At 43.2% G+C, this 72,089-nt stretch overlaps 1 protein-coding gene across 1 annotated transcript; it reads right to left on the bottom strand.

Moving 5' to 3' along the window:
• Nucleotides 1–13,397: 13,397 nt before the first annotated feature.
• On the bottom strand, nucleotides 13,398–58,128 carry LOC137358872 (deleted in malignant brain tumors 1 protein-like). Its single transcript, XM_068025090.1, has 16 exons — nucleotides 58,103–58,128; nucleotides 56,838–57,152; nucleotides 47,699–47,731; nucleotides 46,630–46,944; nucleotides 34,252–34,566; nucleotides 31,416–31,730; nucleotides 28,266–28,580; nucleotides 26,833–27,150; nucleotides 26,669–26,749; nucleotides 26,269–26,586; nucleotides 26,078–26,119; nucleotides 22,495–22,602; nucleotides 18,068–18,178; nucleotides 16,178–16,309; nucleotides 14,605–14,761; nucleotides 13,398–13,951 (listed from the first exon to the last, which is right to left on the bottom strand). The coding sequence occupies exons 2-16, from the start codon at nucleotides 57,148–57,150 to the stop codon at nucleotides 13,948–13,950; spliced, it is 2,877 nt and encodes a 958-aa protein (XP_067881191.1). The 5' UTR covers nucleotides 57,151–57,152; nucleotides 58,103–58,128; the 3' UTR covers nucleotides 13,398–13,947.
• Between the last annotated feature and the right edge of the window lie 13,961 nt (nucleotides 58,129–72,089).

The raw sequence follows: 72,089 nt of genomic DNA, 5'->3' as shown, positions 1-72,089 counted from the left end.
GGGAGATAGTGAATTGGCACCCCGATTGATGGAGAAGAAAATTGGGCAGAGTATAACCGCCCCTCTGGCCGCTCTCATCCTCTGCAACTTGCTTTCTCCCCTCCTGCATTCAGGTCGCTTCCATCGCCCCCTTAGCCGTTCGCTCCTGACATCGCTGATCCTCTTCACTCCGCTTGGCATATTGATCCCCACTCCTCGCCACCCCGCTTCCTGTGATCCACCTTCCTGCCGCTAGCTGTCGGCCACAGCCTTCTTCTCGGCCACTAGGCCTCTCGTTTGCTGGTTCACAAAACGTCGCCCGAAGAAGAAAATCGAGCCGCGAGCTGTGACGGGGCAATTTAGGAGCGAATGGCCGAGAGGAGGGAAGCAGCGTGGCCAGGAGCGAATGCCTGAATCAGCAATGGGTGGGGGTGGGGGGTAGAGTGAACGGGGAGCAGGCAGCCTGAAAGCGGGGTGGCGTGAAGTCAGGAGTGGGAACAATCGGCCAGGGGAGTGGTGGGGGGGGGGGGGGGGCGACGGTGGGGCGCAGCAAGGTCTGGAGCGAGTGGCTGTGAGGAGGAAGCATTGAGGCCAGAAGCGGGTTGCCAGGGAGAGGGGAGAGTGGCGAATGGGGATGGAACGAGGGACGGGGATCGAGGTCCATCCTCAAAGTCTCCCATTCAGCCGCACACTCCAGCCGAACTGGGGGCTGGATACCCAATGACGCTTTACTGCTCATGCGCGGAGGCCAGGCGCCTGCTTGAGGATAACCCTTGTGCCGATATCAGACAAAAAATTAAATAAGAGCAAAATACTGCAGGTACTTGAAATCTGATATAAAGCAATACGTGCTCGATTTACTCAGTTGCTCTGGCAGCATCTGTAGAGGGAGAGACAGAGTTAACGTATCAAATCAGCGACCCTTCATCAGAGGATCCGAAATGACATTGACGATGACGTCATCATACGCATGCATCACTTGGTCCTGGTCCTGGCAAGACGGTTGCTGCGCATTTGCGCAGCTTGGAAAATCTGATTACAGATACTCGCATTGTCAGGAGTTAGATTGGGAGGGATATCACCAGTTGTGCCAGCGCAAGATCCTGCAAATTCAGTGGCAGGACAGCCGCTCCAATATCAGTGCCCTCTCTCAGGCCAACATCCCCAGTATCGAGACACTGTTCATATTCCCTCAGTTATGTTGGGCGGGCCATAAATTTCACAGGCCTGACACGGGACTCCCAAAACAAGGTTTCTACTCTGTGCTTCGGCACGGCAAGAGGCTATCAGGAGAGCAGAGGAAATGCAACAATGTCTTTAAAGCCTCCTTGACAAAATATTACATCTGCACTGATACGTGGAAATATCTTGCCCATTCTGCCCAAAATGGAGAAGAAGCATCCGTGAAGGTCCCGGCCAGTTCAAACAACATTGACGTACTCCGACAGTGACCAAGTGCAAACAGTGGAAGGAACGTTTGGAAATTCGAGCATCCCATTCATTCACCTCACCAAACACAATTTGCCCCAGCTAAAATGGAAGGAAGTCATTCTCATTCCCAAGGGACTGCCTAAGAAAAAGACTTTGTTAAACACTTTCTTGAAATCCATAGCGACAACCTCCATTGCATTCTCATCATCAACATTCCCTGTTACCTCATCTAACATCTAGAGATTTACTAGGATGTTGCCTGGTATGGAGGGAAGGTCTTACGAGGAAAGGCTGAGGGACTTGAGGTTGTTTTCGTTGGAGAGAAGGAGGAGGAGAGGTGACTTAATAGAGACATATAAGATAATCAGAAGGTTAGATAGGGTGGATAGTGAGCGTCTTTTTCCTCGGATGGTGATGGCAAACACGAGGGGACATAGCTTCAAGTTGAGGGGTGATAGATATAGGACAGATGTGAGAGGTAGTTTCTTTACGCAGAGAGTAGTAGGGGCGTGGAACGCCCTGCCTGCAGCAGTAGTAGATTCGCCAACTTTAAGGGCATTTAAGTGGTCATTGGATAGACATATGGATGAAAATGGAATAGTGCAGGTCAGATGGTTTCACAGGTCGGCGCAACATCGAGGGCCGAAGGGCCTGTACTGCGCTGTAATGTTCTAATTCTAATTCTAACAATTCAATTAAATACTTAATTGAGGTGGGCATCTGTGAATGAGTTTAAAGTTGGGTATTTAAAGCCCAATTATTATTTCGCGCGATTTGGGCATCTCTGGCAAGGCCAGCATTTGTTGCCCAAGCATAATTTCCTTTGACAACCTGGAGGCTTGCTCCGCCATTCCACAGGGAATTTAAGAGTCAACCACGTTTCTGTGGGTCTGGAGTGACTGTATGCCTGACCTTGTAAATACGGCAGATTTCCTTCCATAAAGGACATCATTACTACAATTAATGATAGATTAATGGCACCATTACTGATACCAGCTTTCAATTCCAGCTCTAACTTTTAGTTTGGATTATTTTTGATTAATTGAATGTAAATGCCACCAGCTGCCGTGGTGGAACTTGAATTGTGTCCCCAAGGCATTATCCTGGAAATCTGGATTGCTAGCTCAGTGCCATTACCACTCCGCCACCATTTCCCCAAGCAATCAGAAAAAGTAGCGACACAAGAACTAGTCAAAAACGATGGCAGGGACTCACTCAAGTATTGAGTGCAAAACGTATTGAATACTTGGATCCTGTTCCGACCCTTTGGAAGATGAACTCAATTAATATCCATGCTCCGCTGTTTCCTGTATTCCTGAATTTTATTTCCCTTACAGTATCTATGCAATTCTCTTTTGAATGTTAATATTCAATCTGAAACTAAAAGCCTTTATTAAGTGCAATCAACCCACAACAACACGCCGATAAAAATTGTTTCCCCATGTAGCTCCTCAATGCACATTTTGGATTCGGAAAGGAACATATGTGATTTTAAAAGAGAGAACTTCTGAGAAGGACGCGTAGCTTCAACCTTTCAGGCAGCGTACACTGCCCGTCATCAGGAGAAAGGACAAGATCAGATAGAAGAAATAGCTTTATGTCTGGTGGAGCATGGAAATGTGTGCAGGAAATTACTGCTGATCGGAAATGACGTGTTCTCATTCTTGTTGCTATTGGTAGGAGAATTGTGTTTCGTGGTATGTCGGTTTTTCTCTTCCTTCCACAATCAATTTTCATCTTTTGCTTTCCTCATTCCATTTCATTGGTACTTGCCTGCAACATTGCCTTATATAATATTCATTTTCAATACATACTCCGTTAAATTTACTCTGCTTGCCTGCTGTTCCTGGGGGTGATGGAGCACACCTCCCATTCACGCCAATACACATTTTTGCTGTGAGTTCAGTTGAGAAATTTAGATCTTCCCGACGTAGTCTTAACATCTATCCTGTCAATCGTCCTTGAAATCTTATATGTTTCAATAAGGTCACCTCTTATTCTTCTAAACTCCAATAAATAAAGCCCTAACCTGTTTAGCCATTCTTGATAAGACAACCCGTTCATCCCAGGGATCAGCCTAGTGAATCTTTTCTGAACAGACTCCAATGCCAGTATATCCTTCATTAAATATGGGGACCAAAACTGTACACAGTACTCCAGATGTGGCCACACCAATACCCTGTAACAAGACCTGCCGACTTTTAAATTCTAAGCCCCTAGCAATAAAGGCCAACATTCCTTATGCCTTCCTAATTACTTGCCGCACCTGCATGCAAACATTTTGAGTTTAATGTACAGGGAAACCCAGATCCCTCTGTACTGCAGAACTTTGTAGGCTTTCTCCATTTAAATAATAAACTGTCTTTTTATTCTTCCTACCAAAGTGGTTGAACTCACACTTTCCACATTGAACTCCATCTGCCAAGTTGTCTTTCCCCCTCCACTCACTTAACCTATCTATATCCCTTTGCAGATTCTGTGTGTCCTCATCACAACATGCCTTCCCACCTATTTTTGTATCATCTTCAAATTTACATACACAGCGCTCTGTCCATTCCTCCAAGTCATTGATGTAGATAGTAAATAGTTGATATCCTAGGAGCGATCCTTGTGGCACACCACTAGTTATGGCTTTCCAATCCGAAAAGACCCATTGATCACGACACTCTGCCTTCTGTGTTGTGTGATACACAAGCAAAGCTAGGCCTCCGTTCGAAAGGACAGCGAATGGATTGGTCAGCAAATGTTCTGGAGGAACTTTCTGCCACAGGGGATGCTAAGCTCTCGAAATGAATTGCGTTTAGCTGATGATTGGCACTTCTGTATAATATTTTGATGTGTATGGGAGACGGACTACAAAGTTGCCAACGAGGATTGAAATGTGCTGTTTTGGCAAGTTGGGTCAGCGCAACAAGATCCAAAGTGTTCCTCCTTTATCATAAACATTCATTTAAAACGTGGCCTTGAAACAATTGGAAGGCAAATGAACAGAACCCTGGAGGTGAAGAAATAGAGATTGCAGGTGGTTGGCCATTGGCTAAAGATGTATTAATTGCCCGGACGCTGCATTTGGAAATGGCAGACTTAAAAGCACGCTTGTAGGAAAGTATGGAGTGATTTCCTGTGTGAGAACATCACAAGAAATGTGTGCTTGGAACTGTGGCCTTGACACATCTAAGGTGTTGTGGGTAAAATGACTATTGTGAATGTGAAAATAATAAAAAACAGAAACATAAGACCATGCGAAATAGGAGCAGGAGTCGGCCATTCAACCCCTCAAGCCTGCCCCGCCATTCAACAAGATCATGGCTGATCTGTCCCAGGCCTCAACTCCTCTTTCGGGCCAGCTTCGCATAACCCTCGACTCCCCGAGATGTCATAATCTATCTTCCACGTCCTTAAATGCATTTAGTGACCTAGCCTCCAGAACTGTCTGACGTCGAGGATTCCAGAGAATCACCAGCGTCTGAAAGAAGAAATTCGTTTGCAACACAGTTTTAAATATGTGGCCCCGTTTTCTGTAACTATGTCCACTAGTTCGAGATACCCCACCAGTGGAAACACATTCTCAACCTCTATTCTGTCAAGCCCGCTTAGAATCATATATGTTTCAATAAAATCACCTCTCATTCTTCTAATTCCAATGAAGAAAGGGCGAATCTGTTTAGCTGTTCTTGATGAAGACAACCCTTCGTCCCAGGAAAGAGCCTAGTAATTATTTTATGAAGGGCCTCCAATGCTAGCATATCATTCCTTAAGTACGGGGACCAACACTGTATGCAGTACTCCAGGTGTGGCCTTACCAACATGCTGTGCAGTTGTAACAAGACTTCCATACTTTTAAACTCCAACCCCCAGCAATAAAGGCCAAAATTCCACTTACCGTCCTAATTGCTCGCTGCAGCTGCATGATAACATTTTGTATTTAATGTACAAGAACACCCAGATCCCTCTGTACTGCAGTATTTTGTAGTCCTTCTCCATCTAAATAATAATCTGCTTTTTTCCCTTCCTACCAAATTGGATGACATCACACTTTCCCACAATGAACACTATCTTCCAAGTTTTTTATCCACTCACTTAACATATCTACATCCCTTTGCAGCTTATTTCTGTCATCATCACAGCATGCCTTCTCACCTAAATTTGTATCGTCAGCAAATTTGGCTACACTACACACTGTCCCTTCCTCAAAGTTATCAACATAGATGGTAAATATTTGAGGCCCCAGGACCGATGCTTGTGGCACCCCTTTTGTTATGGCTTTCCAACCAGAAGAAGATCCATTAATCCTGACTCGCTGCTTTCTATGTGCGAGACAATCCTCGATCCATGCCAACACATTACCCCGAATACTCTCAGCTCTTATTTTGTGCAATAACCTTTTATGTGGCACCTAATTGAAAGCCTTCTGAAAATCGAAATACACAACATATACCAGTTCCCCTTTATCCCCTCTGCTCGTTATATCCTCAATGAATTTTAAGAAAATAGTCGAACATGATTTCCTTTTCATAAACCTATTTTGACTGTGTTTGATTGCATTCTGCTTTTCGAAATGACTTGCTATTTCTTCCTTAATAATGGACTTTAACATCATCCCATGTTGAGCTATATCTATATATTTAAGGTCTATATATTTGTGCTTTCTGTCTCCCTCCTTTCTTGAATCGAGGCGTCACATTAACGGTTTTCGAATCCGCTGGTACCCTGCGGAATCCAGTGAGTTTTGGTATATTACGACCAATGCCTTTACTATCTCTGCAGCCACTTATTTTAAAACCTTTAGATACAGGCCAGCAGGTGCTGCCGACGTGTCTGCCTTTATTCCCATAAGTTTGGCAAGCACCTTTTCCCTCGTGATAGAGATTGTTACAAGTTCCTCCCTCCCATTTACACATTGCTCATCTATTATTGTTGGGATGTTTGTAGTGTCCTCCACCGTAAAGACCAATACAAAATATTGGTTTAAATTAGCTGCCATTTCCCTGTTCCCTGTTATTAATTCCCCAGTCTCATCCACTAAGGATCCCACCCTTACTTCAGCTACTCTCTTCCTTTTTATATAACCGTAGAAGCTCTTTGTGTATGTTTTTATATTTCTTGCCAATTTACTCTGAATCAATTTTCTCCCTCTTTATTAGGCTTTTTGTCATCTGCTGCTGATATATATAAAAAAAACTATCCTCTGGCCTACCACTAACTTTCGCCACTTTGTACGCCTTTGTTTTTGATTTGATACTCTCCTTAACGTCCTTTTTGTTATCGACGGACCGTCCATAATTCTCATTGGGTCCTTCCTTCTGACCGGAATAAATGTTTGCTGAGTGTTATGAAATATCTGCTTAAAAGTCTGCCACTGTTCATCTGCTGTCTTTCCTTTTGGTCTATTTTACCAGCCCACATTAGAAAACTATTTCTTCATCCCTCTGTAATTGTCCTTGTTTAAGTTGAAGACACTGGTTTGAGACCTGAGTTGCTCACCCTCCAACTGCATTGGAAATTGTACCATGTTATGAACACATCCCCCTAGACGATCCTTAGCGACGAGATATCGTCTTGATCCTACCTCATTGCACATTACCAAATCTAAAATAGCCTGTTCCCGGGTAGATTCTGCAATGTGTAGTTCTATGAAACAATCCCTGATGCATTCTGCAAATTTGTCTTCCTTGCCAATTTGATTTGTCCAGTCGAAATGCAGATTAAAATCACCCATGATAATTGGAGTGCTGTTCTCACACGCCTCCATCATTTCCTGATTAATACTTTGTCCTACAGAGAGGCAACTCCTCGGGGACCTATCGACCACCCGTTATTTCCTTCGCTTGCTATTCCTTATTTCTACCCAAACTGTTTCTACATCACGATCTATTGCATCTATATCCTAACTCAAAACTACACTAATCACTTCCTTTAATAGCAAAGCTACCCCACCTCCTTTTACTTTCTGTCTATTCTTCCAGAACGCCGAATTTCCTTGAACATTGAGTTTCCGGTTTTGGTCATCCTGCCACCACATCTCTGTGACAGCTATCAAATTATATTCATTTATTTCTATTTGTGCCGTCAGCTCATCCATCTTGTTACAAATGTTATGTGCATTCAGATAAACAGCCTTAAGCTTTGACTTTTTTAAAATCATTTTTACCTACTCTGGTTCTAATTTCTGCTGTACTCTTATGCTTGTATTCTCTGTCCCTTCCTGTCACACGCCGATTCATGTATGCCCCTCCACTAGCCTGCAACTCTGCTGTCTCTTACTTTTCGACTTTTTTAACTTCCCTTCTATTGGACCCTCCACCCACTATTTACTTTAAAGCCTGATCTAGAACCCTACTTATACGATTCTCCAGGACCCTGGTCCCAGCATGGTTCAAGTGAAGCCCATCCTAATAGAGCAGCTCTCTCTTTCCCCAGTAATGGTGCCAGTGTCCCATAAATCGGGACCCATTTCTCCCACAGTCATCTTTGAGCAATGCATTTACCTTTCTAATTTTATTTCCCCTATGCCAAATTGCACGTGGCTCAAGTAGTTAACTGGAGACTATTACCTTTGTGGTTCTTCTTTCTAATTTAGCCCTGAGTTGCTCATAGTACCTCAGGAGAACCTCTTGCCTAGTTCTAACTATGTCTTTGATAGCTATGTGGACCACGACACCTGGATCCTTCCCTTACACTCCAAGTTCCTCTCTCGCCCAGAAGAGATGTCCTTAACCTTGGCACCAGGCAGACAACACAACCTTTGGAGTTTTCTATCTTTGCTGCAGAGAGTTGCATCTATTCCCCTAACTATGCGATCCTCTATTACAACTACATTTCTCTGTTCTCCTCCCACTTGAATTGCGCTCTGAACGTGGGTGCTGTGGTCAGTTTGCTTATCCTCCTTGCAGTCTGTGCCATCGTCCACACTGGGAGCAAGGACCTCATACCAATTGGATAAGGGCAGTGGCGGTGGCGTAGTGGTATTATCACTGGACTAGTAACCCAGAGACCCAGGGTATTCCTCTGGGGACGTGGGTTCGAATCCCACCGCAGAAGATGATGGAATTTGAATTTAATTAATAAATCTGGAAGTAAAAGCTATTCTAATGATGGCCATGAAACCATTGTCGATTGTTGTAAAAACCCATCTGGCTCACTAATGTCCTTTAGGGAAGGAAATCTGCTGTCCTTACCTAGTCTGAACTACATGTGACTCCAGACCCACAGCAATGTGGTTAACTCTTACATGCCATCTGAAATGGCCGAGTAAACCAATCAGTTGTACCTAACCGCTATGAAGTGAATCAAAAGCAATGAAATCGTACGGAGCACCCGGCATCGACCTAGGCACTGGAAAAACAACTGCCAACCCAGCCCTATCGACCCTGTAAAGTCCTCCTTAATAACATCTGGGGGCTTGTGCCAAAGTTGGGTGAGCTGTCCCACAGACTAGTCAAGCAACAGCCTGACATAATAATACTCACGGAATCATAACTTCCAGACAATGTCCCAGACACTGCCTTCGCCATGCCCGGGTATGTCCTGTCCCACTGGCAGGACAGACCCTCCAGTGGTGGCGGGACAGTAGAATGCAGTAGGGAGAGAGTTGCTCTCGGAGACCTCAACATCGACTCTTGAACGCATGAATTCTCGTGGCATCAGGTCAACCATGGGCAAGGTAACCTCCTACTGATTACCACCTAATGCCCTCCCTCAGCTGATGACTTTGTACTCCACCATGTTGAACACCAGTTGGAGGAAGCAGTGAAGGTAGCAAGGACAGAAAATGTACTCTGGGTGGGGGATTGCAATGACCATCACCAAGAGTGGCTCGGCAGCACCACTACTGACCGAGCTGGCCGAGCTCTAAAGGGCATAACTGCTAGACTTGGTCTGTGGCAGGTGGTGGAGGAACCAACACGAGGGGAAAACATATTTGACCTCGTCCTCACCAATCTGCCTGCTGCAGATACTTCTGTCCATGACAGTATTGGTCGGAGTGACCACCGCACAGTCCTTATGGAGACGAAGTCCCGCCTACACATTGAGGGTACCGTCCGTCGTGTTCTGCGGCACTATCACACTGCTAAATGGCTTCAAGTTCGAACAAATCTAACAATGCAAAAGTGGGCATCAATGTGGCGCTGTGAGCCATCAGCAGCAGCAGAATTGTACTCAACCACACTTTGTAACCTAATGGCCCGGCATATCCCCAACTCTACCATTACCATCAAGCGAGGAGACCAACCCTGGTTGAATGAAGAGAGCAGGAGAGCATGCCAGGAGCGGCAACAAGCATACCTCAAAATGAGGTGTCAACCAATGAAGTTACAACCCAGGACTACTTGCATGCCACTAAGCAGCATGTGATAGACAGAGCTGAGCTATTCCATAGCCAACAGATCAGATCTAAGCTCTGCAGTCCTGCCACATCCAGCCGTGAATGCTAGTGGACAATTAAACAACTAAATGGAGGTGTGGCTCCACAAATGTCCACATCCTCAATGATGGGGGAGCCCAGCACATCAGTGCGAAAGATAAAGCTGAAGCATTTGCAACAATCTTCAGCCAGAAGTGCCGAGTTGATGATCCATCTCGGCCTCCTCCTAAACTCCCCAACATCACAGATTCCATACTTCAGCCAATTCGATTCGCTCCGCGTGATATCAAGAAACGACTGAAGGCACTGGATACTGCAGAAGCTATGGGCCCTGACAATATTCCGGCAATACGATTGAAGACCTGTGCTCCAGAAGGTGCCGTGCCCCTAGCCAAGGTGTTCCAGTATAGCTGCAAGACAGGCATCTACCCTGCAATGTGGAAAATTGTCCAGGTATGTCCTGTGCACAAAAAGTATGACAAGTCCAAGCCGGCCGATTACTGCCCCATCGGTCTACTCTCAATCATCAGTAAAGTGATGGAAGGTGTCATCAACAATGTCATCAAGCGGCACTTGATTAGCAATAACCTGCTCAGTGACGCTCAGTTTGGGTTCCGCCAAGGCCACTAAGTTGCTAACCTCATTACAGCCTTTTTTCAAACATGGAAAAAAGAGCTGAACTCAAGAGGTGAGGTAGGAGTGACTGCCCTTGACATCAAGGCAGCACCTGACCGAGTATGGCATCAAGGAGTCCTAGCAAAACTGAGGAATCATGGGGAAAACCCTCCGCTGGTGGAGTCATACCTAGCGCAAAGGAAGATGGCTGTGGTTGTTGGAGGTCAATCATCTCAGCTCCAGGACATCACTGCAGAGTTCCTCAGGGTAGTGTCCTGGGCCCAATCATCTTCAGCTTCTTCATCAATCACCTTCCTTCAATCACAAGGTCAGAAGTGGGGATGTTCGCTAATGATTGCACAATGTTCAGCACCATTCGTGACTCCTCAGATACTGAAGCAGTCCGTGTAGAAATGCAGCAAGACGTGGACAATATCCAGGCTTGGACTGATAAGTAGCAAGCAACAATCGCGCCACACAAGTGCCAGGCAATGACCATCTCCAACAAGAGAGAACCTATCCATCTCCCCTTGACATTCAATGGCATTACCATCGCTGAATCCCCCACTATAAACATCCTAGGGGCTACCACTGACCAGAAACTGAACTGGTGCAGCCATATAAATACCATGGCTATAAGAGCAGGTCAGAGCCTTGGAATCATCAGGCGAGTAACTCACATCCTGACTCCCCAAAGCCTGACCACCATCTACAAGGCACAAGTCAGGAGTGTGACTTGCCTGGACTGGTGCAGCTCCAACAACAGTCAAGAAGCTCGACACCATCCAAGCCAATGCAACCCGCTTGATTGGCACCCCATCCACAAACATTCGCTCCCTCCACCATGGACGCACAGTGGCAGCCGTGTGCACCATCTACAAAATGCACTGCAGCAATGCACCAAGGCTCCTTAGACAGCACATTTCAAACACGCGACCTCTACCAACTAGAAGGACAAGGTCAGCAAATGCATGGGAACACCACCACCTGCAAGTTCCCCTCCAAGTCACACACCATCCTGACTTGGAACTATATCGCCGTTCCTTCACTGTCGCTGGGTCAAAATCCTGGAACTCCCTTCCTAACAGCAGTATGGGTATACCTACCCCAAATGGACTGCAGCGGTTCAAGAAGGCAGCTCACAACCACCAAGGTGCACGTGGCTCAGGAAGTAATCCGGAGATTATTACCTTTGTGGTTCTGCTATTTAATTTAGCCCCAAGCTGCACATAGTCCCTCAGCAGAACCTCTTTCCTAGTCCTACCTATGTCGTCGGTACCTGCCTGGATTACAACAACTGGATCCTTAACCTCGCACTCCAAATTCCTCTCTCGCCCAGAAGAGATGTCCTTAACATTGGAACAAGATAGGCAACACAGCCTTCGGGACTCATTGTTTGTGCTGCAGAGAACCGTATCTATTCCCCTAACAATGCTATCCCCTATTACTGCTATATGTCTTTTCTCACCCCTCACTTGAATGGCACTCTGCACCACTGTGATGTGCTCAGCTCATGAATTCTCCCTGCGGTCTGTGCCCTCGTCCACACCGGGAGCAAGAACCTCATACCTATTGACTCAGGGGACTGGCTGAGTCTCCTCCAAAGCTAAATTCGGGATCACCATCCCTTCATCAATCGCAGTCACACCCTCGTGTCCCTGACCATGGTCCAAATTTGATTTAATTAATCTAAGGGTGTGACAGTCTCCTGAAATACTGTGTCCAGGTAACTCTGCCCCTCCCTGATGTGTCGCACTGTCCGCAGCTCGGACTCCAGCTCATCAAATCTGAGTCGGAAGTACCTCGAGCAGCTAACACTTGCTGCAGATGTTGTCATCGTGGATCGCACCAGCTTCCACTAGTTCCCACATAGTACAGCTGCAACAGCAGCACATTGCCTGCCCAGCCATTTGTATTCTATTTAATTAATTAATTTGGATGTTCAATATTTTAAAAGTGAATTTCTTAAATGTACTCTTCATCTGTAATAACGTCTCTTGATTTAAACCACTTGGCTAATCAACAGAGACACGGACGAGATACCCAGCAATCACCTAACTGTTTTCCTGAGATGCCACAGCTCGGCTCTGACAGGTGGAGAGAGGTAGAAGGGGCTCCCTGCTACCGCTTTTTATCTCCCACCGCCGCTGCCCTTCTCACGTAGGTCCGGTCTCCATGTACAATGATAGTATGGGAATGGATGACTTGATGTTCGCTGGTGTGGTTATGGTCCAGGAGGAACTCCGAAGATATGTCAGAGATTGAGAGTTTAGGCTCCCCAAGGTTCTTTTCAGCAAACAACAACAACGACTCCATTGTCAGCAGGTTTAATGACAATGTCAGATTTGAGAGAATGAAGTGTTGCAGATCAAAGGGACATAGATCAGAGACAGTAAAGGTGGCGGGATTCGTTTAATCACACCTGCTTCCATCTCAACACAAACTTTAACGATTTTGCTCTTTGAATGCCCCTTTCCCTGGCTCGCCATTTACTAAAAGTAGTTAATCTCTACCATTATATAATTCTGAAGAAATGGCATTAAGGTGCAAAGCTACTTCTGTTTCTGTCTCCACAGTTGATTCCTGACCTGCTCAGTTTGTCGGGTATTATCTGTTTTCAATTCTAATAATGGTCGCCCTCTGCTGGTCTATACTGGTGTTTCAGTAGGTGCAGCAATGGAAAAAAAGTCACAATGTGTGGGAGAATAATGCACGGTGTCGTCGTTCTCCCGACTGAGTAACAATTGCGCTCTGCTGATGAATAATTGAAATATTTAGAATTAAAGTGCAAAAACACATTAATTTATGATCAGATTCTCCTGTTCTTCCGACATACTCTGGAATCCTCAGGGATAGTGTAGCGCAGTAAAACAATATATTGTATCCAGGAATTGGTGTGCATTTAATGCTTGAACATTAATATCGGCATTAACATTGATAAAGTCACAAATTCCAACTAAAAGGTTGAATGCATGCTTTTTTATTATTATTTCAATTTATTTCCATTGTACACCAGCACTTACATGATAAACTGCAGTAATTTGTCCACATTGAGTAGATGGCGGTGGAGGAAGCAGTTACAAGAAATGCAGATTAAAGAGACAGACAGTTTATTGATTGCCTGACGTCTTCCAAACCTTCTTTAATAGGATGTGGAAAAGTTAAGCGGTTACAAAACGAACTTTGTACAAACTTTTTATTATTAAGCAATGGTTTTAATCTCTGTGACAGTGTTGGTAATTACATGTAGAGTAATATATCTCAGTATTTGTAAAGACAGAGAAATGATCCGTAATCAATTTTTTTTGGTATTTTAATTAAACAGAAAACACGCACATTCAGGCAAAATATAGAGAAAAGCCAAATCTAGTTATTTCATCACAAAGTAAAGTGATGGTTCATTAAAATAAAGTGATGTTTATATGGTAAAGCAAAGCACATTCATCATGTTCACACTGTTGGGAAAGTTCATGCTATTCTCTCAAATTTAACACAGAATATTTTCCACCAGTCTGTGCCCACCTCCAGAAATCATATACAGGATTTAAGGCTGGTGTTTACCTGAAAGGATAAGATAAACGACTTGAGAGGGTTACAGCAATGTTAGCCATCAAACAAATACATCAATACAGTATAAGATCTCCTCAGAATATTTCTACTTCAATAAGCCTCCTATTTCTTTAGTAAGTACAAAAAATGTTCTCGCTGATACTTTGGAATCACTGACCATTGAAAACACCATTAATTATCATATTAATAGCGGAAACAGCCGGGACTGCACAGTGTCAGCACTGTGCTGACACAGTGTCAGTGTCAGTGTCAGTGTTAGGGTGGCACTGTGGCGCAGTGGTTAGCACCGCAGCCTCACAGCTCCAGCGACTTGGGTTTAATTCTGGGTACTGCCTGTGTGGCGTTTGTAAGTTCTCCCTGTGTCTGCGTGGGTTTCCTCCGGCTGCTCCAGTTTGCTCCCACATGCCAAAGACTTGCAGGTTGACAGGTTGATTGGCCATTACATATTGCCCCTAGTATAGGCAGGTGGTAGGGAAATGTAGGAACAGGTAGGGATGTGGTAGCAATATGGAATTAGTGCAGGATTAGTGTAAATGTGTGGTTGATGGTCAGCACAGACTCGGTGGGCAGACGGGCCTGTTTCAGCGCTGTATCTCTAAATAAAACAAGAAAATATGGAACAAATAATAAAGCATTGCTCTTACCGGGTTGATGGAGATGTAAGTTGTTGAATTACACAGTCACTGCCCATCGTTGGTGGAATGTCTGCTGTTGCAAACGCTTCACAGTGAGCATCATCATTGTTTTCAGGAATAGAGGGAAGCAGCAAAGCCGGATCAGTGCGGGTCTGAGAGCTGTATACTGTAGAGAGAAAGATTATGTGTTAATTATTGGACAGAAAGCGGGTTCAGTGTGGGTCTGAGAGCTCTATACTGTGGAGAGAAAGATTATGGGTTAATGATTGGACTGAAAGCAGGTTCAGTGTGGGTCTGAGAGCTGAAAACTGTGGAGAGAAAGATAATGGATTAATGATTGGACTGAAAGCGGGTTCAGTGCGGGTCTGAGAGCTATATACTGTGGAGAGAAAGATTATGGATTAATGATTGGACTGAAAGCGGGTTCAGTGTGGGTCTGTGAGCTGTATACTGTGGAGAGAAAGATTATGCACTAATGATTGGACTGAAAGCGGGTTCAGTGCGGGTCTGAGAGCTGTATACTGTGGAGAGAAAGATTATGCACTAATGATTGGACTGAAAGCGGGTTCAGTGTGGGTCTGAGAGCTGTATACTGTGGAGAGAAAGATTATGGATTAATGATTGGACTGAAAGCGGGTTCAGTGTGGGCCTGAGAGCTGTATACTGTGGAGAGAAAGATTATGCACTAATGATTGGACAGAAAGCGGGTTCAGTGTGGGTCTGAGAGCTATATACTGTGGAGAGAAAGATTATGGGTTAATGATTGGACTGAAAGCGGGTTCAGTGTGGGTCTGAGAGCTATATACTGTGGAGAGAAAGATTATGGGTTAATGATTGGACTGAAAGCGGGTTCAGTGCGGGTCTGAGAGCTATTTACTGTGGAGAGAAAGATTATGGATTAATGATTGGACAGAAAGTGGGTTCAGTGCGGGTCTGAGAGCTATTTACTGTGGAGAGAAAGATTATGGATTAATGATTGGACAGAAAGTGGGTTCAGTGCGGGTCTGAGAGCTGTATACTGTGGAGAGAAAGATTATGGATTAATGATTGGACTGAAAGCGGGTTCAGTGTGGCTCTGAGAGCTATATACTGTGGAGAGAAAGATTATGGATTAATGATTGGACAGAAAGTGGGTTCAGTGTGGGTCTGAGAGCTGTATACTGTGGAGAGAAAGATTATGGATTAATGATTGGACTGAAAGCGGGTTCAGTGCGGGTCATCTATCTATGTGTCAATATTATAAAGGGGACTGGAATTTGTTGACCTCTGAATGTTTTCCACCTCCATTCACCCTGTTGTTTCAGCAACGCCCACTGGGTGACAGCTGATCAAATGGATCTGCTGAGACTGAATCAGAATGTTCAGATTGAGCACTTGAAGGATTACCAGTGGAAGTATTAATAAGAGAGCTATCACACACCGAATATAATCAGGATCTTTTTTCTAAAATAATTCAGGCATTGATGAATCTAATTTCCTTTAATCTCAACATGAATTTCAATCAAGCAGTCTGTGGTAACACAAATTGGAAAGAAATTCAATGTAGTGACAGACAGCTGTTGACTGTGAGAGTTCAACTCACCGAGAGTGGAGAGATCACCGCCGGCACTTGTCAGTGTGAAGAGATCATCAGGACCACTGTCCAGCAACAAGTGACTATCCTGAGTTTCAATGGCTCCAGTCAGAACATCATCATAATCACCCGGAACCAGACCTGACAGGAAATAATGATACTCACAGATATCAAATGGTAAGACGAAATACTTAGAATGATATTATTAGACGTCAATCTACCCGGGCTGGCAGGGTAGATTGTGATCTTCAGCTGTAGTGAGATTAGAGGTTAGCGAATGGTAGGACCATGTCATGTCGCAGTAGTTGAGTCTCCTTTGGCCCATGCTATATTTAAAAGGCAGCCCGCAATCGATGAAAGGCAGAAGCACTCTAGGACATCTGGTGGGCGGACTGACAACTGGAGTGTTTGGCAGATGGCAGCAGCCAGAGCGAGGGTGGCTCCAAGGTTTCCTCATGCCCCCCTTCAAGTGCTCCACCAGGCAACAAGTGCAAGGATCGAAGCACTTTTCCTTTGGGAGGGGTGGAGGAAGCCTGCTAGGCAGGCACGGAGGGCATGGCAGGCGATTGAGGAGGATGTGAGCAGCCGTGAGGTGCTCCCATGCAAGAGGCTTCAGTGCAGGAATAGGATCAATGCCCTAATGTAGTGTGGCAAGGTGAGTGCCGTGCCTCACATCAAGCTGACAACCTTAAGTGACACAAATATGAAAATGAAATTGGAGACGGGGTGCCCCTACTCATTGATTCAGATCCTCTTCAATCATAGTGCAGAGATCAGTAACTGCCTCCCTGGAAAGGCACGATCTTCAGTGACACTGCTGCTCCGAAATTTGCAGGAAGCAGAGCCAATGATGGTAAGCCCACTCTGGTGGGTAGCGTATTCTGCACTCAGAAGCTGCTTGCGTGCTACTGTGCACCCTGTTCATCCACACTCTCTTCCAGCCTCACGATTCTTGTCCCTGTCTGGGTGCTGCAGACCAACTCCCGGGGACTGCAGCTCTCTCCATCTCTGATTCTCCTCCACAATGAGAGGCCTCAAAACCGGAGTGGCTGACACCTATTGTAAATTGCTGCACTCACTTCTCAAGGCCTCCATTCTTTTTACTTTGTGTATCTAAGTTCCAAGTCAGAGAGGACGCTCATCCTGAATACTTATGTTTTGATCGCCAAGATGGGCCATCCTCCAGATTGGCAATACCGCGACACAGTATATCTCGCCCTCCCTCCAGTGCCACAATGCTTTCACACCCAAAACTGACCTTCCTCTGACCTTCCCCCTGCTGGTAGAAGGCGAGTCTCTGAAAACTGTTGTTCTCGCCCATCCTTTTCTAAATTGTGAATAGCTTGGAAAATTGCCATAAATTTCCTGTTTTATAGGCTCAGTTACCAGTCCAACGCCTTAAAGTGCAGCCTCCACCCACCAGCTCTGCCGACTCTGGGAATATCACCTAACAGTGTGAAGATGTCGAGCTTCCTTTGCACCGCTATCCAGTGGTATTTCCCCCACCCCTACCTCCCTCCCCCAACCCCGCCCCCCCGGCTGTCTGTGGTCACTGTGTGACAAAATTCTGCCCTCCGTTTTAATGTCACATGTATCCCATTGAATCACCCATCCAACATGCACACACGTTTCACACATCACCGCCCAGACAACAGTGTCAGAAAACATCATGAACTGAAAATTTCATTCCATTATACTACTGGGTGCAATCGGGATGATTTTGTTGAAATCCAAATTATTTATCAATTTTTTTAAACTAAAATCACTCAGCAATGCTCCATATCTTCAGCAGCATCATTTTACGGTGATTAAGTTCTTTTATATTTAGTTGTTAGTTTTAGATAGCAGACAGCGTGATGGATTAAAAAACGTGACGGTGACAAGTGAAATTGTACCCACCCTGAAGACTGGATGAGTTCCTTTCAGGATTTTCTGATCCAGGATCCGTGTCGCCCAAACTGTGACTGGTGTAATATTCAATCTGATGGAGGGACTCAATGGAATCAGAAACTGTTAAACACAAACATGGATGGTTATTGGAGAGATTGATTGGGACGTTCGAGTAAATAGCATAATACCGTCATCATCTGGTGACAATGTCCTGGGACTTTGTATCTGACACGATTGTGAAACATTCATCACAGGGATTGCAGTGGTTCAAGTGCAACTGGAGATGGACCATAAATGTTGGCTCATATAGTGAGCAGTTAAAACAATACACAGTACAGCTGGTGAGTCAGATTTCAGACATTAGAGCAGAGACAATAGTGTAAAACATAGTCAGTTAGCACAGTTTCTTCACCCAGAATCCCTCCACTCTGTCCCTGTCTCTTTCCCTTTCAGAATCTCAAACGGCGCATTGGTTCCAAAACCGAAACCCACCCCGGACAATGGGGCAGAAAAGAGTGCAAGGAGGCTAATAACGGATTTGATCTTCGAGTCATCGAGTCGTACAGCATAGAAACAGGTCCCTTGGCCCTCCGCGTCATGCCGACCATAATGCCTATCTATACTAATCCCACCTGCCTGCATTAGTTCCATATCCCTCGATGCCTTGCTCTTTCAAGTACCTCTCCAGATGCCTCTTGAATGTTGATACTGTTCGTACCTCCACCACCTCCTCTGGCAGCTCATTCCAGATACCCACTATTCTTCGTGTGAAAAATGTACCCCTTTGATCCCCTTTAAACATCCTCCCTCTCACCTTAAAGTTATGTCCTCTAGTTTTAGTCACCCCTACCATGGGAAACAGACTCTGGCTATCTACCCTATCTATGCCTCTCATAATTTTATTTACCTCTATCATGTCCCCTCTCAGCCTCCTTCGCTTCAGGGAAAACAGACCCAGCCTATCCAATCTCTCTTCAGAAATCAAGCCCTCCAAACCAGGTAACATCCTGGTGAACCCTTTCTGCACGCTCTCTAACTTTAGCACATCTTTCCTGTCATGCAGCGAAAAGAATTGCACACCGTACACCGAGTGCAGCCTAACCAATGGTATGTACAAGTGTAACATTACGTCCCAACTCTTGTACTCACTGCCTCAGCCAATGAAGGCAAGCACGCCATCAGCCTTGTTCCCCACCCTGTCTACCAGTGTTGCCACTTTCAGGGAGCAATGTACTTGCACACCATGGTCTCTCTGCTCAGCAACACTCCCCAGTGCCCTGCCATTCATTGTATATGTCCTGCCCTGGTTTAACATCCCAGAATGCATTACTTCGCACTTGCCTGCGTTAAATTCCATTTTCCAATCCCTTGCCTACTTTTCAGTTGATCTGCATCCTGTTGTAACCTTAGACAACCTTCTTCACTGTCCACTATACCTGCAATCTTGGTGTCATCTGCAAACTTACTAATCATGTCCCCTACTTCTCATCCAAGTCATTAATATATATGACAAACAACAGAGGGCTCAGCACCGATCCCTGCGGCGCACCACTGATCACCAGCCTCCAATCTGAAGAACATTATCATTACCAAAAGGATGTAGATGCTTTGGAGAGGGTACAGAGGTGGTTCACCAGGATGTTGCTTGGTATGGACGGCGCTAGCAATGAAGAGAGGTTAAGTAGATTAGGTTTGTTTTCATTAGAAAGACAGAGGTTGAGGGGGGACCTGATTGAGGTGTACAAAATGATGAGAGGTATAGACAGGGTGGATAGCAAGTAGCTTTTTCCCAAAGTGGGGGATTCAATTACTCGGGGTCACGAGTTCAAAGTGAGAGGGGAAAGGTTTAAGGGAGATATGCGTGGAAAGTTCTTTACACAGAGGGTGGTGGGTGCCTGGAACGCGTTGCCAGCGGAGGTGGTGGAAGCGGGCACGATAGCGTCTTTTACGATGTATCTAGACAGATACATGAATGGGCAGGAAGCAAAGAGATACAGACCCTTAGAAAATAGGCGACATGTTTAGATAGAGGATCTGGACGTCGCAGGCTTGGCGGGACGAAGGGCCTGTTCCTCTGCTGTAATTATCTTTGTTCTTTTGTTCTTTAACAACCCTCCACCACTACCCTCTGCCTCCTATCAGCCAGCCAATTTAGTATCCAATTGGCTACCTCACCCTGGATCCCATGTGTTCGAACCTTCCCGAACAACCTACCATGCGGGGTCTTGTCAAACGCCTTGCTAAAGTCCATGTACACAACGTCCACCGCCCTACCCTCGCTAATCCTTTTGGTCACCTCCTCAAAATACTCAATCAAATTCGTCAGACATGATTTCCCACGCACAAAGCCATGCTGACTATCCTCATCAGATCTTGCATTTCCAGATGCATATAAATCCTGTCTTTCAGAATCCCTGCGAATAACTTCCCCACCAATGATGTAAGGCTCACCAGCCTGTAGTTCGCTGGCTTATCCCTGCTTCCCTCCTTAAATAAAGGCACGACATTAGCTATCCTCCAGTCTTCCGGTACTTCACCTGTGGCTAACGATGATGCAAAACTCTCTGCCAAGGCCCCAGAAATCTCCTGACCTGGAAGAGGGTGTAGAAGGGTGGGTTAGTAAATTTGCAGATGACACTAAGGTCGGTGGAGTTGTGGATAGTGCCGAAGGATGTTGTCGGGTACAGAGAGACATAGATAGGCTGCAGAGCTGGGCTGAGAGATGGCAAATGGAGTTTAATGCGGAAAAGTGTGAGGTGATTCACTTTGGAAGGAGTAACAGGAATGCAGAGTACTGGGCTAATGGGAGGATTCTTGGTACTGTAGATGAACAGAGAGATCTTGGTGTCCAGGTGCATAAATCCCTGAAGGTTGCTAACCAGGTTAATAGGGCTGTTAAGAAGGCATATGGTGTGTTAGCTTTTATTAGTAGGGGGGTCGAGTTTCGGAGCCACGAGGTCATGCTGCAGCTGTACAAAACTCTGGTGAGACCGCACCTGGAGTATTGCGTGCAGTTCTGGTCACCGCATTAGAGGAAGGATGTGGAAGCTATGGAAAGGGTGCAGAGGAGATTTACTAGGATGTTGCCTGGTATGGAGGGAAGGTCTTACGAGGAAAGGCTGAGGGACTTGAGGTTGTTTTCGTTGGAGAGAAGGAGGAGGAGAGGTGACTTAATAGAGACATATAAGATAATCAGAGGGTTAGATAGGGTGGATAGTGAGCGTCTTTTTCCTCGGATGGTGATGGCAAACACGAGGGGACATAACTTCAAGTTGAGGGGTGATAGATATCGGACAGATGTGAGAGGTAGTTTCTTTACTCAGAGAGTAGTAAGGGCGTGGAACGCCCTGCCTGCAGCAGTAGTAGATTCGCCAACTTTAAGGGCATTTAAGTGGACATTGGATCGACACATGGATGAAAATGGAATAGTGTAGGTCAGATGGTTTCACAGGTCGGCGCAACATCGAGGACCGAAGGGCCTGTACTGCGCTGTAATGTTCTAAATTCTAAATTCCTCTCTTGCCTCCCATAGGATCCCAGGATACACCTGGTCAGGCCCTGGAGATTTATCCACCTTAATGCGCTTCAAAACCTCCAACACCTCCTCTCTTGTAATGTTGCTATACGTCAGGAGATCGCTGTCCCTTCCCTTGAACTCGTTAGCTTCCGTGACCTTCTGCACGGTAAATACAGACGAAAAGTATTCCTTTAAGACCTCGCCCATTTCCCGTGGCTCAACACACAGATTACCGCACCGGTCCTGAAAGGGATCTAATCTCTCCCTGGCTACCCATTTCCTCTTAATATACTTATAGAATCGTTCAGGATTCGCCTTTACCTTATCTGCCAGGGAAATCGTCTTTGTGTGTTTTGTTGTAACCTCAGAAATTTATCTGAATGGTTAAATCGCTCTCCAAATATATCGCAGGACAAAGCTTTCATCGATTTGGTAGTGTTTTTGCTCCACTATCATGAAGTGGAATTTGCAGATTTCATTTTAAAGTTCAGCATACAAAGTGTTGGAATAAGCTTTTTGTAGAAACCACCGATTTCGGGTAAGAAGTTCCTGATGGGAACGTATTTCTAATCCAGTCACCCAGGGAAATAATATCTGAGATAATCTGACTGTCTCCTTCTGAGAGCAGTGACTATTTATGGTCCAGTTTAAATGGAATAAAATGACATGATAGTTACAAAGAAACAGAAATCACGTTCTTTTAGCAGTAGTGACGGGTGGGAATCTTCCCAAACCCATTGCTCATCTTCCTGTACACAGAGATATAGACACACTCGCACTGTGATAGGACTCCTTCACATGGTGATAGTGAACGGATTTCTGACAGTGTTCAGTCAGTAAACTGACCATTAAAATGAGGTATTTAAGCGGAAGTGACATTTGCCTCCTGAAAATTCGGTATGAAATATAAAACACAGACCTGAACGCCTGATCTGATAGGAATCCTTGCCAGGTGGAATATTCTCAATCTCTTCATAAATTGCATGGTACAAACCAGCCGGTGAACCCTTGCCACTCGTGATAGAACCTGTCAGATGGAAGGTGGGAATGATTAAAGTTTAGTTACAACCCATGAGCGTTTAACAGTAAATTATCTGCGAACACATCCAAATCACAGAGATGGTGATAGTAAAGAGACAAAGCCAGGTGTTGTGAATGCGGAGTAGTTTTGTTGTGCTTATTTTCGTATATGTCTATGTATCTATCTTTCTGCATACTCATATATTTACCTGCAGCAGACTGGGGACAAATTCAATAAAGTTTGTTCGAAACGATCTCCCCCTGACAAAGGCATGCTGACTGCCCCCGATTAATGCCTGCCTCTCCAAGTGGAGATTAATCTTGTTCCTCGGATTTTTTTCCCAATAGTTTCCCTACCACTGATGTTAGATTCAAAAGCCTGTAATTACCTGGTTTAGCCCTGCTACCCCTATTGAATAATGGTACCACATTCACTGTTCTCAGTCCTCTGGTACATCTCCTGTGACCAGACAGGATTTGAAAATATGTGTCAAAGCCCCTGCTATCTCCTCCCTTGTCTCAGATAACAGCCTGTGGCTCATCTCATCTGGGCCTGAGGATTTATCCATTTTAAGCCCACTAAATCATCTAATACTTCCTAACTTTCAACGTTAATTTGTTCAAGCATATCACCATCCCCCTTCCTGGTCTCTACACCGACATCATCCGTCTCCATGGTGAACACAGATGAAAAGTAATCATCAAAAACTTAATCTATGTCCTCTGTCTCCACACACTGATGGCTACTTTGGTCCCTAATCGGCCCCACTCTTTCCCTGGTTATCCTCTATCCCATAATATACTTAAAACAACGCCTTGGGAGTTTCCTTTATCTTGCTCACCAGTGTTTGTGCATGTCCCCTCTTCGCTCTCCGAAGTCATTTTTTAAGTACCCCTCTCCTTTCTATCCTCCTCAAGGGCAGCCGCTGTTATCAGCACTCTGATTCTGTCACAAGCCTCCTTGTGATTCCTTATCTAATCCTCCATATCCCTTGACATCCAGGGTTCCCTGGACTTGTTGCTCCTACCCTTCAACTTTACGGGAACATGTTGGCCCTGATATCTCACTATTTCCTTTTTAAATGGAAGAGCCCATGGGATCCATGGCAATTTAGCAAATTGGATCCAAAGTTGGCTTAGTGCAGGAGGCAGAGGGTGATGGTCGATGGTTGTTTTTGCGATTGGAAGCCAGTGACCAGTGGTGTACTACAGGAATCGGTTCTGGGACCCTTACGGTTTGGAATGTACATTAATGATTTAGATGTGAATATAGGAGTAATGTTAGTAAGTCCGCAGATGACACGAAAATTACTGATGTCATAAACAGTGAGGAGGAAAGCTTTAGATTGCAGGACGATAAAGATGGGCTGGCAAGATGGGAGGGGGAATAGCAAATGCAATTTAATCCTGAGAAGTGTGAGGTGATACATTTTGGGAGGACTAACAAGGCAAAGGAATATAGAATGGATTGTAGGACCCTAAGAAGTACAGAGGGTCAGAGGGACCTTGGCATACTTGCCCATAGATCAGTTAAGGCAGCACAACAGGGAGATAAGTTGGTTAGGAAGGCATATGCAATACTTGTATTTATGAGCCGAGGCATAGAATATAAGAGCAGGGAGGTTACGATGGAGCTGTATAAAATGATAGTTAAGTCACAACTGGAGTACTATGTACAGTTCTGGGCACCACTCCATCGGAAGGATGTGTGTGCACTGGACAGAGTGCTGAGGGGGTTCACCTGGGCTCGAGTATTTCAATTATGAAGCGAGACTGGATAGGCTAGGGTTGTTTTCTTGAGAGCAGAGAAGGCTGAGGGAGGACCTGATTGAGGCATACAAATTTATGAAGGGCATTGATATGATAGATAGGAAGAAACGTGCTCCGTTAGCGGCGGGGTCAGTAACCAAGGGGAATATATTTAAAGTAAGGGGCAGGAGTTTGAGAGGAGAATTGGGGAAGAAAATATTCACAAAGCGGATGTTTGGAGTCTGGAACACACTGCCAGAAGGAATGGTAGAGGCAGTACCCTCACAACATTTAAGGTATTTAGATGAGCACTTGAAATGCCATGGCATCCAAGGCTAAGGGACAAGGGCTGAGTAATGGGATTAGAATAGATAGGTGCTTGATGGCTGGCACAGACACGATGGGCGGAAGGGCGCGTTTCTCTGCTGTATAACTCGACTACTCTATGGCCCGTTCTCCTGCTTGTAAAATACCTCCAGTCTAGCGAGGTTACCAGGCTCGATCTTATCAGCTTTAGGACTGTCATGTCACATGAGCCTGTTCTGATCGGGTCCTTGTTTGAGACAACAGGCCTATGCTGTCCTAGATATAGAATCTTTCTTAATAAGAGAGAGCGAGCCATTTCTAGAAGAACTCTATATTATTATGAAAAGTGTCATTTATTAAGAGTCCCATTTGTTATAGTAAATCAGGAGTTCGTTGAATGGGTGAAATATGAGTGGAAGCGTTGTTTTGGAATCTGGAATCACCGCTGGTGAATGCATAAGGTCCTATACAAATATCACTTGTAAAAGTAACAGACAGAGCCAGCTGGACAGCTCGAGATTGGATGCCCAGAGCCAGAATCTGAAGGGCTGGAATTGATACCCAATGGATGAAGGAAGATTAACAGTCAAATAAATAGCTGAATGCACAGCCCAAAAATGTCAAGAGAACTTCCGGATCCATTGTTCCAATAAGTACATTTTCCAGACTTTCATGAATTATGTGCTGAACTCTCACAATGAATGTGGACAATTCAAATCACTCTCCATTTCAAATGTCACATTCTATTAATTCCGGAGAACTTTGAATGGAGAAAATCAGCAAAAACGAGTACAATGTATTTCTAACAAGGCCAGTTGGCAGTCCATGGAAAGCTGCAATGAACGAGAGTTTTGCAAGGATATGACACAATATCTGGGATCTTGTGTTGGATCCGCGGTAAGATATGGACCTCACCTCTTCTGAGTGACTTTTTCTGGACAACCACTATCAGTGAGATCAACACAGAGATTAGCAGAACTCCGAAGCAGCCCGCAACTAGGATGGAAGTAGTTTTATATCCCTGTTCTTAATGACAATAATACAGAAAGTTTTAACACAGACACAGTCCATCTCACACAATAAAATATTTACAAGAAGTATTTAATAATTATATCCACTGCTTCCGGGCAATGAGTTGGGCTGAACATTCCCCATTATGAGTGGTGCACATTGCACCAGAGGAATGTGTGAGCCAGTCTAAATTACAGAGACAGGACCCCCATGTTTCTGATGAGTACAGGGCAGTTCAGGTACAGTCAGAAACTGGGATTAGCAGAATTTCAATCAGACCATTTGAAATATCCGGTGAGGCAAAGAATTCTCCAGTCAGTGAGAACGTGCTCATAGTATCTTCAGAAAATGACAACAATACCAATTCAACTAATACAAACCCTAACACTCGCTGGAATAGTAATAATGGTAAGTACCTGCAGATGTGGACGGGAAAACAATTGGAGGCACATCGAGTCCTGTGGAATATATTGTACAAAAAAGTTCAGAAAGATGAAATTTCAGCACTTTCCATTTAAACGATAAATACTGTTCTTAATTTCCTGAAGTCATGAGTCAATTTAACAAAACAACCTTAACCCCACTCTCCAAACCCTGCCATCCTCACCGGAACAAATAACACTGGCATCTTCCTTGTGATCACAGTCAGATTGAGCTGGCGATGAGGAAGGACAGTCGGCCAGAGAAGATTCGCTTCCGGTGCACTTCACCTCATCCAGCCAGATAACACCGTCACCCTGGGAAAAATTAGCCCCTCCTGGGGCCAATAGAGCGTGGCCACAACCCAGCTGCCTGCAGACAACATTGGCATCGGCCATATCCCAGGAGTCATCACACACCGTGCCCCAGATGTTATTGCACAATATCTCCACTCTCCCGGAGCAGTTGGTGTTCCCTCCAAACAGGCGCAACCATTTTCCCGAATCTGTCAAAGAGAATCAATGATTATTATTGATGTAGTATAAGACAGGAGTACAATTGTTGGTATAGTAAAGAGGAAGTAGCACCTGGTGAAAGCACACGTTTACAATCATATTCTCGAATGCAGTCCTCTGATCTATGGAGTTGCTCCTTTGCTGCATTTGCTTCTGTTGAGAAGAGAAACATGCTGACTGTGTCAGACACCGATGTTTCAAATGACACTTGCACATTGAGAGGTTTGTATTGTTACCTGAACAAACAACACCAGCATCCTCCCTGTGTTCACAGTTGTGTTTACCCCACGGTTCTGTTTGACACTGCCAAAGGAACGATTCATGTGAAATACACTTCATCCCATCGAGCCAAATGGTTCCGGATCCTTCTCCGAATGACTGAGTGTAATAATCGATAGAACTGAGGGGACCGCACTGTAATTGTTTACAGATCAATTCTGCAACAGGTCTATCAAGTGTATCCGAGCACACTGTTCCCCAGGTGCCATTGTAGAACACTTCCACTCTCCCCTCACAGCGATGTTTCCCATTCAGCAGCTGCAGCTCTTTGTGCTCTGTTAATGACACAAGAAATATCCAGATGTTTAGATTGATAACTTGCTATATGTTCATATTGCACAGTTCAACACATGCTGCACCGGTTGTGGTCACTGATTGTCGGTAATTATTTCAGAAAAACTGACAGCCCATAATGTAATGAAGAATAATAAACACGGATTTCACAACAGGAAGACAAACAACGTTATTGAATTAATTGAATAAGTTACAGAAAGATAATTCAGTCGATGCAATATGCATGTTTGTTTTTCTCCAAAGGCCTCTGTCAAGGTATCACATAGTAGGATCATTACTGGGGTCAGAGCATGTGGAGTTAGGAGATCAGTGGAAGAATGGTAGAAAACTGGCTACAAAGCAAACCGTCATTGTTAAAGATGGTAACCCAGAATGGTGGAAGGTGGGAAGTTGTGTTACACAGGGCTGGTGTCACTGCTGCTCAACATTTACATGAATGATTTGGACTTAGACAAGGGGTACATCATTTCAAAATTTAAGATGACAGCAATTTGGGGATATAGTTAACACTAAGAAAGCCAAGGACAAAATATGGAAGACGTTAATACACGGGCAGAATGGGCATACAATTGCCAAATGAGTTTTAATACAGATAAGTCGAAGTTGGTGAGTTTTGATAGGAAGAATAAAGATGCCACATGTACTTGCTTGGAAAATACGAGTGAAAATGATGTAGATATCTCGGGATACAGAGACACTAATCACTAATAAACTGACAGAGACCGAAGCTTTTGATCATAAATATAGGATAATCATGAATAAATCTGAAAGGAAAATCAGGAGAGTTTTTGTTTTACCTGGGGAGTGGTTTGAATTTTGAATTCTGAACACATGCAATTGTTGAAGTGAACAGCACGGATGCCTTTAAGGTAAAGCTATATAAGTACATGAGGGAGAAAGAACTAGGCGGATATGCAAAGAGGGTTAGATGCAGTAATGTGGGGCGATAATCGTGGGCAACATCAGCACCACATTGACCAATTAGGCCGAATGGCCAGATTCTGTGCTGTTCATTTTATGTAATTTGATGTAATAGCTTCCCTGTGAAGCCACGTGCACAACACTACGGAAAATGCGTATTTGGAAGCACCGTTACCTGAACACATGACCCTCACATCTTCTTTATGAGAACAGTCGTGGTTACCCCACGATGCTGAGGGACATTTCCAGAGAAATGATTCGTTACTGGAACACTTCAGTTCATCCAACCAAACTGGCCCTGAGCCTGGTCCACAAGATGCAGGAAGTGCCATGTCCAATGCCTTTCCACAACCCAGCTGTTTGCAAACCACGTCAGCGTCCGCCAGATCCCAGGAATCATCACAAACTGAGCCCCAGGTCCCATTGTAATAAATCTCCACTCGGCCAGTACATGGGCTTCCACCGTCAGACAGCCTTAACTGCACGTGGTCTGTTGGACAACAGTACATGAGGATTATACTTTCAATACACATTCACCTCATCACTCATTACAACTCATTGTGCCATCACCAGCATTAAAAACAACATGTTAAATGTGCATGTGACAGTTAAATAAAACAATACAACAGAATATATGTTTACACTTACTTCTTACATAGAATGTAAAGAACAGAAATGTTTCAGATATCCTACGACATCTGACTTTGACAAGTCTCCCGTTTCCCTTTTATGTTTTGAACGCGGTTTACGGTGTTGCGCAGGCAATCACTCACACGATTAACAGTTAATTTATACTCATGTTATGTAACTGTATCAGTTTCTTGTCCATGTATGTTACCCTTATTTGTTATCTTCATAAGACATTTACTGCTATCTCCTTTTTCCTTCATCTCTGTGGAAGCGAACAAAAATGTGAATTCAGGGTGATGGTATGGGGTGCGGGTGGGGGTGGGGAACAGATAGGAAGTTAGACCTGGTGGGTTGGCGAAGAAAGAGAAGTAGTGGAGGCGAATGAATGGATGTTTTTGAACTTTGTGACAAAAAAGTGCACAAACTCCTCTCACTTATTTTTGGAGTTGAGGGTGGACGAAGCAGGGGAGGGGTTCAGGAGGAAGATTTATGATGGAGGAGATATGCTGTACGTTTTCATTGCCTTCCTGCATGATCTTTGTCTAACGGGTGGTTTTAGTGAAGAAGAGCAGGGCCCGATGATGCTTTATGTGATTGATCCATTCAGGATTATATTACCAGATAGTTCGCCAGATGTCACCGTGCCTTTCTGTTTTTTTAATTCTTTCATGGGCTGTGGGTGTCACTGGCAAGGCCAGCATTTGTTTAATCTACTCTATTTATTACTTCCACTTCATACTGGAGAATGTAACGTTCACAAGTTCTACCCTTAGACATCAGCCTTGCAATATGCTGTATCTTCGTGCAGAACTATGTTCTAGGGTTGTGTTGATTGGAACATTATCACAAATCAATTTAATATTAATTGCATAACAGAATCACTTACTTTTGTAAGGATGGGACTCTGCCATTGACAATGAAGACATCTGAGTAATTTTAGAGATAAACCACACGTCTGAACAGAGAATATGCAGACCTATCTGTCCATACAGACTGCTGCTATTATGTTCAATGAGCAGACGAATCTTGTGAGGCACATTATCAATTGCTATTGTCTGTAAAATATCAATGAACTAAACTACCAATTATATCAATATGTGACTGTTGGAGGGAACAACGAAGGCAGAAAACAGGATCTCTCTGCAAAATGTTGGACAGGATCAGGAAGTGTCACTGGACAATTGAACTCCAGATGTGTAGACCTCCTGGCTGAGCAGGAAACCAGTATTCAATCTGGACTGGACCAAAATGATTGGACTAATTGCGCCAGGCACTTTGGGGAATAAGAATCAGGATGTGACCCATCACATAGAGAAGCAGAAGACAAGGAGAAGACACATGGCTTCTGTAGGCGGACATAAATGTTGGGTGGAGCTGGACATCAACCTAACTAAAGAACAAGATGCATACTCTACTCTGTCCAGTGACTGAGTGTGTAATAACCAATCGGCTCTGTAAACTTCTGACGTGAAATGATGGAATGTATTGAATTCCACTGTGTCCGAAAAAAATACTTACTGTAACCAATCGGTATCAAATCTGAATCATTAACTATCTCATGTGTTGTCGGATCCACTCTGTCATATTTAAACAAATGCTCGTTGGAACAACCCCAGAACATCTGTCGAGGCTTTCATTCTGCACAATACAACTTCCCCAGAACACATGCCTGCATTGACATGCTGCACAATGGAACTTTGAAGCATATAGTCCAAAACATCTGTCTACTTTTACACACAGCCGAATGAAACTTACACCAGAACAACTCCCACACAGCTACCTCCACTTATATACTGTACAATAGAACTGATTGCAAGCTCGGCGCCGGATTTGACACCAGAGATGAGATTCCAATTCCATATTCTATTTATCACAAGGCCGTTATCTTTAACCTCTATCACCCTTCACCTCCCTTCCGGCCTCAGCCCATCTGCTGCTGAAATGCTCACCCATGAATTGTTGTCTGTAGAACCGCATCTTTCAATGTTCTCCCGGGTGATCACCCATCCTGCATCCTCCAGAAACATCAGCTCATCCAAACCTTTGTCGCCTGTCCTCCATGAAGCCTCTCTCAGGAGCGCTACTGCACTCACTGGTTTCCCTGCCACCAATGCCTCGAGTTTTCAATTATGATCTTCATGTTCAGACACATTCATGCTCTCCCCCTGCCATTAGTATAACCTCCTCCAGCCTGAATCATTTCGAGAGCTCTACATTTCTCTGAATCCAGCTTCTTGTATATCTCCCACTTCCATCCCCCACAACTTTCAGTCTAGCCTTTAACCATCTAACCACCCAGATGAGAATTTCCACCCCAAACATCTCTGTGTCTCCGCCTCTTCAAATCCAACCATCTGACTGAAAATGTCGTCACCCACTTGAGCATCTCTTTGTCTGGCTCTGTGTCAGTTTTCTGTCGATTACATTCCTAATAAACTCTTTGTGATGTATGTGTTTATTGAAAGTTCTGTAAGAAAAACGTTCTTGTTGTTTAATTGTGTCCATGTCCTCTCTCTCTGCACACCACCCCCATCCATCCCCAGCTCCCCGACCGCCCACCATCCTCATTCCCTGCCCCCAAGTGAAATTACTGATTTGAGACACGCAGGAACAAGTAACCTGCATTATCACTTTTCTCAGCAGATGAGACATTTCACTTCTTTGTTTTTGTAAAAGCAGTGAAGAATTTGTTTACCTGAACACAGGACCCCAACATCCATACTGTCAGTGAGAGACGAATTCAATGTGAACAAACTGCAGTTCTGGAGCTGCAATTCATTTCCGACACATTGGACATCATTCACCCAGACGGGTCCTTCACCCTTTCCGTCCTTTGGATAGTTATAAGTGGCTGTCGCTTCACCACAGCCCAGCTGTGTGCAGACCACGTTGGCATCATTCAGGGTCCAGAGTCTGTCCTGCAATCTCCTCCAGCTGCCGGTGTAGTAAATCTCCACTCGCCCATCACACCAGCTTCCCCCGTTAGTCAGCCTTAGTGACCAATTTTCATCTACAATATGAAACACAATGGTGAAATTGAAGCATAATTCACTGCCACTAGAAAAGTTATTAATTTTGATGGTTACTATTTCTGTCATCATTGTTCAGAAGGCTTGTCGGCAGATGTCGTTCACCATCACCTTTTCTCAGTAAATACATTTTGGAGACATACCGAGTGGCTTCCGCTGTTTAAACTGGGGGCCAAGGGTAAAATGAACTGGAGGTGAGCGCGGCACATACCGGCAATTGATCAGTCATGAGACTGAAGGGTGGGGCAGGGACTTTAAATGGCTCCTGACAGATGACAGTTCCTTTCATCCCATATGGAGAGAAACAGACCAGTTTACGTTGCCACAATGCTTCCGATGACATCTGAAGTCGCCTCACAGGCAATGAAGCACTTTTGATTCGTGGTCACTAATGCAATAGGTGACAGACCCGAGGGACTGAAGGTTGTCCTCCTGTCCACATGGACTGATATTTCCTGCTCTCGCCCTGTACTTGAAGCGTCATCAACTTTTCTTCCAATTTCTCCCCCGCATTTTCACATAGTCCATCTTCAACTCTTCCATTCACTTCCTTAACATCTCTGTCTCTAATTCTGGGGATAGGCTATTAACCAATATCAAGAGTAAGCCCAGTGACTCTCACAGTTATCATGTCTATGATTCCTCAAACCACGATTCCTAGAATGATTCTATCACATTCTTCCACTTTCTCCATCTGCATTGTATCTGTCTGGTGATGCAACCGATCAGACCAGTGCTTCCAGATATGTCTTCCTTTTTCCACATCCGAGGACTCTCCTCACCTCCTCATCCACCCACCATGGTTGACAGGGCCCCATCACGCCCATTCCATTTCCCATACCTCTGCTTTCACCCTTTCCCCCCCTCGCAGAACCATGATAGGATTCTGCTTCTCCTCATCTTCCACTCAATCAGCTTCCATATTCAACAGATGATCTTCCACCATTTCCACCACCTTTAATGTGATAGCACTACCAAACACATCTTCCCCTTCCCTCCACTTTTAACATTCCAAAGGGACCATTCGCTCTGTGACACCCTGATGCACTCTTCAATCATTCTCAGCACCCATTCCCACAGGAACTTTCCAGGCAAGCGCAGAAGATGCAACCACTGCCTTGTTACCTCCACATTTCTCACCGTCCAAGTCGACAAACATTGCTTCCAAGTTAAACAACGATTTGCTCGTACTGCTTTCTCTTTAGTATACTGTATTTACTGTGTTGACTGATTATGATGCGTCTCCTGTACATTGGCACAGCAAACACAGTGGAGTGATTACTTTGCAGAACACCTTTGTTTAGTCTGCAAGCTTTACCTTTAGCTTCCAGTTGCCTGTCATTTTCATTGTATACTGTACTCCCACTCTGACCTCTCCCCCCTCTTTCTCCTGGACAGTTCCAATGCAGGATAACATAAGTTTGAGAAACAGCACTTCCTCTTTCCACTAGACTCTTAACAGCATTTTCGAATGAACACTGAGATCAGCAATTTCAGATCAGATTCCCTCCCCCTTTTTTCTTTATTGGACGATATTTGCCTTCCAATTTGCACCTCCTCTAGAAATGTGCTTTTTACTTGGCCCATTCCAACATATTTTTGTTCTGCATTGTCCGTTTTACCATTTCATCTCTCCTGTCTTTAACCACATCACGGAGCGTTCCTTTCATTCTTTCCTTGTTTCCCCCTTTCTTTAAAAAAACTGCTAAATCTCGAAGTTCTGATGAAAGATCCACAAACTGAAAGGTTGATACTCTTTCTCTCACCATAGATGCTGCCGGAACTGCTGAGTATTTCCAGCACTTACTGTTTTTATTACCTATATTTTAGGTTGTGAAACGTGGGAGCACTTTTGCGTTGAGCAATGTCCCACATTATCAGATAACTGAGCAGATATTCTGTTAAATGAGGGTGCTGGCTGAGAGATAAATGTAATCCTGGAAACTGGGAGAATTTAAATTTACATCATGTTTGTGAAATTTTCAAAGACACAGCACATTGGTGAAATAACGAATTACGTCATTCACTATCATTTTATTGCAATCGGTGTGGTGGAACTTAAAATATATCTCACACTATGTATCTTGCAACAAGTTCACAGTGTTTTCTATTAAACAGCTGATCTTTGCAGAGAATTCCATGATCATTCATATTTGAACTGCCGACATTGATAACAGTTTCAATGCTCGAGCAACATTTCCATTCCATGGCAATGGTCCTGGGAGCATCTTGCTGATTCTATAGCCCTTGAATAATGCCCCAGATTTACCCGGAAATAGATATTATATGACGAGAAGAACTTCCAACTAGTCATTGTATGTATTAAATGTTTACTGGAGTGAAGCTTTGATTCATTTGTAATTTAATTCAGACCAATAAACCCACAACCACATCTCAGAATCTTCGTGACAAAGGAAGCATGGGATCAGCAAAACAAGTGAATCAGAAACCTGTGGAAATAGTCAATGATGCTTGAAAGCAGAATTGACTGAGATGACTCACCCGTACAGATGACACTTGCATCGTTTTCATGTGAGAAGCTAAACTGTTGCCAGGATGAAACAGGACAATCCCACAATCGCGTCTCGTTCCCCAAGCACCTGTAATTTTCCTTCCACACTGGACCAGTTCCCTTCCCAAAGTGAGCTCCTCCCGGGATTGAGTTTACTGTCCCACACTGCAGGTGCTCACAGACCACGTTGGCGTCTTCCATATCAAAGTAACGGTCACACAGCGTTCCCCACTGGTCTCTATGTAGCACCTCCACCCGGCCAGAGCATCTGTTCATCCCACCAACCAATCGAGGTTCAGGTTTCCCTGTATTGGAAACAAATACAAATCCAAATAATTTCTAAATCATCCTCTGCATAGAAACAGCAAAATAGAAAATGGGTAAAAAAAAAGTAGAATTTTATCTACACGATTATCCAGCCATACTTTACACAAATTATCTATCAAAAAACAATTAGAATTACTACAGCAACACAAAAGTAAAATACTGCGGCTGTTGGAGATCTGATATGAAACAGAAAATGCTGGAAATACTGAGCAGGGCTAGCAGCATCTGTGGAGAGAACAAGAGAGTTATGTTTCAGGTCTGTGTCCTTTCCTACACAATAATTACTACAGGACCTCTTTAAGAAGTTGGCTGAATACTCAAAAGTTATCAGCTCTTTTTTCAAACGTTAATCGATTGTTGGACTTTATCTCTTGGGTCTTGGAATATAAAACTCAGAAGGATGTGATGTTTCTGTTGTATCTGTTGTCGCTTTTGGGCACCGCACTTCACAAAACCATTGGCTTTGGAGGTGGTGCTGGACAGAGTCACTAGAATGACAACAATGCTTAAAGCATTACATTATGAAGACAAGTTGCATAAACTTTGTTTGCAGTAGATTGCGTTTAGAATGATTAGACCTTATCGAGTTGACGTGTATAAAATGTTTAAGGGGTTTGATAGATGCGCTAGAGTAGATCAGGAGAACAAATACAAAACAAGGCCATTTAGGAGCTGCTTTTCTTCATGTGGGATGTGGACATCTCTGGCAGTTATTTCTCAACTTTATTTGCCATTGAAATCGTTGTCAGGACCTTCTTCTTGAACTGAAATTGACTGCCTGGGCAATGTTCCTCTGCAAGTTCGAAGGTAGTTAGAGTTAAGTCAAAGGTTTTAGGCATTGTGTGTACCTTTAGCTGCATGTGTCATAAACAGAATGGGAAGTTTAGAATTTGGTAATTAGTGTGTAAGACTGAAATCTAGCCTTAACATTTAGAATTTAACTTGTAATATAAAAAAGCTGCAAGGCAGTTCATGTTAGCAGTTAATCGTGCAAGTCAAGTTAGCAGTAAGCAGTCAATCAGCTGTGATTGTCCGAACTGGGGTAATTATTGTCAGCTGGAAACGGTCCAACCTGTTGCAACTTGAATGTGCCTGCAAAGGCATATAACATTAGACTTCATTGCAGCAGGATTTGAGTGCAGGAGCAGGGATGTCTTACTTCAGGGCCTTGGTGAGACCACATCTGGAGTACTGTGTGAAGTTTTGGTCTCCTTATCTGAGAAAGGATGCCCTTGCCATGAACAGAGGGCAAAGACGATTTACTAGGCTGGTTTCTAGGATGGCAGGATTTACGTATGAGGAGAGATTGGGTCTTCTCGGCCGATATTCAATAGAGTTTAGAAGAACGAGATAGGATCTCATAGAAACCTATAATATTCGAACAGGACGAGGCAGGCTCGATGCAGGGAGGATGTTTCCGATGGCTGTGGAGTCCAGAACCAGGTGTCACAGTCTCAGGAGACGGGGTATGCTACTGAGAACCGAGATGAGGAGAAATGTCTTCACTCAGTGGGTGGTGAACCTTCGGAATTCTCTACCGCAGAAGGCAGGGGAGGCCAAACAATTACATATTTTCAAGAAGGAGATGGATATCTTTCTTAATGCCAAAGGGATCAAGGGGTATGGGGACGAAACGAAACAGGGTAATGAATTTGATGATCAAACATGTTTTTTTAATGGCTTGGCAGGCCCGAAGGGCCGACTGGCCTATGCCAACTCCTAGTCCTATTTTCTGTGTTTCTATTTTTCGTCTTCTAGTAAGGCAGAGTTTTACCACAGATTGCAGTGTTAACTGAATTCATTTTGAAAATAGTGGGAAGTTAGAGTTTGCTCAGAGTAAGGATTCGGTGTAGAGGGGGAAAAGGAGTTTTTTTTTCATTCTTTCACAGGGAGTGGACGTTTTTGGCCAGGCCAGCATTTATTACCCAACCCGAATTTCCCTTGCAACGATGGTGCTGAGCCGCCTTCTTGTACTGCTGCAGTGCATGCGCTCTCAGTACACCCACAGTGCTGTTAGGAAGGGAGTTCCAGGATTTGACCCAGCTACTGTGATGAAACGTTGATATAGTTCCAAATCAGGATGGTGTGCGGCTTGGAGGGGAACTTGCAAATGGTGCTTTTCCCATCCATCTGCTGTCCTTGTCCTTCTAAGTGGCAGAGGTTTATAAGGAGGTGCTTTGTTTTGTCTGTTAAGCTTCAGTAAGTTAGTGGAGTCACCGATTTAACATAGCGCCACGGCCAGCAGCAGCAGAGAGGCAGAGACCAGACAAATAGAGGGGAAGCAGTTGTCAGGTCAGAGTATGAGGGGACGTGGATAATTTGCAAATAAGTACTAAGTTAATTGGTGAGTGCTTAGTGTTTCGGCGTTAGCTAACCAGTAAAATAGCTTCAAAGCTAAAATGCATCTACACATAATTTTACCTTTTAAATAAAGACAGACTATGTTCTCGCAGAGCAGTTATTTTTTTCTGGATGTAGGGTTTTGTGGATAACGGAATTATCCCGAGGGAGCATGTCCATAGTAGATGTCTCCACCTGCAAACTCTCTGGCTCAGGGTCATAGAGCTGGAGTGGGAATTGGAGATACTCCAACACATACGGCAGCAAAAGGAGTATTGGACAGTTTGCTGCAGATTTTAGTCACATCTTGTAGAGTGGTGCGGGGTCAGAATGAGGCTGTTGCAGTTTATAGTGCACTGCAATGGAAATCCAGATTTGTTGGTGAACGAGGATATGCAGAAAATGGATCTATCCAACAGGAACAATGTACTGGCTATTTGTGAGGATAAGGATGAAGACTGTCAGAAGGGCAGCCAGAATGTTGACCGGGATACGTTGGAACAGGAAGCTGTGCAAAAGGTGGAGGAGTGGAGCATAATGTAATACTTTTAAGTAGTTCAATCATTAGGGTTTTAGGAGTCCCAAACAGTATTTGCCCAACTTGTGCGAAGTGAGGGATATCTCAAATCAGATTGCGAGAATGCAGGGGAAATATTCAGTCGTTGTGGACCATGCAAGGACAACAGCATAGGAAAGAAAAGGCAAGAGTTTCTTTTCAGAGAGTACCTGGTGCTGAACTATAAAAGAAGATCTCAAGGATTATAATCTCTGGATTATTATACAAGCCGCTTGCACATTTGAATGGGGAGTGGGGGTGGGGGATTAGGGAGGTCAACACGTGGTTGAAGGTGTTGATGTTGGAAAGAGGTGTTACTTTTCATGGTACCCACCACTTGTACTGGGATATTAAATAACTGTTCTGTTGGAATGCGCTTCACCTGAACTGGGTTGGAATAAGGGTCCTAGAATAAAGGATAAATATGGTTGTTACAGGAATCTTAAACTAGTAAGTGGGTGAAGGGAAGCTGGTGGGGTCTGGCTGAGGGGGTAGAGCAAAGTTGGGAATCTAACGTAAATAGGCAATACCGGGAGAGAAAAAACTGAAACATGCAATATTTGAGTAAGACAATTTTACAGCTTTACAACAATTGAATCTGCTCTGAAAACAGCAGTTGCTTTCTTGACAAAACAGTTGCTAGAAATACTGGCAGACCTCGACGTTTTGGGCAGTGTACTCTGCCCATTGTCTGGAGAAACAACTGGAACTGGTGGAAGCGATCGGTTTATATGTAGTGGAGAATGGGAATATGGACAGGATCTTAGGTTATTACATGTTCTTGTTCTGCCTGCTATTAGTCTGTTAATTATATTTCGTGAAAGGTCGGTACATTCCATTGTCCTTGCTGCTGTTTGGTCAGCTACAGTGTATCGTGGCAGGTAAATCCATACTATAGTTCTGGTCGTGGTATGTTGGGTGCAGAGCAGGGGATGGTGTGTCTCTTGAGGAGACACAACCAGATATCCACTGAGGTGCAGGCCACTGTCAGGGGGACGTTGTGGTGTTTATAGATCACCATAGCTTCCCTGATGCAGTGAATGGGACAAGCCTGCCATCGTCAAGTAAGCTCAACTCAAAGACCACAGCATTGAATGGTCCAATTCCAAACTCACCTCATCTATTATGGACTGGCATGCAAGACACAGTTGCATCATAAGTATAAAAGAAAACAAAAACATGGAAAAATAGGGAAAAGAGCACAGATTCTCGTGAATGGCAGATATACAAAGAATAGCAAAGGGTGACAAAATAGATCGCAAGAGCGACAATACTTTTACAATAACTTCTAAAATAGTTTGTAAGTAAGAGCAATGTGGCCTCATTAAAATGACAATGGTGATATTATAAATGAAAATAAGGAAATGGCGGAAATTATACATAATTACTTTGCATCAGTATGGACATGGACGTCACTTTTCTTAAGGTTCCTTGTTGTTACAGTTGACCAAAAGCTGCCTTGACGTCGAGGACAGTCACTTTCATCACACTTCTGGAATTCAGCTCTTTTTTCCATTTTTGGACAAAGGGTGTAATGAGGCCTGAAGCTGAGTGGTCCGACAAACCCAAACTGAGCATCAGTGAGTATTTTATTGGTACGTACTGCTTGATAGCGCTGAAAACAACACCCTCCATCACTTTGTTAATGATTGAGAGCAAACTGCTGGGACAGTAATTGGAAAATTGCAATTGTTACACGGCTATTTAAAGAATGTTATCGAGGGAATTGAGGGAATTATAGATTGGTTCGCCGAACAGCTGTTGTCAGGAAATTACTAGAGTGTACATTTAAAGATGGAGTGTCTGATCACCTTGAAAAGTTACAGCCAATCAGAGATAGGCAACATGCATTTGTACAAGGTAGATCATGCCTGATGAACCTGCTCAATTGTTTTGTGGAGGTAACTAAAGTAGAGGGCAGGGGAAGCTCAATGGATGTTAATCAGATGGACTTCCAGAAAGCAAACAACAAAATCCCTCATAAATGATTGTTGGCTAAAGTTGCAGCTCATAGGATTTAGGGCAAATTATTGACTACTTAGGACGTGAGCTAAGTGGCAGGAGACAGACAGCAGGGATAATGGGCAGATCATCTAACGGGCAGGATGTGATGGCGCCGTCCCACAGGAGCCTCTACTATTTATTAATGAATTAGATGGCTGGACAAAAAGCCACATATAATTGATATACTCAATATTGCAAGTGAAAAAAATCAACGATATTGTCATCATGCATATTTTAAGCATACATTTGCAACAACGAAAAAAATAGATTAAGTGACTGTGTAAAACCATTACAATATTGGCAAGTGTGAGGTGTCCAATTTGGAATTTAAAATGTTCCAGTATTTTCGAAATGGTGAAAAAACGGAAAATAGACTTCAGGGTCATGGGCAAGGATAGGAAAAAAAGAACAGCAAATGGAATGCTGGGCTTTATATCTAGAGGAACGGAATACAAGGGGCTGAAAATGATGCTAAAGCTAAAAAAAAAATCCTGGTCAGGTCACATCTACAGTAGTGTTCAGCTGTGTGCAAACAAAAAAGTACTTTGGGCAGTTAGAACTGTGCAAGAAGTATTGTGCGACAAGAACTGATGCAAGGAGTACTATTGATCATATTTTGCAAAAATGATTTCGACTCAGGAAAGGGACAAACAATTACAATATTCATTAATGACATGTACTTGGGACAATAGTTAATACTAAGGCAGATTGTGATAAAATACATGACGTTAACGAAATTGTGAATGATTTCTAATGCAAATAAATGTACACTTCCACATTCGGGTCAGAAGAATGAGAACACATTTTCCTTGGACAATGATAATCTAAATTGTGTCGAGGAGCAATGGGATTCAGGGGTACAGATAGAAAAATGAATACAATAGCAATACGGGTTAACAAAGCTACAGAAAATACAAAAGCATTGAGGATTATTTTCAGAGAGATAGGTTGAAAGGGGAGTCATACCCAGCACAAGGAAAGATTTGCTGTTGATTGGAGTCGGTTGATTGGGTGCGAACTGGTCAGTGTTTCCCTGCTTTTCTAGGCAGTATGCAACTGGGCAATTTTCCACCATATCAGTTGGATCCTAGTGCTGTAACTGTACTGGATCAGCTAGGCTCCAGTTGTTGCTAGTTTTAGAGCACTGATCTTCAGCACTGCAGCTGGAGTGTTATCGGGCCCCTATTCTTTGTTATGTGCAGTGTGCTCAGCCGCTTCTTAATGTTGTGCACTGTAAATTTAGGAATGGACCGAAAAATAGAAAGCATTTGCACAGCAGTAGCTCATTGGCATGGATTGTCACGCACTACTTCTCACCTTTTGCCAGTCTGAATAACTACCTTTCACCCACACTTTGTTGACTGTTTTGTCGCCAGTTTTCTGCAGTCTGTCATGATCACCCTTCACAGTATGCAATTAATTACCTTGAAACCACATTCACAGTTTTAGGTTTAAAAACTGGAGAGACCGCTTGTGACCAGCAAGATGCAACAGTCAGCATATGATCATAGAATGTTTACAACACAGAAGGAGGACATTCAGCCCGTTGTGTCCATGCTTGTTATCGGCAAGAGCTCCTCAGCTGGTCCTATGCTTCTGCCCTTTCCCCATAGCCATGCAAAGATTTTCTCTTCAGGTGCTTGTCCAATTCCACATTGAAAGCCACAATTGAATCTGTCTCCATCAGACTCGCAGGTAGAACATTCCAGATCCTAACCACTCGCTGTGTAAATAACTTATTCCTCATGTCACGGTTGGTTCTTTTCCCATCCACCTTATAACAGTGTTCTCTGGTTATTGACCTTTCTGCCAAGAGGAACACTTTCTCTCTATCTACTCTGTCTATTCCCCTCATGATTTTGAACACCTCTATCAAATTTCCCCGCAGCCTTCTCTGTTCTCAGGAGAGCGACCACAGTTTCACCAAACTATCATTGTAACTGAAGTATTTCATCCCTTGAACCTTCCTTGTAAATCCTTTCTGCACCCATTCTATAGCATTCACATTCTTCTAATGTGCCGTGCCCAGAATTGTACACAATACGCCAGTTGAGGTGAAGCCAGTGTTCCACAAAAGTTCATAATAACTTCCTTACTTTTTTACATGAAACCGCTACTTAAAAAGGCCAACATCCCATTGACTATTAACCAATTTCTCAACCTGCCCTGCTACCTTCAACGATTTGATCAGAAATACTCCCAGGTGACTCTTGGCTGCAGCCACTTTCTAATTGTACCCTTGAAAAGAGACTGGCAGCAAGCATTAAAAGAAATCCCAAAGTATTCTATAGACAGAGAAATAGTAAAGGGGTGGTAAAAGGAGGAGTGGGGTCGATGAGGGATCAGAAAGAGGATTTACATATGGAGGTAGCGGTTATAGTTCAGGTATTATCTAAATTCTCTGCGCCTGTCTTTGCCAAGGAAGAAGATGCACCCCAGGCAATGGTTACAGAGGAGGTAATTCAGATACTGGAGGGGTTTAAATTAATAAAGAGGATGTATCAGATATACCCTGTTAATAAGAACATACGTATGAACATACAAATTAGGAGCAGGAGGTGGACACTCGACTCGTCGAGCCTGCTCCATCATTCAATATGTTCATGGCTGAACTGATTACCCCACATTTCCACTGACCCCCGATAACCTTCCACCCCCTTGATTATCAAGAATCTACCTAGCTCTGCCTTAAAAAATTCAAACACTCTGCTTCCACTGCCTTTTGAGGAAGAGAATTCCAAAGAGTCACAACCCACTGAGAAAAACATTCTCCTCGTCTCTGTCTTAAATGGCCACCCTTATCTTTAAACAGTGACCCCTAGTTCTAGCTTCTCCCACAAGGGGACACATCTTTTCCAAAACCACCCTGTCAAGACCTCTCATGATATTATATGTTGCAATCATGTCACCTCTTACTCTTGTAAATTCCAGCGGAAGCAAGCCTAGCCTGTCAAATCTTTCCTCGTATAGCAGGTCACCCATTCCAGATATTAGTCGAGTAAACCTTCTCTGTACTGCCTCCAACGCATTTACATCAGTCCTTAAATAAGGAGACAAGTATGGTACACAATATTCCAGATGTGGTCTCACCAATACCCTGTGTCGCTGAAGCATAGCCTCCCTACTTCTGTATTCAATTCCACTCGCGATAAATGATGACATTTTCCTAGCTTTTTTAATTACTTGTTGTACCTGCATACTAACGTTTTGCGTTTTATACACTAAGACACCCATATCTCTCTGTATCTCAGAGCTCTGCAATCTCTCACCATTTAGATAATATGCTTCCCTTCTATTCATACTCCCAAAGTGGACAATTTCCCAGTTTCTGACATTCTACTCCATTTGCCAGGTCTTTGCCCACTCACTTAACCTATCTATATCCCTTTGCAGACTCCTTATGTCCTCTTCTCAAGTTACATTCTTACCTATCTTTGTGTCATTAGCAAATTTAGCAAGCATACCGTCGGTTCCGGCATCTAAGTCATTTCTATAAATTGTGAAACGTTGAGGCCCCAGCACAGATCCCTATGGCACACCACTCGTTACTTCTTGTCAACCAAAAAAATGACCCATTTATGCATACTCTCTGTTTCCTGTGAACTAACCAATCTTCCATCCATGTTAATATGTTTCCCCCTATACCATGAACTTTTATTTTCTGCAATAGCCTTTGATGTGGCACCTTCTCAAATGCCTTCTGGAAATCTAAGTACAATACATCGACCAGTTCCCCTTTACAAACAGCACATGGAACTCCCTCAAAGAACTCCAATCAATTGGTTACACATGATCTGCCTTTCACAAATCCATGTTGACTATGCCTGATTACCTTGAATGTTTCTAAATGCCCCGCCATAACATCTTTAATAATAGCTTGTAACATTTTCCCTAAGGCAGGTGTTAAACTCATTGGCCTATAGTTTCTTGCTTGCTGTTTCCCTCCCTTTCTGACCAACGGAGTTGCATTCGCTATTTTCCAATCTAAATTAACCTTCCCCGAATCGAGGGAATGTTGGAAAATTCAAATTAACGAATCAACTACCTCACTTGCCACTTCTTTTAACACCCTAGGATGAAGTCCATCGCGTCCCGGGAACTTGTCAGCGTGCAGCTCCAACAATTTGCTCAGTACCTTTTCCCTGGTGTTTGAAATTTTCTTGAGTTCCTCCGTCCCTTCTATTTCCCGACTTACAGCTAAAACTGGGATGTTCCTCTTATACTCAATAGTGAAGAACCATGCCAAATATCTGTTCAATTCATCTGTCATCTCCTTATTTTCCATTATTAACTCCACAGACTCACATTTTATAAGTTCAACGCTCACTTTATTACCTCTTTTCTTTTTTTTTTAAATGTATATGTATATAAACACTTACTATCTGTCCTTATATATATATCTAGCCTTCTCTCGTCTTCTAATGCTCCCTGACTTATCAATATTTTTGTCATTCTTTGTTTTTTAAAAATATTCTGTCCAATCCTTTGACCTGCCTCCCAGCTTTGCGCAATTACAGGCTTTTTCTTTAAGACCTTTGGCTGTTTTACTTAACCACGGATGGTGCGACCCACTCTTGGAATGTTTCTTTCTCGTTGAAATATGAGAAATTGTGTAATCTGAAATATTCCCTTAAATGTCTGCCACTGAAGCTCTATTGACCTATCCCGCAACCTGATTTGCCAATTCACTTTAGCTAGCTCTGCATTCATGGTCTCATAATTGCCCTTATTTAAGTTTAAAATATTAGTCTTGGACCCACTCTACTCTCCCTCAAACTGAATGTAAAATTCAATCATATCATGATCGCTGCTACCTCGGGGCACCTTAACTGTAAGGTCATTAATTATTCCTACCTCATTGCACAATACCAGATCTCGTATATCCTACTCTATGGTTGGCTCCACAAGGTATTGTTCCAAGGAATTATCCCGAAAATATTCTATGCAGTCCTCATCTCGGCTATCTCTGCCCATCTGACTTTTCCAGTCTAAATTTAGGCGAAGATCTGCCCCTAATTATCACTGTACCGTTCTGACAGGCTGCCATTCATTTATTCATTTATAACCGGCCCCACAGTGTGGTTAATGTCAGGTGGTCTGTACACCACTTCTGACAAGCAAATTCTTGCCTTAATGATTTTTCATCTCTACCCGAACAGCTTCTACATCCTGGTCTCCTGAACTTAGATCATCCCTCACCATTGCGCTAATGCCATCATTAATTAACAGAGTTACCCCTCCACCTATTCCTAGCTTCCTGCCCTTCCTAAATGCCATCTATCCTTCAATCTTCAGGTCCCTGTCTATATATATAAATGAACTAAACCTTGGTGCACAGGGCACAATTTCAACGTTTGCAGATGATGCAAAACTTGGAAGCATCGTGAACTGTGAGGAGGATAGCACAGATCTTCAAAAGGACATTGACAATTTGGTGGAATGGGCAGGCAGTTGGCGGATGAAGTTCAATGCAGAGAAATGTGAAGTGATTCATTTTGGTCGGACTGACATGAAGATAAAATATCAAATGAAGGGTTCAATTCTAAAGGGGTTACAGGAGCAGAGGGACCTTGGTTTAATAGTGCATAAGTCATTGACGGTGGCAGGCTAGGTTGAGAGAGCGTTAAATAAAGCATACACGGCCCTGGGCTTTATTAATAGGTGCATCGAGCGCAAGAGCAAGGAATTAAGTTGAACTTGTATGAGACACTAGTTTGGCCTCAGCTGGAGTATTGCATCCAGTTCTGGGCGCCGCACTTGAGGAAGGATGTGAGGGCATTGGAGAGAATACAGAGACGTTTCATGAGAATGGTTCCAGGGATGAGGAATTTCAGTTATGAAGATAGATTGGAGAAGTTAGGACTGTTTTCCTTGGAGAAGAGAAGGCTGAGAGGTGATTTGATAGAGATATTCAAAACACTGAGGGTCCTGGACAGAGTAGAAAGAGAGAAATTGTTTCCACTGGTGAAAGGACCGAGAAGGAGAGGGTACAGATTGAATGCATTTGGTATAAAAAGCGAAAGTGACATGAGGGAAATATTTTTTCATGCAGCAAGTATTTAAGATCTGGAATGTTTGGCTGAGAACGTAGTGAGGCAGGTTCAATTGAAGCATTCAAAAGGGAATTAGACAGTATGTGAAAAGGAAGAAGGTGCAGAGTTATGGAGAGAAGGCAGGGGAATGGAACTGAGTGAATTTCTCTTTCAGAGGGCCCATGCAGACATGATGGGCCGAATAGCCCCCTTCTGCACTGTAACAGTTCAGTGATTCTGTGATATTGCCTCTCCTCCTTGTTCCAACCAGAATGTATCAGTTCCCACTTCTCTGAATTAAATTTCATCTGCCACCTGTCCGTCCATTTTACCAGCCTTTCTTTGTCTTCTTGAAGTCGATCACTATCCTCCTGACAGTAACTGGTCAGGATTTCAGGAAAACTCGGCGCTTTTCTTCCAATAGTTCAATGGTGTTGAGTTTAATCGTTTCAACTGTTTCCTGAACTATGTTATCTCTTTTGTTTAATATTCTGTGCATTTCACTTTCTCAATATTAGCCAAAATGTAAATGGCAATGCGCAAGCAGCTGTGGGATCTTACAGAGCAGTTATCTTTGTGATACCCACAATAACTGCGGACCCATTACTTCAGCTCCCCGAGGCTGAGGAACCTCCCTCCCTCCCTCCCTCCCTTCCCTGCTCCCCAGTCTCAGCTTCACAATCTGTGTGCTATATCAGATCTGAGGCCAAGCGATCATTGCAGGTGGACAGCTGGGCTGACAGTACATGCCCGGCAGCGGCTGCTGGGTTGATGAATGGAGAGTTGGATTGAGGTTGTGACATTTCCAGCCGTTCAGATAATTCACTGCGGATCCAGGGAAAATCTCAATGGAAACTGCTCTGTCAGCATTGTGAATGTGCTGAGTATCAGGTATTGGCTGCTCCCGCTGGAGAATGTTTCTTAAATATAATACTAATTATATACTTTTAAACAGTGATCCTAATATTAAAAATAATTCTAACCGGAGATAACTGGAATTATTATCATCTGACTTTTCGGGAACGGACCGCCCTGGATTGTTTTACTTTCACTTCTTCACAGAAGCTATCAGCCGCGGCAGGAGATGAGAGACTGAGAAAGATTTTTACCTGAGCAGATGACGCCGGCATCATTGGAGTGTGAAACGGAATAGTGATCCCATTGAGCTGACTCACAGTCCCGCAGAGCGGCCTCAGTCCCGCTGCACTTCACATTCCACGTCACAATGGGTCCCGACCCTTCCCCAAAGTGAGCCCGGACCGGTGCAGAGACCGCGGTCCCGCAGCCCAGCTCCCGACACACAACAGTGGCGTCCTGCAGGTCCCAGACATTGTCATACACAGTCCCCCACTGTCCCCTGTAGTGAATCTCAACTCTCCCAGCGCACCGACTGCCTCCATTCACCAGTCTCAGCTTCACCGTCTCTGTAAAATATCAGAAATATCATCAAGCGGTTGGAGTGTGATAAACCCACAGGCTCCCAGCGCCCGGACCCTCCCCAATCACCAGGTATGAATTGACAGGAATATCAGTCTGCATTCAGAACACTAATAAAAATCGGAGTATATATTACACACGAAAAAAGGCAAGGGAAATACTAATACACGGTGCAAACGAGCAGGGAACCAGGAGACAGCCGGATATTCCCACCAACACAGCGGCTCCAATGAGAACTGGGTGGGGACAGGCTCAGAATAGTTCTAACCTGCAGAAGTGGGGAGATGGGCGCGGCTGTAATGATCACATGTTTACGTGCTCAGGACTCATTGGACGAACGCAGTGAGACCCCAACACCAGGAAAGAGCAGAGGAAATTGCACCCACACCCAGTACAGCCAATGAAGACAGGGCTGGATGGTGATGTGATCTTGATGTCAGCGCAGATTGGTTCGCTGCAACTTTGGACCGGCAGCAGTGTCAGTGTTGCTGATCCTTCACACTTTGCTCTTCAGACACCCTCAGTTATTGTCCCTCTGCATGAAGACAGCAGTCATCTCTCAGCTAAAATTAAAGATCTTTAGTCACAGTATGAGGGACACCCTCCCTTTCTGACTCTCAACTGGGCAGTGCGTTAATCCGTGATCAAAGAAAATGCTGAGATTTTCGCCCAAGTTTCATATTTAATGGGATGGATTAGAGCAGAGAGATAGCAGATAGTGTGAAAATAAAGGGCGATTACCTGACGGGTCAGCCTTACTGTTCCCAGGTCTGCCTGAAATGAGAAGTTAACAATTAGAGTTCACTAGGGCAAGAAATGAATGAAACTGTCAGAAAGATAAAACACAAGTACAACTAACTGCAGGGTCATTATTCCCGTGCCTTGCAGAAGAAATTATATCGGGATCTGTGATTTCATTCCTGAAAATAGAAAATACAGTTTCTGCACAACATTAATATTGGTAATGGGATAAAATATATCCAGAATTGTTTTCACATATACACACACTGACACCCAGATACACTCTCTCCTTGTGCTGATGGTGGGTGGGCTGCATGTATTACCAGTCTGAAGGTACTCTGAGAAGGCGATGGTGATGGTCCTCTCCCTTACAGAATCTTCCAACGAAACAGCACGGAGGGACGCCATTCGGCCCATGGTGCCTATGCTGTCTCTTCGTAAGAGCTGTCTAATTAGTCCCACTCCCATTCCCAATCGCCCTGTAAATTTGTGCTGATGGTGCTCTGATCATTGATGACCCGTATGCAGATACCCTGAGAAGAGGGTGTTGATGGATACCCTTTTAAACCCACAATGATGGCACTGTCAGTGAATCCAGCTTTCCGATCTAAAGTTTGAGAAGGGATGGCAACACAAATTAAAGATTTTCCGATCCTGCTGTAGATTTCAATGCCTTTCAATTTACTGCAAATTCTTCCACCTGTAACTTTCATATATTCTGGAAACGTGTAATTGGGCTATTCTGTCGTTCAATAAATTATATAGCTTCCTCAAACGGAACAAAACAAGATTAACGGTCTGTCAGCCTCCTAACTCCGGGCTGACTGTTTCTTACTAAGCTCTTGCAGTTCTGATATTCTTGTAACCTGCCATCGCCGACGTGCCCTGTTCTTTTACCCATTAATGATGTTCGATCAATGGTCCTGCCGTTTACTGGTTAAGCGTTTCTGCTTTTCAAAAATTCAGTCACTCGGTTGACCTGAACCCAATCCCCCTGATCACAATGTGTCTCACAGGTCTCCAGGTGTTTTTCTGTTCGCAACTTGGGGTGGCACAGTGGTGCAGTGGTATGCACCGCAGCCTCACAGCTCCAGCAACCCGGGTTCAATTCTGGGTACTGCCTGTGTGGCGTTTGCAAGTTCTCCCTGTGTCTGTGTGAGTTTTCTTCGGGTGCTCCGGTTTCCTGCCAAAAGACTTGCAGGTTGGTAGGTAAATTGAGCATTACAAATTGCCCCTAGTATAAGTAGGTGGTCGGGGAATGTAGGGATAGGTGAGCATGTGGTAGGAATATGGGATGTGTGTCGGATTAGTATAAATGGGTGGTTGATGGTCGGCACAGACTCGGTGGGCCGAAGGGCCTGTTTCAGTGCTGTATCTCAAAACTAAACTAAACATTATATACGACAGGCGGTGTGTTGACCTGTTCCCCAACTCCCTGGTGAAATTATATCTCCCATGTATTATTGTCTCTTTGTATACTCTGGTGATATATTAGAGACAACGGGACACCGATTCCTGTCCTCAGCTATGCTTCCCGAGTAATTTTGAATGCGCTACTGTTTCCCAACTATATCTCACTGGATCTTAATGGTTTATTGGTAAGTACTGCTTGATAGCGCCGTAAACAACACCTTCCATCACTTTGCTAATGATTGAGAGCAAACTGCTGGGACAGTAATTAGAAAATTGCAATTGTTACACGGCTATTTAAAGAATGTTATCGAGGGAATCGAGGGAATGATAGATTGGTTCGCTTAATAGCTGTTGTCAGGAAATTACTAGAGTGTACATTTAAAGATGGAGTGTCTGATCACCTTGAAAAGTTACAGCCAATCAGAGATAGGCAACATGCATTTGTTGAAGGTAGATCATGCCTGATGAACCTGATCAATTGTTTTGTGGAGGTAACTAAAGTAGAGGGCAGGGGAAGCTCAATGGATGTTATTCAGATGGACTTCCGGAAAGCAAACAACAAAATCCCTCATAACTGATTGTTGGCTAAAGTTGCAGCTCATAGGATTTAGGGCAAATTATTGACGACTTAGGACGTGAGCTAAGTGGCAGGAGACAGACAGCAGGGATAATGGGCAGATCATCTAACGGGCAGGATGTGATGGCGCCGTCCCACAGGAACCTCTACTATTTATGAATGATTTAGTTGGCTGTATAGAAAGCCACACATAATTGATATACTCAATATTGCCATTGAAAAAAATCAAAGATATTGTAATCATGCATATTTTAAGCATACATTTGCAACAACAAAAAAAATAGATTAAGTGACTGTGTAAAACTATTACAATATTGGCAAGTGTGAGGTGTCCAATTTGGAATTTAAAATGTTCCAGTATTTTCGAAATGGTGAAAAAACGGAAAATAGACTTCAGGGTCATGGGCAAGGACAGGGAAAAAACAGCAAATGGAATGCTGGGCTTTATATCTAGAGGAACGGAATACAAGGGGCTAGAAATGATGCTGCAGCTTAAAATAAAATCCTGGTCAGGTCACATCTACAGTAGTGTTCAGCTGTGTGCAAACAAAAAAGTACTTTGGGCAGTTAGAACTGTGCAAAAAGTATTGTGCGACAAGAACTGATGCTAGGAGTACTATTGATCATATTTTGCATAAATGATTTCGACTCAGGGAGGGACGTACAATTAGAATATTCATTAATGACATGTACTTGGGATAGTTAATACAAAGGCAAATTGTGATAAAAAAAACATGACGTTAACGAAATTGTAAATGAATTCTAATGCAGATAAATGTACACTTACACATTAGGGTAGGAAGAATGAGAACACATTTTCCTTGGACAATGATAATCTAAATTGTGTCGAGGAGCAATGGGATTCAGGGGTACAGATAGAAAAATGAATACAACAGCAATACGGGTTAACAAAGCTACAGAAAATACAAAAACATTGAGGATTATTTTCAGAGAGATAGGTTGAAAGGGGAGTCATACCCAGCACAAGGAAATATTTGCTGTTGATGGGAGTCGGTTGATTGGGTGCGAACTGGTCAGTGTTTCCCTGCTTTTCTAGGCAGTATGCAACTGGGCAATTTTCCACCATATCAGTTGGATCCTAGTGCTGTAACTGTACTGGATCAGCTAGGCTCCAGTTGTTGCTAGTTTTGGAGCACTGATCTTCAGCACTGCAGCTGGAGTGTTATCGGGCCCCTCGTCTTTGTTATGTGCAGTGTGCTCAGCCGCTTCTTAATGTTGTGCACTGTAAATTTTAGAATGGACCGAAAAATAGAAAGCATTTGCACAGCAGTAGCTCATTGGTATGGATTGTCCCGCACTACTTCACACCTTTTGCCAGTCTGAATAACTACCTTTAACCCACACTTTGTTGACTGTTTTGTAGCCAGTTTTCCACAGTCTGTCATGATCACCCTTCACAGTATGCAATTAATTACCTTGAAACCACATTCACAGTTTTAGGTTTAAAAACTGGACAGACAGCTTGTGATCAGCAAGATGCAACAGTCAGCATATAATCAGAGAATGTTTACAACACAGAAGGAGGACATTCAGCCCGTTGTGTCCATGCTGGTTATCGGCAAGGGCTCCTCAGCTGGTCCTATGCTTCTGCCCTTTCCCCATAGCCATGCAAAGATTTTCTCTTCAGGTGCTTGTCCAATTACACATTGAAAGCCACAATTGAATCTGTCTCCATCAGACTCGCAGGTAGAACATTCCAGATCCTAACCACTCGCTGTGTAAATAACTTATTCCTCATGTCACGGTTGGTTCTTTTCCCATCCACCTTATAACAGTGTTCTCTGGTTATTGACCTTTCTGCCAAGAGGAACACTTTCCCTCTATCTACTCTATCTATTCCCCTCATGATTTTGAACACCTCTATCAAAGTTCATCGCAGCCTTCTCTGTTCTCAGGAGAGCGACCACAGTTTCTCCAAACTATCATTGTAACTGAAGTCTTTCATCCCTTGAACCTTCCTTGTAAATCCTTTCTGCACCCATTCTGTCGCATTCACATTCTTCTAATGTGCCGTGCCCAAAATTGTGCACAATACGCTAGTTGAAGTGAAGCCAGTGTTCCACAAAAGTTCATAATAACTTCCTTACTTTTTTACATTATACCGCTACTTAAAAAGGCCAACATCCCATTGACTATTAACCAATTTCTCAACCTGCCCTGCTACCTTCAACGATTTGATCAGAAATACTCCCAGGTGACTCTTGGCTGCAGCCACTTTCTAATTGTACCCTTGAAAAGAGACTGGCAGCAAGCATTAAAAGAAATCCCAAAGTATTCTATAGACAGAGAAATAGTAAAGGGGTGGTAAAAGGAGGATTGGGGTCGATGAGGGATCAGAAAGAGGATTTACATATGGAGGTAGCGGGTATAGTTCAGGTATTATCTAAATTCTCTGCGCCTGTCTTTGCCAAGGAAGAAGATGCACCCCAGACAATGGTTACAGAGGAGGTAATTCAGATACTGGAGGGGTTTAAATTAATAAAGAGGATGTATCAGATATACCCTGTTAATAAGAACATACGTATGAACATACAAATTAGGAGCAGGAGGTGGACACTCGACTCGTCGAGCCTGCTCCACCACTCAATACTTTCATGGCTGAACTGATTACTCCACATTTCCACTGACCCCCGGTAACCGTCCACCCCCTTGGTTGTCAAGAATCTACCGACCTCTGCCTTAAAAAAATTGAAACACTCTGCTTCCACTGCCTTTTGAGGAAGAGAATTCGAAAGAGTCACAAAACACTGAGAAAAAAATTCTCCTCATCTCTGTCTTAAATGGGCGACCTTTATTTTTAAACAGTGACCCCTAGTTCTAGCTTCTCCCACAAGGGGAAACATCTTTTCCACAACCACCCTGTCAAGGCCTTTCAGGATATTATATGCTACAATCATGTCGCCTCTTCCTCTTGTAAATTCCAGCGGAAGCAAGCCCAGCCTGTCAAATCTTTCCTCGCATAGCAGTTCACCCATTCCAGATATTAGTCGAGTAAACCTTCTCTGTAATGCCTCCAACGCATTTACATCAGTCCTTAAATAAGGAGACAAGTATGGTACACAATATTCCAGATGTGGTCTCACCAATACCCTGTGTCGCTGAAGCATAGCCTCCCTACTTCTGTATTCAATTCCACTCGCGATAAATGATGACATTTTCCTAGCTTTTATAATTACTTGTTGTACCTGCATACTAACGTTTTGCGTTTCATACACTGAGACACCCATACCTCTCTGTATCTCAGAGTTCTGCAATCTCTCACCATTTAGATAATATGCTTACCTTCTATTCAAACTCCCAAAGTGGGCAATTTCCCAGTTTCTGACATTATACTCCATTTGCCAGGTCTTTGCCCACTCACTTAACCTATCTATATCCCTTTGCAGCCTCCTTATGTCCTCTTCTCATGTTACATTCTTACCTATCTTTGTGTCATTAGCAAATTTAGCAAGCATACCGTCGGTCCCTGCATCTAAGTCATTTCTATAAATTGTGAAACGTTGAGGCCCCAGCACAGATCCCTATGGCACACCACTCGTTACTTCTTGTCAACCAAAAAATGACCCATTTATGCCTACTCTCTGTTTCCTGTGAACGAACCAATCTTCCATCCATGTTAATACGTTACCCCCTACACCATGAACTTTTATTTTCTGCAATAGCCTTTGATGTGGCACCTTCTCAAATGCCTTCTGGAAATCTAAGTACAATACATCGACCAGTTCCCCTTTACCAACAGCACATGTAACTCCCTAAAAGTACTCCAATCAATTGGTTACACATGATCTGCCTTTCACAAATCCATGTTGACTATGCCTGATTACCTTGAATGTTTCTAAATTCCCTGCCATAACATCTTTAATAATAGCTTGTAACATTTTCCCTAAGGCAGGTGTTAAACTAATTGGCCTATAGTTTCTTGCTTGCTGTTTCCCTCCCTTTCTGTCGAAAGGAGTTGCATTCGCTATTTTCCAATCTAAATTAACCTTCCCCGAATCTAGGGAATGTTGGAAAATTCAAATTAACGAATCAACTACCTCACTTGCCACTTCTTTTAACACCCTAGGATGACGTCCATCATATCCCGGGGACTTGTCAGCCTGCAGCTCCAACAGTTTGCTCAGTACCTTTTCCCCGCTGTTTGCAATTTTCTTGAGTTCCTCCGTCCCTTCCATTTCCCGACTTACAGCTAAACTGGGATGTTACTTTTATACTCAATAGTGAAGACCGATGCCAAATATCTGTTCAATTCATCTGTCATCTCCTTATTTTCCATTATTAACTCCCCAGACTCACATTTTATAAGTTTAACGCTCACTTTATTACCTCTTTTCTTTTTTTTTAATGTATATGTATATATATATAAACTCTTACTATCTGTCCTTATATATCTATCTAGCCTTCTCTCGTCCTCTAATGCTACCTGCCTTATCAATATTTTTGTCATCCTTTGTTTTTAAAAAATATTCTGTCCAATCTTTTGACCTGCCTCCCAGCTTTGCGCAATTACAAGCTTTTTCTTTAAGTTTGATACGACCTTTGGCTGTTTTACTTAACCACGGATGGTGCGACCCACTCTTGGAATGTTTCTTTCTCGTTGAAATATGAGAAATTGTGTAACCTGAAATATTCCCTTAAATGTCTGCCACTGAAACTCTATTGACCTATCCCGATACCTGATTTGCCAATTCACTTTAGCTAGCTCTGCATTCATTTTCTCATAATTGCCCTTATTTAAGTTTAAAATATTAGTCTTGGAAACACTCTACTCTCCCTCAAACTGAATGTAAAATTCAATCATATCATGATCGCTGCTACCTCGGGGCACCTTAACTGTGAGGTCATTAATTATTCCTACCTCATTGCACAATACCAGGTCTAGTATATCGTACTCTCTGGTTGGCTCCACAAGGTATTGTTCCAAGGAATTATCCCGAAAATATGCTATGCAGTCCTCATCTAGGCTATCTCTGCCCATCTGACTTTTCCAGTCTAAATGTAGGCGAAAATCCACCCCTAATTATCACTGTACCGTTCTGACAGGCTGTCATTCATTTATTCATTTATAACCGGCCCCACAGTGTGGTTAATGTCAGGTGGTCTGTACACCAGTTCTGACAAGCAAATTCTTGCCTTAATGATTTTCATCTCTACCCGAACAGCTTCTACATCCTGGTCTCCTGAACTTAGATCATCCCTCACCATTGCGCTAATACCATCATTAATTAACAGAGCTACCCCTCCACCTATTCCTAGCTTCCTGCCCTTCCTAAATGCCATGTATCCTTCAATCTTCAGGTCCCTGTCTATATATATAAATGAACTAAACCTTGGTGTACAGGGCACAATTTCAACGTTTGCAGATGATACAAAACTTGGAAGCATCGTGAACTGTGAGGATGATAGTACAGATCTTCAAAAAAACATTGACAATTTGGTGGAATGGGCAGGCAGTTGGCGGATGAAGTTCAATGCAGAGAAATGTGAAGTGATTCATTTTGGTCGGACTGACATGAAGATAAAATATCAAATGAAGGGTTCAATTCTAAAGGGGTTACAGGAGCAGAGGGACCTTGGTTTAATAGTGCATAAGTCATTGACGGTGGCAGGCTAGGTTGAGAGAGCGTTAAATAAAGCATAAACGGCACTTGGCTTTATTAATAGGTGCATAGAGTGCAAGAGCAAGGAATTCAGTTGAACTTGTATGAGACACTAGTTCGGCGTCAGCTGGAGTATTGCATCCAGTTCTGGGCGCCGCACTTGAGGAAAGATGTGAGGGCATTGGAGAGAATACAGAGGCGTTTCATGAGAATGGTTCCAGGGATGAGGAATTTCAGTTATGAAGATAGATTGGAGAAGTTAGGACTGTTTTCCTTGGAGAAGAGAAGGCTGAGAGGTGATTTGATAGAGATATTCAAAACACTGAGGCTCCTGGACAGAGTAGATAGAGAGAAATTGTTTCCACTGGTGAAAGGACCGAGAAGGAGAGGGTACAGATTTAATGCATTTGGTATAAAAAGCGAAAGTGACATGAGGAAAATCTTTTTTCATGCAGCAAGTATTTAAGATCTGGAATGTTTGGCTGAGAACGGGGTGAGGCAGATTCAACTGAAGCATTCAAAAGGGAATTAGACAGTATATGAAAAGGAAGAATATGCAGAGTTATGGAGAGAAGGCAGGGGAATGGAACTGAGTGAATTTCTCTTTCAGAGGGCCCATGCAGACATGATGGGCCGAATAGCCCCCTTCTGCACTGTAACAGTTCAGTGATTCTGTGATATTGCCTCTCCTCCTTGTTCCAACCAGAATGTATCAGTTCCCACTTCTCTGCATTCAATTTCATCTGCCACCTGTCCGTCCATTTCACCAGCCTTTCTTTGTCTTCTTGAAGTCGATCACTATCCTCCTGACAGTAACTGGTCAGGATTTCAGGAAAACTCGGCGCTTTTCTTCCAATAGTTCAATGGTGTTGAGTTTAATCGTTGCAACTGCTTCCTGAACTATGTTATCTCTTTTGTTTAATATTCTGTGCATTACACGTTCTCAATATTTGCCAAAATGTAAATGGCAATGCGCAAGCAGCGGTGGGATCTTACAGGGCAGTTATCTTTGTGATTCCCACAATAACTGCGGACCCATTACTTCAGCTCCCCGAGGCTGAGGAACCTCCCTTCCCTGCTCCCCAGTCTCAACTTCACAGTCTGTGTGATATATCAGATCTGAGGCCAAGCGATCATTGCAGGTGGACAGCTGGGCTGACAGTACATGCCCGGCAGCGGCTGCTGGGCTGATGAATGGAGATTTGGATTGAGATTGTGACATTTCCAGCCGTTCAGATCATTCACTGCGGATCTAGGGAAAATCTCAATGGAAACTGCACTGTCTGTATTGTAAATGTGCTGAGTATCAGGTATTGGCTGCTCCCGGTGGAGAATGTTTATTAAATATAATACTAATGATATAATTTTAAACAGTGATCCTAATATTAACATTAATTCTAACCGGAGATAACTGGAATTATTATCATCTGCCTTTCCGGGGATGGACCGTCCCGGATTGTTTTACTTTCACTTCTTCACAGAATCTATCAGCCGCGGCGGGAGATGAGAGACAGAGAAATATTTTTACCTGAGCAGATGACGCCGGCATCAGAGGAGTGTGACCCGGAATAGTGATCCCATTGAACTGACTCACAGTCCCGCAGAGCGGCCTCGGTCCCGCCGCACTTTACATTAGACGTCACAATGGGTCCGGACCCTTCCCCAAAGTGAGGTCCACGTGGTGCAGAGACCGCGGTCCCGCAGCCCAGCTCCCGACACACAACAGCGGCGTCTGGCAGGTCCCAGAATCTGTCATACACAGTCCCCCACTGCCCCCTGTAGTGAATCTCCACTCTCCCAGCGCACCGACTGCCCCCATTCACCAGTCGCAGCGTCACCATCTCTGTAACATATCAGAAATATCATCCAGCGGTTGCAGTGTGTTAAACCCACAGGTTCCCAGCGCCCGGACCCTCCCCAATCACCAGTCTCAGCTTCACCGTCTCTTTAAAATATCCGAAATATCTAGCGGTTCTCGTGTGTTGAACCCACAGGTTCCCAGTGCACAGACCCTCCCCATTCACCAGGTATGAATTGACAGGAATATCAGTCTGCATTCAGAACACTAATAAAAATCGGAGTATATATTACACACGAAAAAAGGAAAGGGAAATGCTAATACACGGTGCAAACGAGCAGGGAACCGGGAGACAGCCGGATATTCCCAGCAACAAAGCGGCTCCAATGAGAACTGGGTGGGGACAGGCTCAGAATAGTTTGAACCTGCAGAAATGGGGAGATGGGCGTGACTGTAATGATCACATGTTTACGTGCTCAGAACTCATTGGACGAACACAGTGAGATCCCAGCACCAGGAAAGAGCAGAGGAAATTGCACCCACACCCAGTACAGCCAATGAAGACAGGGCTGGATGGTGATGTGATCTTGATGTCAGTGCAGATTGGTTAGCTGGACCTTTGGACCGGCAGCAGTGTCAGTGGAGCTGATCCTTCACACTTTGCTTTTTAGAGACCCTCAGTTATTGTCCCTCTGCATGAAGACAGCAGTCATCTCTCAGCTAGGTAACAGTGTGAGTGGAGCCGATCCTTCACACTTTGCTTTTTAGAGACCCTCAGTTATTGTCCCTCTGCATGAAGGCAGCACTCATCTCTCAGCTAAAGTTAAAGATATTTAGTCACAGTATGAGGGACACCCTCCCTTTCTGACTCTCAACTGGGCAGTGGGTTAATCCGTGATCAAAGAAAATGCTGAGATTGTTGCCCAAGCTTAATATTTAATGGGATGGATTAGAGCAGAGAGAGAGCAGATAGTGTGAAAATAAAGGGCGATTACCTGACGGGTCAGCCTTACTGTTCCCAGGTCTGCCTGAAATGAGAAGTTAACAATTAGAGTTCACTAGCGCAAGAAATGAATGAAACTGTCAGAACGAAAAAACACAAATACAACTAACTGCAGGGTCATTATTCCCGTGCCTTGCAGAAGAAGTTATATCGGGATCTGTGATTTCATTCCTTCAATCAGAAAATACAGTTTCTGCAACACTTTAATATTGGTAATGGGATAAAATATATGCAGAATTATTTTCACATATACACACACTGACATCCGGATACACTCTCTCCTTGTGCTGATGGTGCGTGGGCTGCATGTATTACCAGTGTGAAGGTGCTCTGAGAAGGCGATGGTGATGGTCCTCTCCCTCATAGAATCTTACAATGAAACAGCACAGAGGGACGCCATTCGGCCCATGGTGTCTCTTCGTAAGAGCTGTCTAATTAGTATCACTCCCATTCCCAATCGCCCTGCAAATTTGTGCTGATGGTGCTCTGATCATTGATGACCCGTATGTAGATGCCCTGAGAAGAGGATGGTGATGGACACGCTTTAAAACCACCTGATGATGGCACTCTCAGTGAATTCAGCTTTCCGATCTAAAGTTCGAGAAGGGATGGCAACACAAATTAAAGATTTTCCGATCCTGTGGTAGATTTCAATGCCTTTCAATTTACTGCAAATTCTTCCACCTGTAACGTTCAAAGTTTCTGTAAACGTGTAATTGGGCTATTCTGCCGTTCAATAAATTATATAGCTTCCTCAAACGAAACAAAACAAGATTAACAGTCTGTCAGCCTCCTAACTCCGTGCTGACTGTTTCTTACTAAGCTCCTGCAGTCCTGATTCTCTTGTAACCTGCCCTCGCCGACGTGCCCTGTTCTTTTACCCATTAATGATGTTCGATCAATGGTCCTCCCGTTTACTGGTTAAGCATTTCCGATTTTCAAACATTCTGTCACTCGGTTGACCTGAACCCAATCCCCCTGATCACAATGTGTCTCACAGATCTCCAGGTGTTTTTCTATTCTCAACATAATATACTACAGACGGTGTGTTGACCTGATCCCAATCCCCCTGATCACAATGTGTCTCACAGATCTCCAGGTGTTTTTCTATTCGCAACATGGGGTGGCACAGTGACGCAGTGGTTTTCACCGCAGCCTCACAGCTCCAGCAACCCAGGTTCAATTCTGGGTACTGCCTGTGTGGCGTTTGCAAGTTCTCCCTGTGTCTGTGTGGGTTTTCTCCGGGTGCTCCGGTTTCCTTCCAAAAGACTTGCACGTTGGTAGGTAAATTGACCATTATAAACTGCCCCTAGTATAAGTAGATGGTAGGGGAATATAGGGATAGGTGAGAATTTGGTAGGATAATGGGATTAGTGTAGGATTAGTATAAATGGGTGGTTGATGGTCGGCACAGACTCGCTGGGCCGAAGGGCCTGTTTCAGTGCTGTATCTCTAAACTAAACATCATATACTACAGACGGTGTGTTGACCTGCTCCCCAACTCCCTGGTGAAATTATATCTCCCATGTATTATTGTCTCTTTGTATACTCTGGTGATATATTATAGACAACGGGACACCGATTCCTGTCCTCAGCTGTGCTTCCCGAGTAATTTTGAATGCGTTACTGTTTCCCAACTATATCTCACTGGTCTCTTAATGATCCCAATTCTGGAATGTAAAGAGTGTGTGACTTCCTCCCAGTCCTGGAGCCATAGTATTCCTACTGACTTTCCCTGATAAAAGTCAGTTCCCACAAATTCCCCTTTTCAAGTGATCCAATGACAGACGTGGGGGAGCGGGGGGAAATAATCTTTCAGTATTTACTGAAAAACTGTTCCAGTCTCAGTGTTTCTGTAGAGTCCGTGAATCGTCTTCAATCCACTCATTCATTTCCCCTACTCTTCATGCATTTATCATTTCAGCCTGTAACCATCCATGTCACGTGGGATTTTTTTCTCCAGATAATCCAGTGGTTCAAGGAGAAAGCCCACGAACACCCTCTTAGGGAAACCAGGGATAGACAATGCATGGGTGGAGGACAACATCGCCAACATGACGACAGTGGTTCAAGAAAACACCCCGCCAACCTGTCTGGCTAAGTGGGGTTGTTCAGTAAATTCTGCCTGGCCAGCGAACTCATATTCTGAAAATGAATTTAAACAATTATAACCGAGATACCCATACTTGCCTATTCGGCCAGTTTATCTCTTACTGTCTCAGAGAAATGTTCAGTCAATCCCCTTTCTCAATCATTACTATTTTTCCATTTATCTAAACTACTCCTCATTTCTGCTGATTCCTCCATTTTGCTCTCAGATCCTTCCTCGCAGTTTCTAAGTGCTCTCATTATTTTTCTTGAAAAGGTTTGAATGCATTTCTGTGTCCCGTTTTTCAAATCTCCGATATATGCAGAGAATATACTCACTATTCCAACACTCTTCTGGTCGGCCTCCTACCCGAGGTAAACTTCAGCTGATCTAAAACTCTGCTGCTATTATGCTGGCATGAACAGTCCCGCTGCCACTGACTCCCGGATCCCAACGCATGAGATTTCAGTGTTCACACCGTTACCTTCCTGATGTTTAGACTAATGGGTTTGGTGCAAAACTGTTAAGTTATTTTAACATTTTATACATATGTTAAATTGCTATGGTACGGTATTACTATAAACAGTAATTTAGAAATATTAATTATAAATGACAATAAACTCAAAGGTGGTGAAATGAAACGGGACAAACGTGGGATATTCAAAGCCCAAAATTTAAACTCTTGAATGAGTTACAAAACCAGGGACAGCGGTGGTTTAGGGGATACAAAATACAGTCAATGCAGAGAGTTTGTGAGTGCATTCTTCGAACCGCAGATTATTAGATGGGTCAAGAATCAAAATAATTATATTATATCAAACTATTTTAGGTCCAATTTGAACTACTTCCACAATTAATTGAGGTCTTGTGGATTTCAGAAGCAAATTAATTGATAGAATTACAGTTATTGTAGCTTACATTCACAAGTAAAGCACCGGACAGAAGGAAATCATATCAAACAATCCGGATTCTGTGTGTCAATACTATTATCAGTAACGTTTAGCAATCTATCTCCATAACACATCAACTAGTGTCTGAAGAAACGTTACCACGGTTCGAAATAACCAAACACGCATCGAACATTAACAGTACCGAGACAAATTGTTCTGGGCACTGTCTGTTGAATTTCTATATGCAAATAAATTCAGAATTTGTTCCACAAGGTGACCAGAGTATGGCATATGTAGAAGGACATTAAAGAATTTAATAGGAGTAGGATTAGGCCATACTGCCTACCCAGACACTCCGCCATTCAATAAGATCATGGATGATCTACTGCCCCAGATCAACTTTCCCACCTTTTCCCAGAGATTGGGAAACAACTCTGGATCTTTCATTAAACACTGCATCGCGCCATATATAAAGTATGGGATATGTGGAAAGAGATTCAGAAATACGTCTGGATATTAAATACTAGGGCTGCACAGTGGCGCAGTGGTTATTACCGCAGCCTCGCAGCTCCAGGGACCCGGGTTCGATTCCGGGTACTGACTGTGTGGAGCTTGCAAGTTCTCCCTGTGTCTGCGTGGGTTTCCTCCGGGTTCTCCGGTTTCCTCCCACAATCCAAAAGACTTGCAGGTTGATAGGTAAATTGGCCATTATAAATTGTCACTAGGATAGGTAGGTGGTAGGGAAATATAGGAACAGGTGGGGATGTTTGGTAGGAATATGGGATTAGTGTAGGATTAATATAAATGGGTGGTTGATGTTCGGCACAGACTCGGTGGGCACTCGGTGGGCCGAAGGGCCTGTTTCAGTGCTGTATCTCGAAAAAAAATCTACATCAAATGTATGAATCATGTAGAAAGAGACTGAGAAAGACTAATTATGACACAACACCGTGCATATAAATGTATGAAATAGAAATCATGATTTCATGTCAAACGACATAGTTTTGAAGATTGTCGGTGATGAAATAAAATTGTTCATCCGCAAAATCCCCTGAAAACAGTAGCATAATTTCTGGAGGGTATAATCGATAACACTATTAATAATCAGTACAAATGAAGCAATATGGATTCCACCTCCAGCTAATGTATTATACAATATTTATTGTCCTTTCTGAATATCCCAAATGCTGTACAAACTATTTAATCTAATTCTCTCCAGCACATGGCACTTCACTGAGAAATTCCGCGGACAGAAATCTCAATGTGGGATGAGTTGACTGGATGCAGATCCCGGTATTCTACAGTTCTGACTACCACACACTCGATTGTAACACTGACTACTTTCTACTTCCAGGAGCCTCCGTTTTAAACGTCTGATTAAAATTTTAACTCCAGTCTGCTGCGTCCTTACGAGAGCCATAGGAAACAATATAAAACCAACTCTTGCCGCATTTCTGTTCGATTTTGGTAATAAAACTAAATTTAACTGATAATTCCTCTGGAAATGCAATTAAATATTAATCAGGTGACAAATATTAGATCTGTTTTTGCTTTTTGCGACAAAAATGAATAACAGTTCCTTATTTGAATTTGATGAACTTAAAATCAAACAGGACAGAATGTATTCAATGACAAATTTATAAATTAAGGAAACTGTTTCAATATTCACTTGTCCGATTTCAATAAATGACAAATCAAAATAAATATGCACATTCCCCAGAAATTGATTTTGATCTGGGGCCAAAAGCTAATAAAAAGATTCAGGGAATCAGATAGATTTCATACTTTCTCTCTGTTCTGTGGCTTGCAGAAAATATTCTTAAATTACCCTCAGAATCAGATTTTTAGAATACAATCCCTTTTACAAAACCAAAAGAAAATTAATCATGGAAGTCTGAAATAACATTAAGGGAGCGTTTCCCTGTCGTGAACCAGCATTTGCTGTCGATAGACATAAACAAATGTAACCAAACCCGCACTGGAAACAGTGAGAAACTGAATCGAATCATCGACCGAAAAACTGCGCAAAAATATCGAGCTGGTGGAAGGAGACTATTCATGATATCTCATCAAACACTTCACAATGGTTTACATAAAAGGAACATGTGGAAGGAGACTTTGTCACATTAATTAGTACTTGACGCTGAACATACGATATGTGAAATAAGTTGAGAATTTATAATTCAAAGTTTTAAAGTTCAAGGTCATCATTAAGTAAACAATAATAAATGGAAAATCTTCCAGAGATTTTGGAATATTCAGTAACATTATCTTTTGGAGAGGCACTTCACAATTACAGTAATAACTAATGCTAATTGAAATAATATTGTTTCTGCCTCTAGTTAATACATTATACAATATTTATAGATCATCTACAACACTCCAACGTGGAACAAACGATTTAAATCATTTCAGTTCCATTCAGCACATCACACAGGTTCAGACAGCACTTCTACTGTGAAATAACTGGGACAGAAATGCCCGTGTGGCTTCAGTCAGCAGCAGATTTAGCTTTGACTGCTGTTCTATAATCCCTGCATTACCATCGAACCCAAACCCCGAGACCTTCTATTCTCACTGTGATCACTTTCTACTGCTGGATTGCTGTATTTAAATAATTTGCTTAGAATTTCAACTTCAGTCAGTTGTGTTGGTACAAGAGCCGCAGAGGACCAAATAAAACAATTTGCCACGGTATTTGTTTTCAATTTTGCATTTAAATCAAAGTTTTGCACATGTCCCACCTGGCAATTTAGAAGACCTGTTGATCAGATGCAAGATATTATAAAAACAATGTTTTCTGAGTGCGAAAGAATGGATAATTGTTCCCTATTTAATATTGATGGAATGTACAATCAAACCAACAGCCCAAGATTCGTATTCAACGTGAATTCTACAAATGAGATAAACTATGTCAATATTCGCTTCATATGATAGCAATGATTCACAGTGTTTTTTGTCAGAAAGCATGCCTGCTTTTTAAAAATGATTCTGAGCAACTAGCGATTGGAGAAAAGGATACAGGGAGTCATGTGCAATTCATTGTTTATCTTTTCTGTGGCTTGACTAGCATTTTCTTTAAATAATCTACAAAACAGGCTTTTACGATCCAATTAGTTAAAATTCACGGAAATACAATTCGTTAAACACATAAAGTATCTGATAACACTGGGACTAAGCTGGCCTGTCAGTAAACCAATAAAGTTTGTCACAGACAGAGATTAATAAATGTAACCAAACACACACGGGAAATAGTGAGAAACAGAATGGAATCATCAATGGAATAAAACAACAAATATCGAGCCGTTGGAACAATCATAAAGAACAATATCGCTAACTCTTTACACACAACATGACACTATGTGAAAATATGTGATTGGGAAAACTTAACTATCTTCAGGCATTGTACAAAAAAATGGAGGCAATGGAATAATTAATTTAGTATAAAAGATAATAATTTTGAAGATCATCACTAACTGATCAATAATACAGAGCAAATTCCCCAATGATTTAGGAACTTTTAGTAACATCATTTTTTGCAGAGTGCTCTTGATAATTATACTAATCATGAAAACGAATTGAAAAATATTGGTTCCACCTCCAGTTGAGTGGTTATTATAGATTGAAGGTAACACTTCAACATTGAACAAATTATTTTAAAATATTTAGTTTCATGAACTGTATCACTAGGAGACCAGACAACACTTGTGTTGAGACACATCTGTGACAGAAATGTGTGTGGTGGTTCATGGTGGCATTCGATGTAGTTTTGACTGGTGATCTACACTCAGTGAGATAACTTACACCCAGACTCTGATACACTCTATTCAAACAAAGTCGGCGCTCTACTTCTATCAGACTCGCTTTAAATAATCAGATTAAAATTTCAATTCCAGCTAGCTGTGTCAGTATAAGAAACACAGGGGGAAATATAAAACAAACTCCCGCAGTCTTTGTGTTCGACACAAATTCAACTGGGAATTTAAAATACCTGTTAATTAGATGTAGAATATTCCAAACTCGTTTACTGTAACCAAAACAATATTACTGTCAGCAATAGCTCAATTGCTAGCACTCTCGCCTCTGAGTCAGGAGATGGTGGGTTCAAGTCTAATTCCAGAGACTTGAGCACAGAATCTGGGCTGCCACTCTAGTGCAGTACTGAGTGTGTACTGCACTGCCCAAGTGCTTTCCATCGGAGGAGAAGTTAAACCGAGGCTCCGTCGGCCTTTTCAGGTGCACTATTTGGAGGATTGGCAGGGGTATTATCCCCAGTGCTCTGGCGAATGTTGATCCCTCAATCAAGATTGTCACACACAAAAAAAACATTCTGGTCATTATCACATTGCTGTTTGTCGGCGCTTGCTGTGTGTAAATTAGCAGCCACGTTTCCTATATTACAGTATGGACAACACTATAAAACAATATCGAATTGACAGCAAAGCCCTTTGGGACGTCCTGACGTCGTAAATTGCGCTATATAAGCGCAAGGCATTTTTATATAAATGGAGGTTTATTCCTATTTGTAGTTGAAAGAACTTAAAATTGAAACATTCAATCCAAAATTTGTAGTAAATGAAACTACTACAAATTATATTACACAGTTCCATTTCATACCATCCCAATGAATGACAACTGTAAATAAAATAGATCCGTTTTCCGTAAATTGATCCCGGACACTGACATATTCTATTCGAACAGCGAAGTGTCTCTTTTTGTAACTGACCCTGCTTAAATCGACCCATGAGATTTTCAACGCCAGTCTGCTCTGCACGAGCGGCTGGTGGAAGGCAATAAACAAGTACCGATATTTCATTAAACTCTACACAAGAAAATTAAAATGTATAAAGCATTATTTACTTTCTACATCTCCTGAATGGGTTCTGTATTAAAGATGATAATTAGATTAATAATATACATCTTGTAATAATAATCAGTGTATCAGTAAATAACATAATGCATTCAATAATCTTTAACTTACAGTTCAAAAGCTGCAGTAGAGATAGGGTCAGGAAGGTTTGCATCATGGTTCTGGCGCTGGGTGCAGCGATGAGAACGGAACATTAACCGAACGCTGTTCTCAGACACTAAGAGCTCCTGACAGCAGCTTCTGATACTCTGGCAGTTGTGGAAATCAATTCTTTGACAGACGTTTCTGCAGAAACCAATGTTTCCTTCCAAATAACCAATAGATTTTGACTTGTGTGAACCGTGAATTACAGGCTGTTAAAATAAACCAATGAGAAGAATCGTGACCATTAATGGATAAAATGAACCCAGGTTCCAACTATCAGCCTATCCTGCGAGGATAATGACGTGTGACAGTGTGAAAAGTAAATGAATGACTGATCTGGCGTCCAGATCATAGATTCATCGATGCACAGGAAAGGCCATTCTGCTACTTTAGTCAGAGTCGTCCCTTTGAAAGAGCTGTCAAATTTATTGTCACATATGTAGCTTTTTCTCATAACCCTGCAAATTATTCCATTGCAAGCACTTGTTTAATTGTCTTTATAAATTCCTCTGGAATCTGATTTCATCACTCTTTCGGGTCGTGCTTTCCAGATCTAAACAAGCCTCAGTGTGAAGAAATGTCTCTTCACTACATTTCTAGTTATTCTGCCGGTTCTACAGAAGGTGTCGGACCCAGGCCGATCTCTGGAACTGCAGAGAAGAGGTAGGTGAGACAGGGTCACCAGAGCCAGTACACAAGGCCCCGGTGAGAGGGCCTGGGTGGTTTTCTTGTGGTGCAGGAGGAGGGAGGTCCCGGGGAATGAACTGGTTCCTGGTGAGGGTGCTCTGTGCGTCACAAATTGGCCATGAAGGTGGCAACGCCCCATCCCACCCGCAAGGCCACAGGGAGAATGCTTCGTTTTACAAGGTGTCCTCTCCATATGGTGGAGGACATCGCTGCTGGTAAGATTCCAGCGTCGGTGGAAAGATCCCATAATTGTCCCTTAATAGGCCACTTAAGACCCTCAATCTGCCATTGGGCGGGAAGGCTGTTGTCGGCCTATCCTGCCTCATGGATCACTGGACGATGGGGAGGCGCTGGGATCCTCATCCTGCCAAATCCCTTGCCACACACCGCTTTTCCCTGTGCCCTCTCCCCACCCCTCCTGGCTTCCAATCACGCCTCTGGGGGCCAGTAAAATCCTGGCCATGATCTCTGATGACAAACGTAGTCATGAGAGGAAATAATTTCCGCCTTCTTATTCTACCATAACCCCTCATTATTTTGAACTCTGTTAGATCTGGGATGGTGGGACTGACGTATGAGGAGAGATTGAGTCGGTTAGGATTATATTCACTGGAGTTCAGAAGAGTGAGGGAGGGTCTCATGGAAGCCTACAAAATTCCAACAGGACTTGACAGGGTAGATGCAGGAAGGATGTTCCCGATGTTGGGGGATTCCAGAACCAGGGGTCACAGTTTAAGGATGCAGCTAAGCCTTTCAGGACAGAGTTAAGAAGACATTTCTTCACCCAGAGGGTGGTGAGCCGTTGGAATTCGTTACCACTGAAAGCAGTTGATGCCAAAATATTGTATGATTTTCAAGAAGGAGTGAGTTACAGCTCTTGGGTCTAAAGGGTTCAAAGGGTATGGGGCGAAAGCGGGAACAGGTTACTGAGTTGGATGATCATCCATGATCATAATGAATGGCGGAGCAGATTCGAAGGGCCAATTGGCCTACTCCTGCTCCTACTTTCTATGTTTCTATCCCACTGAACTTTCCCTGCTCCAATAAGAAAAATCCAAGCTCCTGAATTCTCTCCATGTAAATGAATTCCCTCACCCGTGGTGCCTTCTTGATAATCCTCCTTTGTACGTTTTGCAGGGCCTTGAAGTTCTTCCAAGGTATTCATGCCCGGAATTGCACATAGGACGCCAGCTGAGTCATAACAATTGATATATAAAGTAGTAGCTTGATGCCCGTTATGTTTGAATTCAATAACCCCATTTTCAAAGCAAATATCTCATACACTTTCTCAATCAGCTTCTCTACTTGCCCTGCAATCCTTAAAGATTTATGAACATGCATTCCCCTGTCCCTCTGTTCTTGCACCTCCTGAAAATGGTACTATTTATGTTATATTGACATGATGTCTTCACAATGAACATCATTTCTGACTTGACCACAAGAAGTTGCATCTACCGTTGATCTGCCCATTTCAGCAGACTGTCTACCCTGAAGTCTGCTATTATAATATTCACGATTTAATGCAGAGCCATGTTTTTCACCATCCACAAATGTAAAAAATATACATTCTAAACCGAAGTCTATGTAATTTGCATGTCGAAGGTAAAAACAGTAGTCTTAAAACCAACCCCCGGGCAACAGCCACTCTCGCCTGTCAGAAGAGCATCCATTCACCACTGTTCTCTACCTCCTATCTCTTACACAATCGACTACTCGAGCTGACATCGTCCCTTTATTAATATGCATTCCCATTTTCTGAATAAGTCTGTTATGAGGTACTTCGTCCGCATTGGATGCCCAAATACACAAGGCCTACTTGATTAAATAACTCAATCAGCTAAGTTACACGTGATTAGCCTTTTATAAATCCGAGATGGTTTTCTCATCTTACCCCATGCTTCTGCAAGTGAGAATTAATTTTGTCCTTGATGAAGGCCTCTAGTAGATCTCTCAACTTTCACTGTGGTGAGACAGATTAGCGTGTAGTCACATGGTTTTCGCTCTCCTTTCGTTTTGAAAAGGAGTCTAACGTTTGCCAAATTCCAGTCCTTTGGCCCCAGTGCGATATACAAGGAGGATTGAAACATTGTGGTCAGGGCTGATCTTATCTCTTCCCAGCTTCCTTTATCTCCCAGAATGCTTCCCATCTGGACCAGGGGTGTTGTCGACATTTAGTCACAAACTGTTTAGCAACGCTGAAAAAGGACAGAGGGTGGTGGTTGATGGCAAATGTTCATCCTGGAGTTTAGTTACTAATGGTGTACCGCAAGGATCTGTTTTGGGGCCACTGCTGTTTGTCATTTTTATAAATGACCTGCAAGAGGGTGTAGAAGGGTGGGTTAGTAAATTTGCGGATGACACTAAGGTCGGTGGAGTTGTGGATAGTGCCGAAGGATGTTGTAGGGTACAGAGGGACATAGATAGGCTGCAGAGCTGGGCTGAGAGATGGCAAATGGAGTTTAATGCGGAAAGGTGCGAGGTGATTCACTTTGGAAGGAGTAACAGGAATGCAGAGTACTGGGCTAATGGGAAGATTCTTGTTAGTGCAGATGAACAGAGAGATCTTGGTGTCCAGGTGCATAAATCCCTGAAGGTTGCTACCCAGGTTAATAGGGCTGTTAAGAAGGCATATGGTGTGTTAGCTTTTATTAGAAGGGGATCGAGTTTCGGAGCCACGAGGTCATGCTGCAGCTGTACAAAACTCTGGTGAGGCCGCACCCGGAGTATTGCGTGCAGTTCAGGTCACCACATTATAGGAAGGATGTGGAAGCTATGGAAAGGGTACAGAGGAGAGTTACTAGGATGTTGCCTGGTATGGAGGGAAGGTCTTACGAGGAAAGGCTGAGGGACTTGAGGTTGTTTTCGTTGGAGAGAAGGAGGAGGAGAGGTGACTTAATAGAGACGTATAAGATTATCAGAGGGTTAGATAGGGTGGATAGTGAGAGTCTTTTTCCTCGGATGGTGATGGCAAACACGAGGGGACATAGCTTTAAGTTGAGGGGTGATAGATATAGGATAGATGTCAGAGGTAGTTTCTTTGCTCAGAGAGTAGTAGGGGCGTGGAACGCCCTGCCTGCAACAGTCGTAGACTCGCCAACTTTAAGGGCATTTAAGTGGTCATTGGATAGACATATGGATGAAAATGGAATAGTGTAGGTCAGATGGTTTCACAGGTCGGCGCAACATCGAGGGCCGAAGGGCCTGTACTGCGCTGTAATGTTCTAATTCTAATTCTGATTCTAATTCTAACGCGTTCCCTTCTATTTTATCCTATGCAGGATATCTACATCCCTTCCCTCGATTGGGACATTAATTTCAGCCTCTTCTTTTTTGAAGGCAGTTGCAAATTACTCATTCTGTACCTCAGTCACGCCCTCTGCCTCGACAGGAATATTTATTTGCTTCTCCATAATCGGCTGCACCGTTCCTTTAATTTTACTTGTATCTGTTTTACAAGATTTCTGATCCCCTTTACTGTTAGCTGCTAATCTTTTCTATGTTTTCCCTTTGTCTGTCTTGTATTCTTTTCCAATTCTCCCTGTACACTCTGCTTTCTATTTGGTTTTAGATTATATTCTTGAATTGGAATTTGTAATGAATCCCTCCTTTCTCTTTTCCTTTCAATGACAATTCATTTTTCATCCAGAGAGTGCAGCATTTAATTCCCCATCTTCACGTCTAGATTTGAGTATTCCAATGCATTCCTGGCCAATCTCCCTGTTTGCATCCTCAGTCATCCTGAGGATGTCCAAACCTCTGCTGCCTATATACAACTCTCGCAAGGAGACGTTCATCCATCACCTCTGCACACGCATTAGCTTCTGGTCATGCAGCTTATCAATACTGAAATTCCCACGTTTATTTTATAATCTCCCCATGAGCTCTTCTTTCCCTATCTCTGTAATCTCTTTCAGCCCTATAAGATATTTGTCCTCCTTCAATTCCGGATACCTGAGCATTCCCAAATTTAATCGCTCCACCGCTGGTGGTCTTATTTTCATCTGCCAAGATCCGAAATTCTGGATTTCTCTCCATAAACCTCTGCCTCTCTACATCTTTTTCCTCCTTTAAGATGCTGCTTAAAACGTACCACCTTGATGAAGCATTTGGTCATCTGCCATAATATCTGTTAACGCTGCTCGCTATCAAATTGTCTTTGATAATATGACTTGGATATTTTAACTATGTCAGGGCACCTCATAAATAAGAAGTTGTTGATCTTGTTTTCCACCTTCTCCTTTACTCTTCTCCAGTTAGAAGTGTGCTTTAGAATGAAATGTATTTAGCTCTTTGCCACCGTGGCTGAAAGGGCCTTTGAACCTCTCCATTCCAGTTCCACTATCATTCCTTCCATCCTTCCTTAACTCTTATGAAGTTGCCCTTACCCTCAACTTTCACTCCACCAGACTCTACATTCAATGAAATATCCTCCATCACTTCTGCCAACTTCACTGCAATGCTACCACCAGACATCCTCTACTCTATTTTCAGCATTCTGAAGGTACAGCTTGACCCACTCTTCCTTCACTCAAAACACCCACTACTCTTCCAATGTCACCTCCCCAGGCAAGTGTTGGTGATGCATGACCTGCCCTTTCACCTTCTGTCCTTCAACTGTCAGGACCACAAACAGTGATTTATTTGTATTTTTATTTTTGTTTAATCAATGCATTAATTCTTAACAATTGTCCTCAACACCATGGAGATGAAGCATACGTTCTGCAATTGCTTTGCTGAGTTCTTCCATTAAGTCCCTTAGCTTCCATTCACTTGCCATTATAATTCCCTGTCCCACTCAGAGCTGACCCCTCTGTGTTCAGCCGCCTACATTGTTTCAATTTTTCTGACTCAGCATCAACTTCAAAAATAAAAACACGTGGGAACTATTGCCCCCATTTGTTTTTGACAGCAGGTTCTGGTAATGATTCTGTTCTTCATTTAATCACTACAGCCTTCCACCCCATCACAGTTTCTCTCTTTATTTCCTTCCTCCGTTCCTCTATTCCCAGCCTCTTTGCTTACTGAAACACTGTTACAGCACAACATTTTCTAGTTCTGAAGAAAGTTCTCCAGCAGGAAGGGTTAAGTCTGTTTCTCTTTCTCAAAATGCTGCCTCGACTACTAAGTAGTTCCAACATTTTCAGATCATGTTTTAGATTACCAGCATCTGCTATATTTTGACTTTTTAAAGAAGTTGATGTCATGGAGAAATGTGGTGAGGTTGCAATTGAATGTAAATACATACACACAATAGATAAATAACTTCGGAGAGAGTGGCAAAAGGGAATATCATGGGATC

Source organism: Heterodontus francisci, unplaced genomic scaffold (genome assembly GCF_036365525.1).
Source record: "Heterodontus francisci isolate sHetFra1 unplaced genomic scaffold, sHetFra1.hap1 HAP1_SCAFFOLD_157, whole genome shotgun sequence".
NCBI classification, from domain to species: Eukaryota; Metazoa; Chordata; class Chondrichthyes; order Heterodontiformes; family Heterodontidae; genus Heterodontus; species Heterodontus francisci.
This window is presented reverse-complemented; position numbering and strand designations above follow the sequence as displayed.

What these genes read in the sequence shown, in the direction of transcription:
- LOC137358872 (XM_068025090.1), bottom strand. Translation starts at nt 57,150, where the DNA reads ATGGTGACGCTGCGACTGGTGAATGGGGGCAGTCGGTGCGCTGGGAGA. An exon ending in TAAACGTGTGCTTTCACCAG is followed by an intron (nt 26,587 to 26,668) that starts GTGCTACTTCCT and finishes TCTCTTTGACAG; the next exon opens with ATTCGGGAAAATGGTTGCGC. An exon ending in TGCCAGTGTTATTTGTTCCG is followed by an intron (nt 26,120 to 26,268) that starts GTGAGGATGGCA and finishes TATATTCCACAG; the next exon opens with GACTCGATGTGCCTCCAATT.